This window comes from Gossypium hirsutum, chromosome D02 (genome assembly GCF_007990345.1).
Source record: "Gossypium hirsutum isolate 1008001.06 chromosome D02, Gossypium_hirsutum_v2.1, whole genome shotgun sequence".
Taxonomy (NCBI): Eukaryota; Viridiplantae; Streptophyta; class Magnoliopsida; order Malvales; family Malvaceae; genus Gossypium; species Gossypium hirsutum.
The window spans coordinates 13,719,645-13,791,733 of record NC_053438.1 but is presented as its reverse complement, the minus strand read 5'-3'; the positions used below and the strand labels follow the sequence as shown (position 1 = coordinate 13,791,733).

Here is a 72,089-nt window from a genome sequence, read left to right as displayed (position 1 = left end):
ACAAATAGAAAAGGAAAAAAAGGAAAATCATCCTAATGAGCACGTTTAAAGAACTTACATTTCATTGGGCTTACTTAGGGTAAGTTATACTTTTTTTTAATGGGGGTCAATTATACTTCAATTACCTAACTTTTTTTGTATTTTTATGTTCGTCAGTATCTTTTATTTAAATTGTGGAGAGATTCATTTATACCGCTGTAAAATTACACCTTTTTTATTTTTTTACATGATTAATATTTTAACAATCCAACCATTATATTTTTTATTTCATTCATATATATATCATACATGTCAAATTTGATGTAAATTAAAATTTTATGACTATTTTTTTTATGAAAAAAATCTCAACAGTTAAATAACTATTAATATATACAATATTATTGATTGAATTATACATATATTGTATCAGTTTGAAAATCTATAAACATAACAAGTATGATTAGATCGATAAATTCAAGATTGTTAAAATATTAGTCGTAAAAAGATATACGAAAGAATGTAAAACTACTTAGTGTAAGTGGGTCCCTCTGCATTTAAATTTATTCAATTCATTTTTTTCATATGTTAAATATTAAATTGATTTTAAATAAATTATCTTTTATTTATAAATATTTATGAAATTGATATAACTATTTTTTTCAATCAATTGAATTAAATTTTAATGTTACAATATTAAAATTAGTCAATACTTAATTGTTAAACTTAAAATACATTTTACATAAAAGAAAACTTTAATAATATTGATTAAATTAAATTCAATATTCAATTGTCATGTTTCTTAGTGTTTAACATAGTCCAAGTGTCACTGGCCGCGGTTCAAAACCCGTTAGCAATTCACAAAGAGCGTCCAATGGAGGTCAAGCAATTAAATAGGGCTAATTTGCCCCACTGGAATTGGCTCGATTTGCAAAACATGTGGAGAAGCCCATCTACTTGAAGCCTTGGTGGCCTAGTGAAACACTTATAAAAAATTAGGGCTACTTTGGGGATCATATAAATCTAATAAGATTTTATTTTGTAATCTTTGGGGATCATATAAATCTCTTAAATGTAGATAGGCTTCAATTTCATCCATCGATCTAAAGCTAGCTGTACGTTAGATTTGGGGGAGCTCAACTATAAATAGAGAGTTTCCCCTTCATTTGTAATCATCCATTGTATTTCATTCTTTAGTAGTGAATACTAATTGAGAGCATTTACACAAACACTTGGTGTATTTTTTCTTTTCTGTGGTTATTCTATTCTTTAGAGCTCTCTTTTGTCTTTGATTTGCTTTCATTTATTTGCAGTGCCTTAGAGAATTTCTATCGAGAATTCTCACTTTGCAAGAGTTCAGCTGACTTAGGCACATTTAAATTGAAGAAATCACATAAAGTTGCACGGATTACGAGATGAAAGGTCTAGGCTTGTGGCAGTTGGTATCCAAGCTAAGGTTGCAAAGGCACCGATCGAGATGATGAAAGTAGTTGTCAATCAGATTGAGCCAATAAAGACCCATAGGAGCGCTAAGAAAGCAAGTCGATCGAAGGACATGCTGTCGGCTTTGGAAGGATGAATGGTCATTCTTGAGGAGTCTATGGGGGACATGAGGGAGACACTCTAGAATGTCAAGGGACGCACTGCTGAGGGGCTAAACTCATTGAAGGTGTAGCTTAGGGAATTTCTGTTGGAGTCTCTCGATTCTAATGTGGAAACAATGAAAGGACGGATGAATTCCACCGAGCATAAGCTAACAGTGAGGGACGATGCTCTTGAGGCAACGGTGATGGCTTTGAAGGAGGAAACAATAGCCACTATGAGGGCATTGAACATGAGAATTGGGGAGCACAAGGGAGAGCTTTTCATGTTTCGAGTTGTCATGGGAAAAGATCCTGGTTTGGGCCTAGTAGGAACAGTGGTTTCGGGACCACAAATCCAATGAGAAAAAAAATTTATTTGATTATATTTTTATGGTCTACGATTTCACAAAATGATTTCGTGAAAATTTCGTTCGAAAATTTCGACGTTTGGGCACTCAATTTAGTCAAAAGGACTAAATTGTAAAAAGTGAAAAAGTTGAGTTTTACATGTTAGAGGTGTCCAATTGTTATGTAATTTTAAATTGGATGTCCTTATATGGTAATTAGACCATTGGTTAAGTTGGTAGACAAAAATGGACATGGTTAGGCATGTTTCCAAAGTTTTTCATTAAGGGTATTTTGGTTATTTAGTTATTAAAATGAATTAAAAACAAAATTAAAAGCCAATTTTTGTTCATCTTCAACCCCATGGCCAAATTTCAAAAGGGGAAACCATGGCTAGGGTTTTTCAAGCTTCCAAGCTCAATTGTAAGTCTGTTCTAGCCCCGTTTTTAATGTTCTTTACGTTTTTTGAGTCCCGATAACTTGATTTAACTTAATCTAGCAATAATTTAACCTAAGGTTCATATTTGGAAAAATACCCATAGGTGAAATGTGTTTATTTTGATGTTTTCTGGTAGAATATGAAGCTTGAAATTATGTTAAACAACTTTTGCTAAATGATTTTAAGTGAAAACGAGTAAAACGACATAATCGGTAAAAATACCTAATGTTCATAAGTAAGTGTTAGAGTGGGAATTTGATGTTGCCATAGAAGGGAAAAATGTTCTGCATGTCATAAAACATAAGAATAATGGATGAAGTTTAATTTACGAGCTTTGGAAAAAAAGTGTAAATATGCAAAAGTTTAGGGGCAAAAACCTAATTTTGTCAAAGTTCGAGTTAAGGACTGTTTTGATGAATGTGAGTATTTAATAAGCTAAATTTTCTATTATAGATCAAGAAGAAAAAAATCCAGAGTTAGACCGGGGAAAGAAAAGGTTGAGGACTAAAGTGCTAGATTTGATCATATTTTGTACCGAGGTAAGTTTACGGTAAATAAATGCAATATTTTGATAATTATTATTAATGCTGTTATTTTTCAGCAATTATGTATTTATTTCATGAAAATATCTAATGTTAACTCAAGTATGAGATGACAGAGAATCAGTGTTAAAAGGCCCCGTTGAAACATGAAGAATGTATTGGATACAAATGTCATGACATTTGGGTAAAGAGATCCCATGTAAGACCATGTCTGGAACATGGCATTGGCATCATTGAGATTATGAGAGGTCCGATGTAAGACTATGTCTAGGACATGGCGTTGGCACCAAGATGAGAGGTCCCCCGTAAGACCATGTCTGGGATAGGGCATGGGCACCTATATGAGAACTCTCATGTAAGACCATATCTGGGATATGGCATTGGTAGTACAAGAAACATCTCATGTAAAACTATGTCTGGGACATAGCTTTGGCATGTTATATTCAGACAGGAGACCCGAGTATCCTTAGTATTCCAAGTGATTCAACGGGCTAATAAATAGACGATGTTACATGAAAGTTCAGGTAAAAGTCTAATGGATAAGTTCAGGTGAGTTAATAAGATTAAGAGTATCTCAGTTATCAATTGAGAAAAGAAATTTCAGCAACGGAGTAAGTTAAGCAAGCAAGTAAGTAAACGAGTAAGAGAGTAAGTAAAGAGGAAAGTAAAGATATTAATGCTTAATAAAAATTTATGAATGTAATTGTTTATGATAAATGTTGTTATTTATTTACTTGTAAACTTACTAAGCTTTATGCTTATTTCTTTTATTTCTTTTTCTTTCATATAGTATTATCAAGCATAGTCGGGATCTTGAAGACGTCGGAGGGCGTTCACACTATCTACCACCACAACTCGGTATTTTAAGATGATAAATGTTTTGAGCTATGGTATGTATAGGGACTTGGTCATTTCGATTGTATATTCTTAAGATATGACCAAAAGATGATATGTAAATATTTGATGATGAATAGTTATTAAAATGGCTAAGTATGAAGGTGTTTGTTGTTATAAATGTCTAGGTGATAAATTATGCATAGAAATCATGAAAAGGTAAAAATTGGTAGTGAATTAGTTTTGAGACAGCAGTAGTGACGTGATTTTGAAAAATCACCAATGATAGTAGCAAATGAATTATAGGGTGGATGAGATATAGAATTAAAGCTTATTGAGTCTATTTTCATAGAAAAATAACGGTGTAGACAAAGGAATTATGTATTCTGAGATTTGCATTTTAGTTAGACAATGTCAAAGTGGTTTTTGGAATCCCCTATTCTGACTTTGGAAAATTCAAATCATATTCACATCAATAACAACATTTCAAGCATTTAAAAATATAATTCAAGTTACACGAACTTAGCTCGATACTTGTTCGTAAACAAAAATCTACTAATCACGAACTTTTTCTTTTCCTTGATCTAGCTTCGTATTTTAATTTTCTGGATCTAAATCAATAAAATTAATCATTAATCTAATACATTTCATGTTCATATGTAACATTCTCTATAATTTCATTTATAGTGCATTCAAAGCTGTCTCACTGACTCATAGTCACTAAATTAATTATATCTTGAGCTACGGAACTCCAAATTAAGATCCGCTAATTTTCCCCAAAACTAGACTCACATATCTTCTTACCATAAAATTTTTAGAATTTTTTGTTTAGCCAATAAGTACATTTTATTCTTTAAATTTTCCCTTGTTTCACTGTTTGACAGTTTCGACCCCTCTTCACTAAAAATTAATTATCTCATTGTACAGAATTCAGATGATGTTTTCATTTATTTATTTTGAAAATATACTCATTAAGGATTTTAAACATATAAATTTAATCCCCTAATTATTTTTCTCCAATTTTTGATGATTTTCCAAAGTCAGAACAGAGGAACCCGAATTCATTCTAACCTTGTCTCACAAAATATATTATATCTCATGATTTACAATTTCATTGCTTACACCGTTTCTTTTATAAGAAACTAGACTCAATAAGCTTTAATTTAATATTTTATTCATTCTCTAATTCGATCTCTACAATTTTTAGTGATTTTTAAAATTTAGACTACTGTTGCTGTCAAAAACTGTTTTAGTGCATGATGTTAATTACCATTTTTCCCCTAAGCTTTCAATAAATGATAATTTCATCCCTACTCAATTAACCTCTCAATTGAGCTTATTTTTCTCAATTAACACTTTATTATATCACTTTAAACTACTTTATAACCTTTGGAAATTAGAATTTTAGCACTAGACTTTAATTCCAAACTTTTTCACAATTAACTCCTACAAATCAATTTCTATTGAACTTATCTAATAAAATCATCTCATAAACAAATTAAAGCTTCAATTTCATGCTATTTCATCATAAAATTCCTGTACATATTCATAGAAACTTTCAATTTCATTCATAAAATCAAAAACTAATGAATTTAGTAATAGGACCTAGTTGTAAAAGTCTTAGAAACACAAAAATTACAAGAAAAAGGCTAGGATTAACTCACTTGGTGCAAAAATTATGAAAAACCAGCTTGAATAAACCCTTAGGACGTTTTTGGTTGATGACAATGCAGAAAAATAAAGAGAAAACTAGATAATTCCACTTTAGTCCTAACTTTTAAAGTAAATTTTGCAATATTCTAATTTTACCCTTAATTCTCCAATTCTCCTGATTTTTCTCAGCTTATGCCGCCCAAAATATCTCCTTTTGGGCTTATTTGCAATTTATGTCCCTCCTCATTTAATAATTGAGCTATTTAATCCTTCTAGAAACTTTTACATCTTTTTCAATTTAGTCCTTTTCACTTAATTGACTACCCAAACATTAAAATTTTCTAACAAAATTTTAATATCATATTACTAACATTTCATAAATATTTATAAAAATATTTTTGACTCGGTTTTACAAGATCGAGGTCTTAATACCTTATTTTTACCCAATTTCTTTAATAATCTCTTTTTCTAACTAACCACTAAATCAATAAAATTTTTCTATTGATATTTTCATACGATTTTCCTATCATATCAATGTTCATGCAAAAATATTAAAATAAATTTCTCTTTAAATCAGATTTGTGGTTACGAAACCACTGTTCCGATAACCTTGAATTTAGGCCATTACAACTCTCCCCCCTTTAAGGATTTTCGTCCTCAAAATTCTTATCAGTAAAGAGGTTCGGGTATTGTTTCCTCATTGCCTCCTCCGGTTCCCATGTTGCTTCCTAAATCCCGTGCTTTTTCCATAATACTTTCACCAAATTTATCTTTTTATTTCTAAGCTCCTTTATTTCCCGTGCTAATATCTTGACTGGTTCTTCATTTTAAGTCATATCCGGCTGAATCTCCACTTCTGTCGGGGAAATAACATGTGAAGGATCTGATTGATACCGTCGTAGCATAGACACATGAAAAACATTATGAATTCTATTGAGTTCCAGTGGTAATGTCAATCGATAAGCGACCGGTCTAATTCTTTCTATGATTTCATATGGCCCGACAAATCTTGGACTCAATTTACCCTTTCGACCGAATCGGAGAACTTTCTTCCAAGGAGACACTTTTAAGAATACCTTATCACCCACCTGAAATTCAATCTCTTTTTGTTTAAGATCAGCATATAACTTCTGACGATCGGAAGCTACTTTTAGACTATCTCGAATCACCTTGACTTTTTCTTCTGTTTTCCGAATCAAATCAACCCCATGTATCTTCTTTTCACTGAGCTCTGTCCAATATAACAACGTTCTACATTTTCTACCATACAAAGCTTCATACGGAGCCATTTTAGTACTGGACTGATAACTATTATTATAAGCAAATTCAATCAAAGGTAGATACTTCTCCCAATTACCTTCAAACTTTAATATACAACATCAGAGCATATCTTCCAGTACCTGACTTACACGCTCAAATTGGCCATCTATCTGAGGATGAAATGCAGTACTAAAATAAACTGAGTACCCAAGGTTTCTTGCACTTTGTCCCAGAAACGAGACGTAAATCTGGGATCTCTATCAGAGATAATGGAGATTGGCACTCCATGTAGCCTGACAATCTCAGATATATACAGTTCAGCCAATTTATCTAGAGAATAATCCATACGTGCCGGGATAAAATGTGCTGATTTTTTTAATCGATCAACGATCACCCAAATGACATCTTTCTTCTTTGGTGACAATGGTAATTCCGACACAAAATCCATAGTAATTCTTTCCATTTTCCATTCCGGTATAGTGGTTGGCTGAAGTAACCCCGAAGGTACATGATGTTCTGCTTTGCCCTCCCAAATGTACGGACATAATACCACTGTGTGCCTCGTGTAAAATATTTTGTACAAGCTCTCAATTCTTTGGTACACATACTCTGCCTCTGAATAATAAACAACCATCAATCCCAATTTGAAATTCTAAATCATTACCTGTCTCACATTGTACCCGGTTAGCCTGTAGCTTCTCATCATTTTTCTCAGCTTCATATATTTGTTGTAGAAATGTCGGTTTAAATCTCAACTCAGCTACGACTAAACCATCAACAAACCAAAGACAATTGGGCATTCATAGCTCGCAAAGCAAACAGAGATTTTTGACTTAAAGCATCAGCAACAACATTAGCGTTACCCGAATGGTAATTAATAATCAAATCATAGTCCTTTATCAATTCAAGCCACCTACGATGTCTCAATTTCAGATCTTTCTGTGTCATCAGATATTTCAAACTTTTATGATTAGTATAAATATGACATTTCTCACCATACAAATAATGTCGCCATATTTTTAATGCAAATACAATAGCAGCTAATTCAAGATCATGCACCGGATAATTTTTTTCATGTGGCTTAAGTTGTCTCGAAGCATAGGCTATAACTTTACCTTCTTGCATCAAGACACAACCTAAACCATTTAATGATGTATCACTATAAATAATAAATTCTTTACCCGGTTCAGGTTGTACCAACACAAGTGCTTTCGTTAACAAATCTTTCAATCGATCGAAATTCTACTGGCATTCATCACTCCACTCAAATTTAACATCTTTCTATAATAAATGGGTCATCGGAGAAGCTATCATAGAGAACCCCTGTACAAATCTCCGATAATAACTAGCTAAACCCAAGAAAATTCTAACTTCAGATACATTTTTCGGTGGACTCCAATTAATAATAGCTGAGATTTTACTAGGATATAACTGCTTCTCTCGCGGAATTTGCAACACAATTCTCAAATGTTCTGCATGCTCATTTTTATCTTGGGAATAGACCATTATATCACCAATAAAAACTACCACGAACCTGTCTAAGTACAGTCTAAATATCCGATTCATCAAGTCCATAAATACTGCAGGTGCATTAGTCAGCCCAAACGGCATAACAAGAAACTCATAATGCCCGTACCTGGTTCTAAAAGCTGTCTTTGGCACATCTAGTTCTTTTACCCGTAACTGATAGTAGCCCGATCGAAGATCAATCTTTGAAAATACAGTGGCACCCTTCAACTGGTCAAACAGATCGCCAAACCGAGGCAATAGGTACCTATTCTTTATAGTGACTTTGTTGAGCTGTCGGTAATCAATACATAATCTTAAGGACCCATCCTTCTTTTTCACAAATAGAACCAAAGCACCCCAAGGTGAATGACTTGGTCGGACAAAACCCCTGTCAACAAGTTCTTGCAACTGTGTCTTTAACTCCTTTAATTTCGTAGGAGCCATATGATACAGAGCTATGGAGATTTGAGTAGTTCCCATAATCAGATCTATAGAAAATTCCACTTCTCTTTCTGGTGGCAACCCCGATAATTCTTCTGGAAACATATCAGAAAATTCACATACAACTGGCACTGCCTGTATCTTTGACTCAGATACCTTAGTGTCTAACACATATGCCAAATAGGCATTATACCCTTTTTTGACACACCTTTGAGCTGTCATAACCTAAATCACATTAGATAATTCATTTGTTTGATCAAATTTAACCAGAAGTAATTCTCCATTCTAACACTTCAATACAATATATTTCTGTCCACAGTTTACTACTGCATCATGCTGAGTTAGCCAATTCATACCCAATATCACATCAAACTCATCAAAAGGCAATAACATCAAGTCAACCGGAAAACAAATACCTTTTACCATCAGTGGAAAATTTTTACAAACTTTATCCACCATCACAAACTAGCCCCGAGGGTTCGAGACTTTAACCACAAATTCAATAGGTTCAACAGATAAATTTTTAACAAATACTAATTTTGTGCATATGTATGAATGTGTAGAACCAAGATCAATCAATGCAGTAATATTAGTATCAAGTAAAGAAAATGTACCAGTAATAACTCGGGTGCTGAGGCATCTTCTCTAGCACAGATGGCATATGTCCTAGCAGGTGCTCGTGTCTCAGGCGTACCTGCAGTATCTTTCATAGCTCATCGGCTACCACTAACATTACCAGATGGTCGAGGTGGTCTACCCCTCAAAACTGGATTACTCAGCTTCGATGTCTGTTCAGCTTCTTTTTCACCCCTTTCTGGACAATCTCTGAGGAAATGATCGAAAGAACCACATTGGTAACAAGGCCCGTTCTTTAATCGGCATTCACCAAAATGAGTTTTATTACAGTACTGGCATCTCGACTTAGGACTGCCGACACAACCTATACTAGTCACAGACAGAGTGGGAGATCTCAGGTTATTGCGTTGGAAACCCCTTTCCTTTCCAGAATAACTTGTTACTGAAGTAGGACGATCATAATACCTCTTTAATTTCTTTGAAACTGAAGATGATTGAGATTTCCCTATCGATCTTTTACTAAAAACCCGAGCTTCTCTTTCAGCTTGTTTCTTTTCTTTGCTCAATTCTTCTACTTTATAAGCTCGCTCTGCAAGGGTAGCAAACTCTCAGATTTCAAGAATTCCGATCAATAGCTTGATATCTTCATTCAACCCTTCTTCAAATCGTTTACACATTTCAGCTTCTGATTGTACCCATCCCTGAGCATATTTACTTAACTGAACAAATTCTCTTTCATACTTAGATATCGATCTGTTACCCTGTTTCAACTCAAGAAATTCTTTTCTCTTCTAATCGGGGAACCTCTGACTGATATATTTCTTTTTGAACTCTGTCTGTATGAATTCCCATGTAATTTCTTATTTTGGAACAACTGAAGCTTTAGTATTCCACCAATGGTAAGCTGTATCTTTTAGCAATGATTTGCACATTTCAGACACTCTTCTGGTGTGCAAGATAATTCCTCCAAAACCCGAGTAGTATTTTCTAACCAAAATTTATCCCGTTTAGGATCATCATCAACTGCAGCTCTGAATTCTTCTGCCCCATATTTTCTAATTTTATCAACCGAAGCTTTCCCTTTTCTTATAGATTCAGTACCTGGACCCTGTGGAATCTCAGGAACCGATGGAGGAGGAGGAGGAGGAGGAGCTTGAGCTTGCTACAGTACAGGGTTAGTTCTTATATACTGAGTAAATCATTCATTCATCATTTGATAGAAGACCATTTTAGACTCTTCACTTTGGTCCCTTGTCTTGGACCTTCTATTACTAGTAGCTTCAACTTCTCTTTGTTCTGAAACCACTGTTCCGATAACATTGAATTTAGGCCATTACACTTACAACATCGCACTTTTGCCCATAATTATGTCTCAAAATATATTATTTCACTAATTACTATTTTACCCATAATCATCTCCCACAATTCTATGGACGAGTCATTCCTCTCTTGGTAATTTTCACCTCTAGTCCCTCATTTTTCCTAAATATAATTTAATAATTTCCATAATTTCCATTCTTAATTTTCTTAATTTAGCCCAAATTCTTTTCCTTGTCTTACAATTTAGTCTATTCTTGGATTTATTTCTCTCAATACACAGATTTTTTTCGAATATCTTTGACAACTATTTTCTCCATCTCATAGAACTGGTTATTCCAAATTTCTAACTTCCTCAAATTCTAATTGATTTATCATTTATTAACCAATGTTTAAATTCTAAAATTTTTAGGGATGTTACAGTAATGGTGGGGAAGATGAAGAAAGACATGGCGAGTATAGCAATGGTAATGTCGAAAACGATGGCAGTGGAAGGCCACAAAATGGGAAGTGGAAAACCAACAACAACCCAAAAGAGAATGAGAGTGAGATAAAATGCTTCCTTTGAGACGATTTGCACATAGTGAAGTACCGTCCAAACTAATTCTTGCTTTTAGCTATCAAAAGGAATAATGAGACAGGAAAAAGAGGTCACCAGGCTTGGTTCGAAGCCAAAAAGGCCAAGGAGAGTGGAAAGAAGCCAGTGAAATGCTTCTTGTGTTGTGGTCTGCATAGGATACAGGATTGTCCAATGCAATCTAAGATATTTATGATCAATAAAGAGAAGAAAGTGGAGCCTAAGGAGGAAAGCCTATATGAGCTTAGACCAATTATATTCAATTTTGCTAAAGCGACAAGGGAGCACAAGTAGAAATGGTTAATGTTTGTGGACATCAACATCGAAGGCTGAAAAGTGATGCTCTTATTGATACGGGGGCATCAGACTTATTTATATCAGAGAAATTTGTGGGTAAACTTGGTCTTTCAGTTAGAAAATCGACCAAGACGATGAATTCAATAAGTTCTAAAGAGGTCCCAACTGTAGGAGTAGCACAAGGAGTTGAGTTGCAAATCTACGAGTAGAAGGGCAAGAAATTTTTCAAAGTAATTCATCTAGTAGTGAATACTAATTGGGAGCATTTACTCAACACTTGGTGTGTTTTTGTTATTCTATGACTATTCTGTTCTTTCGAGCTCTATTTTTTCTTTGACTTGCTTTTGCTTTTTTTTGGTACCTTGGAGAATTTCTATCAAGAATTCTCACTTTGCGAGAGTTAGGCTGACTTAGGCACATTTGGATTGAAGAAATCGCCTAAGGTCACACGAATTGTGAGATGAAAGGTTTGGCCCTATGCCACAAGGGTCATCTTTTGCATATTGGTCTGTTTAGACTTGGTTTTGCTTGAGGATAAGCAAAAATGTAAGTGTAAGGGATTTGATCTACTACAATTTGATGTGTTATTTATGGTACCTTTGCACATATTTCAAAATGTTTTTAAGTAGAATCGATTCATTTTAGTGTTAATTTGTGATTTTAGGTGTTTAAGTAAAACAAAAAGGTGTGATTTTTAGTCATTTCTATGCTATTTTATGCTATTCTATATCTAAATAAAGTTGTGTGGTTATATAAGACTAATTGGGAGTTGAATATGCACTTCAGGGATGAAACTACAACTAATGTCGCGACCACAAGTTATGGAAGTCGCGACATTGAAGATAGATGCAATAGGGGATCAAAACAGACTCCACATCATGACAATTCCTATGAGTGTTGACTTGATTTTAAGGGCATTTCGAGATCATTTTCTAATTTTAATCCCTAAGCGTTGTAGTAATATGAAGGGTAATTTAGTCTTTGAGTTATTTCCTATATAAACAACATTTTGTTTTAGAGTTAGGTATGGATAGTTAGTAGAGATTTTAGATTAGACTTTTCTCTTAGAAATTTTCTTAGATTAGGTTTTCAGTTTTATATTTTATTTTTATTTTATTAAAATTTTTATTATTTTTATTTTTATTATTTTTATTTTTATTCTATGTGTTGGAATTTTATTTTATCAATTAAAATTTGAAAGTAGAGATTACTCAAGAACTTTGTAATCACCTGGATTTTTCAATGAGATTTGTGTCCACTCATTCTTATTTTATATTATGTTAGTCATTTAATTGATAGACTGTTTGTATGATATTAAGAATGATTTATGCGATTTGATGATTATCTCATATAGATTAATTGATTAACGATCATTTAATTGAATGTTAATTTCTATTAAATTAGGTATTTTATTTAACTTTACCAAATACTAGAATTGACGTCTCTAGTAGACTATGTAGACAAAGGAGACCGATAGGAGAATTTGTCATGTATTGTTTTGGTAAATGTGTGTTGAGCGGTGAGACCGAAAGGGTAGCTTAGATGGTAAGTAAGAAGAGACTGAGAGGGTATTCCTATGTAAGGGTAGTAAACAATTCAACCGGGATAAGATATTAGCTTAATTAATAGTTAATTAATTAATTGATTTTAGAATTATGAAATTGCATTGCTTAAATAAGAAATAGAAATTTCCTTAATTCCTAGTAGATATTAAATTTAAGATTAGTTTTATCCCAAGCACTACTAATTTGAGACTCAATTAGATTAATACTTGCTTTCAAATAATTGATTTAATAACACCATTTGTTGATTTTTGTCAATCCTTTGGGTTAAATCCTCAGAATACTTTCGTATTTTGTTGTAATAAAAAACTATATTACAATTTGACACTGTACGCTTGCAGTTAAAAATTGTGCTTTTAAATTCTTTTATAAATTGTTTTTTTTTTTGCGCAAGCACACATGCTATTATCAATAAAACTCGTGAATTCATGACCAGCTAAAGAGTCTGCCAACCAGTCAATTGAAGGTAGTGGGAAACTATCCTTCAGGCAAGCTTTATTTAGATTTGTGAAATTTGCACACATTCTCTATTTATTCCCAGGCTTGGGCACCATTACCATATTTAACACCCAATCCGGGTAGGTGACTTCACGAACAAACTGACAGTTAGCAATTTATTTACCTCTTGTCTAATTGTCGCTACTATTTTCAAGGAGAATCATCATTTTCTCTTATTTACTGTTCGAGTGCTAGAGTCTACCCCTAAAGAATGTTAAATGATGGAAGGGTGGATGCCAGACATATCAGAAGTAGACCAAGCAAAAACATCCTTACAATTAATTGGTAAAGAGCTTAACAACTCTTTTTTTACAGATAAGAGGGTGGCAACCATCTGTATGACCCTTTCAGGATCTTCTACATTTAAGGATAGAGACTCTGTGATCTTTGTACCTCTAGCTTTTTAGAGGTTTACCTCAGATCTTTGCTCTAGACCTTCCAAGTCTAGAATTGTTTTGTTAATTAGATTCACCCTAGTCGAAGAATTTTGTTAGATGTGGTTGCAGCACGCGAGAAGAGGAGAATGAGGAAGAAGGACTGTCTATTCTTCTGTAAGCCTTAGATAAATGATATGACATTCTCGAGGCCTTCTGCTGATCACATTTCATGTATCCTTCTTGTGTAGGCATAGGGAATTTCACCATCGTGCATAAAGTGGCCACAACCATCTTGGCCATCGGCATTATTAGCCTGCCAAAGATTGCATTATATACGATCAAATGGTTCACCACTAAAAAGTCAACATCTTTTTTTATTTTATGCTCTTCATCACCCAATACCACTAGGAGAGTGATAAATTCCTTAATTGTGATTAGCTAATTGGAGAAGCCATAGATTGGACTGCCTTTCATTAATATTGTGTCCTTAAGACCCATCTTGTGAAAGTCCTTAGCTATTAAAATGTCAATCGAACTCCCCGTGTCTACCAGGATTCTATTAACCTAAAATGATGAAATGGTGGTTGAGACAATAAGAGGATCATCTCCTTTTGCATCTAGAACTTCCAATTTATCTAACTCTAAAAATTTTAAACCCCAAAAGGAAGATCTAGGATTCTTAATTGACGTAGATATAGATAGTGTTAGCATTGTGTGACCCGAATCCTTGTTAAAGAAAATACAATGGTAAAACAGACCATGCAGCACAAGTAAAATCCATATAGAACTACATTTATTCTATTTGACATTGATTAGAATAAGATTTTTCAACCTTTAAATAGATGTAGTGAAACTCCTCTTATATCATTCAGTTTTCAACATTAGTGAATTTCTCCTCTTCTACATGTGATTTTTTCTCCAAAGGGTTTCCACGTAAAATCTGTGTTCTTAATTTCTTTTCTTTTCTTTATTTTTGCGATCATCCAATTGTCATTATCGGTATCTATTTTAACAAACTAGTATCAGAGCTTTTGAAGTTGCTTATCTCAATCACGGTAATGGCAACAATGAAGTATGATATTACGCTGTTGGATCGCAACACCAAATTCACATTGTGGTCGATAAATATGCAGGCAGTTCTTGTGCAGATGGATTTGGAGGATGCCCTACTAGGGTTAGGTAAAATGCCTTCGACATTGATGAAGAAAGAGAAGAAGCGTAAACATCGAAAGGTTTTAATGTAATTACATTTGCATTTATCGAATGAAATTCTTTAGGACGTGTTATAGGAGAACATTGTCACTGTATTATAGGAAAAGTTACAGTAGTTATGCATGTCAAAAACCCTAACTAGCAAGTTACATATGAAGCAACATCTTTATGCTTATTGTTTGGAGTAAGGTGCGTCTGTGCACGAACACTTAACTGTGTTTAAAGAAATTCTCACAAACCTAGAGGCCATGAAGGTTTAGTATGATAAAAAAGATTTTGGGTTAATTCTACTTTGTTCATTGCCCCCTACTTATCCAACCTTTAGAGATACAGTTTTGTATAGTTGTGAATCTCTCACAGTTGATGAAGTCTATGCTTCCTTAACGTCATATAACAAGATGAAGTATTTTGTGTTTGGATCTAACACTCAGAGAGAGGGTCTCATTGTTCATGGGAAATAAGAATTAAATACTAATGATAATTGTAGGATGACACAAGAATGAAATCCTCGCAGTAAATCTAAGGGTAGATCAAGATCACTAAACAAAAGTAAAACCTATAACTTCTGCAAGAAGAAAGGGCACATTAAGTCTAAGGGCTGTAAGTTGCAAAATAAAATTAAAAGGGAGGCGACAAATCAAAACAGAAAATAATCAGAATAATCTGGTGAAGCTATTATTGTAGAAGACTACATTAATGGTGAACTCCTAGTTGCTTATGTCGGCAACTCTAAAGTGAGTGAGGAGTGAATCCTTGATTTTGGTTGCACATTCCATATGAGTCACAATCGAGATTAGTTTATAATATATGAAACAATATCTGAAGGTGTTATTTTGATGGGAAATAATACTTCATGTAGAATTATATGTATTGGCATGATCAAAATTAATATGTTCGATGGAGTCGTCAAAACACTTAGTGGCGTACGACATGTACTAGAATTGAAGAGAAATTTGATTTTATTGAGTACTCTTGATTCAAAAGGGTACAAGTACATAGATGAAAGTGGGGTTCTAAAGATCAGTAAGGGTTCCCTCATTGTAATGAAAGAGTAGAGAAAGGCTGTCAAGTTATATGTTTTATAGAGTTCAACTATTACTGGTGATGCAGCCGCCGCTTTCTTTTCCTTGTAAAATAATGATGTTACTAGACTTTGGCACATGCGTTTAGGGCATATGAGTGAGAACGACATGGCAAAATTGAGCAAAATAGGACTTCTTGATGGACACGGTATTAGCAAACTTAAGTTTTGTGAGCACTATGTTTTTGGGAAGTAATAGAGAGTTCGATTCATCAGATGAATCCATAACATAAAAGGAAAACTAAATTATATTCATTCTGATATTTGGGAACCGTCTAAAGTGCCTTCGAGGGGTGATGCTAATTAGATACTGACGATCATTGATGATTTTTCCAGAAAATTTTAGGCATTCTTCTTAAAACAGAAAAAGTGATGTGTTTTCCACATTTAAGGCTTGGACAACTATGATCAAGAAGCAAATAGGAAAGTGGATAAAACACCTTCGTACAAATAATGTCTTGGAATTATGTTCTGACAAGTTTAATAAATTGTGTAAATCAGAAGGGGTCATGAGACACATGATAGTACAACATACTCTATAGAAAAAAGATGTAGAACGAATGAATAAAAAAATCATGGAAAATGTTCAATGTATGTTATTGAATGTTTGTTTACCAAAGTCGTTTTAGGCTGAAGCGGCCTCTACTACATGTTTTCTAATTAATCGGTCTTTATCTGTTGCGATTAAGAAAAGAACTCCACAATAGGTATGGTCTGGTAATCCTCCTGATTATTCTGATTTGAAGATTTTTGGGTGTCATGTGTATGCTCATGTTGATAATGGGAAATTGAAACCTAGATCCATTATGTGTTTTTCTTGGTTATAAGGCTTGTGTGAAAGGGTATAAGTTATGGTGTCTTGAACGAGGAAAGTTGCAATTAGCAAAGATGTTATTTTTTATGAAATTGTTATACTGTCTAACTTATCTCTTAAAGGCTCTTCCAATAAAGATCAGTAAAGTTCAAACACATATGTGAAGTAGGTGGAGCTTCAAATTGATCCAAGATCTACAACAGAGTCTACTCCTCAAGTTAGTACAGAAACTCAAAGTAGAGTTGCTTCTTTACCATAATATTCAATTGCCAAGAATAGACCTAGAAGGGAAATTAAGCATCCAAAAAGGTTCGCCGAGGCTGATCTAGTTGCTTATGCTTTAAACGTTACTAAAGATATAAATGCAAATCAAGAGCCATCTACTTATTCTGAGGCCATTAGCTACGAAGATTCAAGAAAGTGGATGATTGTCATGCAAGAAGATATGGAATCACTCCATAAGAATAGAACATGAGACCTAATCAATATACGTAAAGGTAAAAAGGCTATTCGTTGTAAATGGGTATTCAAGAAGAAAAAAAGGACTCCAGGAGTTAAAAAACCCCAAATATAAAGCAAGGTTTGTTGCAAAAGGTTATAGTCAGATTGTAGGCGTAAACTTCACAGATGTGTTTTCTCCAGTTGTGAAGCATAGTTCGATTCGAGTCTTGCTTGGTATTGCGGTCATGTTTGATTTGGAGCTTGAGTAGTTAGATGTAAAAACAATGTTCTTGCATGGAAAACTTGAGAAAGATATTTACATGCAACAACTAGAGGGTTTTACAGTCTTTGAAAAAGAAGATTATGTTTGCTTGCTGAAAAAGTCATTTTATGGCCTCAAATAGTCAACTATGCAGTGTTACAAAAGGTTTTATTCATTTATGACTACTCATGATTTCAAAAGAAACAGCTTTGACAGTTGTATTTACTTTAAGAAAAACAATGATGATTCATTTGTATATCTACTCCTTTATGTTGATGACTTGTTGATAGTAGCCAAAGATAAATGGGAGATAAGAAAGGTTAAAACCCAACTTAGGAAAGAATTTGAGATGAAAGATTTGGGTACAGTAAAAAAGATATTCGGGATAGAGATTCTCAGATATAGTAAAGCATGTAAATTTACCTAAGTCAGAAAGGGTACATTGAGAAAGTTATTTACAGGTTCAATATGTAGAGTATCAAACCTGTTAGTACTCCATTAGCAGCCCACTTTAGAATTTCATCAGCATTGTCTCCACAAGCAGATGATGAGATTGACTACATGTTACGTGTTCCATATTCTAATGCAATGAGATCTCTCGTGTATACTATGGTTTGCTTATGTCCAGATTTGTCATATGCAGTTAGTGTGGTTAGTAGATACATGGCGAATCCCGATAAAGAATATTGAAAAATAATTTAGTGGATTTTCAGATACATGTCACGTGTTCCATATTCTAGAGCAGTGGGATCTCTCATGTACACTATGGTTATACGGGACTCATTCTGGCTGATGTTGGTTACAAAAAATGTTCCTCACGAGTCCTGAGAAACGAGGTTATCCCACGGTATTAACCATCTGCCTACCCCCTTACTGCGAAGGATTATCTTGTTGGAACTGCTCGTCACCTACCGAGGGGGAGTCCTTTGCTGAAACTAGTACTAAATTGTTGGAGCTTGATGGTGGCATGAATAAAAAGGCTGTTTAGAAAAATGAGACCTTTAGGTAGCTTGTACTGAATACCTGACTTGATTTATGTCTATCTGATCACCCTTCATGAAATAGTGAACCATTTCGTATAACTGAGATAGCTTCTCTGAGGGGTTACCAATGAGGTGAAATCGAAGAAAATTATGAGTAGTTTCAGCCAAAAAGGCTTGATTGACTAGAGCATCAGAAACATCATTTCTTATCATGGTTGCAACATTAAATCTCTTCATGAAATCATGGAGGGATTTGTTCTCCTTCTGCAGGATGAACATAAGATAAGCTAGGAATTGTTGTGGGGTTTTCTTGGCTAAAAATATGCTCATGAATAATCAGGCTAACTAATAAAAAATGATTATAGACCCCGAGAGAAGTGACAGGCACCACTGTCGAGCAGTTCTAGAAAGAGTCATGGAGAAAATTCCATGTTTCATAGCATTTAAGGCCCCAAGAATGTTGATGTGGTTGTTGTAGTGAGCTGAATGGTCTTTTGGGTCACTCATACCAGTATAAGGCAACTTAAGGAACTTGAAAGAAACGAAAAGGTTGTGAGTTAGAATGGAATGGTCTAAGGGTTCATTAGCGTAGCTCTAAGAAACTTCATCAAACTTAGAAACCTTAGCCTTTTACAAGAATTTCAATCTAAAGGCTACAATATATTCTTCAATAAAAACAACCTTGTTTCGAGGTTCCCACTCTAGACGGTTGACAAGCTGAAGATCTTGTACCACTTCATTATTATTGTGATCCTTTTTATTTTTATGGATAGCAGACTGTGTTGTACCTTTCAGTTCTAGTGGAAGGGGTAAATAACCACATTTCGCAATGTCTTTGGTTGCACGTACTCTAAGATCAGTTTTTCATTGTGGGCATTTTGCTGATCCGGTAAGCGTTGATGCTCTTGTTGTTCTTAGAACTGATGCTGCAGAACCAGGAGTTGTTCCTCCATGAGATGCATTTTTTCCTGCATCTCAGTAACATGGTGTTGAAAGCTAGGGAGTTGTTGCTGAAAAGTTTGATCTGGAGGAATGGCCACAATAATGGGTTGAGGTTTAAGAGCCAAACAAGAGGGGATTTGTTTTATAAGGTCATCTCTGGAGTCTTGTTTGATAGTAAGAGATGATGGAGTGATGGGAATTGAAGGAAAGGCCATAGTTGCTAGGTTAGCCAAGGGAGTGTTAAGGACATTCAAAAGTTGGGTCAGGGCTTCCATGGAGGTCATGGCAAGGCAAGTTGACGTCTTGGTTTGGATTGAGGGAAGCTCTGTGTTGTGGACGTCATTTCCATTTGGAGTGGATGAATTGGCAGGGTTGGTGTCATTGTTATTGTTGATGGGGGTTTTTAGGTAAAATCATTCTAATTCTGAGACATTTCAGTCAACGCTCACCGCACCAATTGTTGATGCGATTGTGGGTAGCATTGTTCGACTCGAGGGTTATTGCTATACCCTCTGCCGAGTTGGACACATATCAACATTAATAAAATACTATATTAATGAATAACTTTTTACATTTTGTAAATATTTTATATCATTATCTCTTGCTTTATGTTTTAAAAGAAAGTGTTAGCAGTTTAATATGATATATTAATTTATTGTTTTTAATTAAATACGTTAATGTTTAATTTAATCATTCCAAGACAATAGTTTATTTCTTGAAATATTATTAAAACTAAAAAAATTCTTAAATTTTAATCACACAAAATTTAATTTTGTGTTTAGTTATTCGGCTTAAATCATTATAACTTTTATAGAACTGCTCTGATTTTAAAATTTTACTTAATTTATTTTTAATTATTATTCTTTGAAATAACTTTATTTTTGCTTAATTTCCTATTTGATTGCATTATTGAAAAGCAATGGGAAAAATTCTGCAAATGATAATTCATACACTTTAATAGCTTACCTAAAGCGTATATAAACTATATATAAAAAGAAGGCCTACATGACACATTTTCTGCTTTTATTTTTTTTTAATTCAATTTTGTTCCCTTTTAACATTTGTTCTGGATTTTTTTTTACGTTATAAACTAATGGTTTCATTACACTTATGATCTCTTTACTTTTTTAGTTTATATATTAATGGTTAAATTTCAATTTCGGTCTATAAGACATAATTTAGTACCCTGAGCAACACCTCTTCTATTTTTTCTTTTACATTATAAGATGATGGTCAACTTCAGCTTTGATCTCTTTACTTTTTTTAGATTATATAACAACAGTGTTTTTTAAATCGGACCAGTGGTTGAACTAGTCAGGCCACTGGTTCGCCAGTCCAACTGGTCCCACCAATTCGATTAAAAAATTCAAAAAATTAAAAGAAAAACCTTGTTCAACCGCAGGTTCAACCAGTTTGTACCGGTTCTCGGTCTAACCGGTTCAAAGCCACTTTTCAATATGGTACACAGTTGGTTCTCGGTCCAATTAGCTGGTCCGATCTGGTTCAAGTAATATTGTATAACAATGGTAAAATTTTATTTTTAGTCCCTATACTATGCTCAAATTTAAAATTTTATCTCTATATTTAATTTTTAACATAATTTGATACTTTTCAAGAATATTTATATAATTTGTCATATTAATTGTACACAAATAAATATATTTTATTACTTCAATTATTATTTTATTTTTAAATTATACAATGAATTGATTGATCCATACATTGAATACTGTGTCATGTTTTGATTTATTACATCATATTTTTAATCTCAATTTATCTCATATTTTTCTAATTTATCTTAATTTAATTCTAAATTTATTTTTATAAAATAATATTTTAATTTAAACTTTTTAAAGGTATTTTAGTTGACAATTATTCAATATAATTAAATTTTATTTTTTAATTAATTATTTAAATCCCCAACATAGTTGTGGTATAATCTAGTAATGGGTAAAAGAAAACAATTGCCAACCTGTGGCGTAGGTAAAAATTGCCCAAAAGAGTGTTAAAAATCTAAACAGATATAGGGAACTAATTTTGTCATCTTTACCCGTTGAAAGGTTATAATGCAACTGCCATTTGAGGCTATTTTCGCTAAATCTTCAAGTGTTAATGCAATATTGATAAACTACAATTGGACCCTCCATATTCTTGCATTATGAGAAAGGCGTTAATGCCAAAGTTTATGTTTAAATAGCCTCTAGAGAGAGATTATAGGCGTTAATGCCAAAACAAGAAAAGGGTTGTGAGTTCAATGGCAAGTATTGAATGAATGCTAATGCATGTAAGTGGGGTTGTTGAATACCTTGGGATGACCCTTTTAGCTTGTAACCAAAGGCTTCCTTTTGAAACTATATCAGAGGTATCATCTTAGGGATTCTCAAGCCTCTGCATATACAAGAAAGATTCTGCGTGGGTAAAAATTGTTTGTTCTATGTTATGCTTAAGTACTATGAACTTGAATTAGTTGCTTGTTTGTTGATACAGGGATGTTAAGTGCGCAAACATATTGGTGGATACAAGCGGATCTATGAAACTTGCAGATTTTGGGTTGGGCAAAGGTTTTTTCAACTCTAAGGCTCTAATCTTCTTTCTTGTTTTTTAGTAGCTTCAAAAATTATCACAATAACGACTGCTGGTGGTATTTTAGGTCTTAGGAATATGGTGACAAAAGAAACGATTTCTTGGCCAATGTTTGTGTATGGCGGAGAAAAAGGTATAAATTTCTCTTTCTGATCCATCATAATTTTCCCCGGACTTCATTTATATGGACCGATCACCATAGCATGAATCTGAACATTTAGCTTATCATGAACACATCTTTTTCAAAAAATATTGCAAATGATTGACTATGGCATTTCTCCCATTGTGAAAGCTGCTGGCTCCTCTTTAGATCAGACCTAAATCATGTCTTCTCTCAGTGCTTTTTCTCTACAAACACAGTTTGTTTTATAATGAATTCTTTTACAAGAAGAAGATAACTATTAGAACACAATTTTTTTTGGGTTTAGAAGTAAATTGATTTTTTAAAATTTTATATATTTTTTATTTTTTTATTTATACTATTGATAATATTTTTTCTTTTTTAAAAATATTTATATTTTTCTCTAAAGACGATGTTGAGCCATCAAGAGAGAAAGGAAAGGCGAGAGCCGACGATGAGTGATGCGAGCTTTCGGTTTGTATTTCTATGATTCGAGATCAATCTAATTATTGCATATTCATGTTAAATTGCATGATTTAGTAATGAGGTGAGTATATAATGGTTGTATGAATTAAACTGTGGTTATTGAAATGGTATATTGAGATGGAGAACTAAATTGAATAAAATAGAAAGTAACATGATTTAATTGATATGTGAAAATTGGTATGAAATTGAGTTGAAGCATGTTATATTATGTGTTGAAATGGTGAATTGATGATGAATTGAGAGTGATGGAACGTGAATTGAACCATGTGACGAAAATGAAAAATTGGTTACCCTATTAACTGTTCGGGCAAAGTCAGATATAGTTTACATGTCATAGGATTAGATTTTGTTTTATACTTCGGTTTGGCCAATGATGCATTATTTATGTCAATATATTTGTTTCGATTTATCCGATGATGCACTATGTGTGCCAGTATGATTGCTTCGGTTTATCCGATGATGCACTATGTGTGCCAGTATATTTCTTTTGATTTATCTATTGATACACTGTGGTGCCAAATTGGTGTGTTGGTTGGTTAATCTGTATATCCATCTTGAGTCCAAGTTCGGTTAATAGGGCATATAAAGTATGATTTGGATGAACGATATTGGAATTGAATTGATAATACAAATTGGTATTATAAAAGAAAAATAGATTGGCTACATGGTAATTGATATGAATTGTGATTGGATTTGGTATATTTGATTACATGTGAAATGTGATATATGATAACATGTGAAGACCGTGCGAATCGATTTATACGAGCACTAGGGCAGAATCAAACTTGAACGAGTTAGTAGACTTGATAAAGAAAAGTTAATTATAAAATGAATGATTAAATAACATTGGATGAAACAAGATTGAATGTCATAATGATGCATTCATAAGTATGTGAATTTGAAATGGAAATGACTATATCTTTGTTAATAGAATGTTCAGTATAGCATGATTGTTAATTGAAATGGTGTATAATAATGGTAATTGAGTATTGATTTGTGAATTGATTTGGTCTAATTATGGCATATTTGGATTGAATTCTTATATTGAATATGTTCATTTTGTGACTTGAATAATAGAAATACCGCTCAGCTTTATTTCTCATCGTACGGTTTATTTTATTTATGTGTAGGTATAGGTTATTCTCGAGGTTAGAAGAAGTGGTTTCAGCAACCAGCCGGAGATCCTTAACTCATCAATGTTTGTATAGTTTCGTTTTGTTAAATATATGGCATATACCTATGTCAAGTCAATTTTTGGTATAATATGCTATTTTGTGAATGTTTGAAGTTAGAATTGGTAATTTGGAAATGGTTAATGTAGAAAATGTAATGAGCATATTAGTTGAATTGCTAAGTTTTCTTATGCACCTATATAAGGCCTATGGTTTGAATGATCCAATTAATAGAAATGGACATGTATGTTAAGATTAGTTCTTGAATTGTATGGTCAATTTGATGAATTTATTGGGATGAAGCATTTAAGGTAGTATATGAAGTACTAATATGTGATTTTATGTCCTTATTAGGTTGATAATGAGCTTGACTAATTGGTTAAGCCATTTTGAATTGGTACAATTTGGATCAATTGCAAACATGTTGCGGCATCGAGCATTTTTCGTCGTGACGAGACCTAGTTAATGAGTTGCATTGCGATGAGGAACCCCTAAAGTCGCTATGTCAACTCAAGATTTTGAAAAACATTACAATTTGGTCCTAATTCAACCTCGGGTTAGCAATAGAGCTTTTGTAAGCTTGTAGAAGACTTGGAAATGATTGTATATCATCCTATGTGCATATATTACTCGCAGTTACTCCGACAACGAATGTGACATGCTGTAGCTTGAACCCGACGATCGGGTCAGGTATGGGGTGTTACAAATACAAAGGAATGATTTAATCCAACAAGCTGAGGAGAGTGTGTAGTGAACATCTTGCCAAAATTTCTCCTTGTGTATGGCAATTTGAGCTGTAAATTTCTTGACTTTTTTATACTTGAGATGGTGTGATCTTGGCTTTAAATCCATTCATAACATGGTTGTAAGGGTAAAGTGTTGGATCTGGTGCCCTAAGTGTAATATATTTGTTTGTACAATTATAATTTTTCAAACATATTTTTTTAATAAAATTTTTCATGAATCACATTAATACCCTTTGTATATTGTCCTCAATAGTTTTTGCATGCAAAGCAAAATGGAAGCGAATATTAGCTCACCAGTTATCTAATGTTTAATTAAAACTAAGTGGTATTAAGTGGTTGGATCGTAATATGAAAAGAGAGCTTATATTAGTAGATGAACCTAAGCATGTTTTTAGTCTAATTGAAAATTAGAAAAACCAATCAAAAGACTAATATGTCGTTTATCAAGTCCAATTACGGATATGCTTTGTTTTGAGCATCTGAGTGGATGACTCCCAGAAGATAGTGACATAGATGTGACTGACTGAACTAACAGTACATTGAACATGACCCTACTAGAACAAATTTTGAATCTATTTATGGGTTTATTCACTTGTGACGTTCATAGTGTAGCATACCTTAATCCCGAGTGGATGATGGACAATGTATGCGTGACTCGTATACTTTGATGTAAGTAAAAGCTTGAGTTCAAATAGATAAGGAACCAAAAATTGGTGCATTGGGTATACGACTTTTTCAGTACATAACATCATTCAAAATAATGGAATTTATAGCCCAAGAAATGGGTAAATGATATCGTCTCATTGTCATTACATGACTTAATTACTATTTGATAGTAAATGACTTTTTATGAAGAAAGATGTAATGATTACCATGATAAAAAAAATAGGATCATATTAGGAGAACAAATATTATCCCAAAGAGATTAAAGTATCATATAAGAGTAACACAAAGGTCACTAGATGAGCACTGATTGAGTAGCTTTCGTAATAGTATGTTATTAGGGAGAGTTTTACTATTTGATAGTAAATGACTTTTTATGAAGAAAAATGTAATGATTACCATGATAAAAAAATAGGATCATATTAGGAGAACGAATATTATCCCAAAGAGATTAAGGTATCATATAAGAGTAACACAAAGGTCACTGGACGAGCACTGATTGAGTAGCTTTCGTAATAGTATGTTATTAGGGAGAGTTTGGTCACGATATTATAGTGGAATGACTTCGTGACTAAATGAGTTTATAATTAATAGGTGGAAAGTTTGAACTTAATTATGTTGGAAAAAATTCAGTTCAAAAATAATTTTCTTGCATGGCAGAAAATAAAAATTTTGAAAACTAACCAAGTTTGTGATATTTAAACTCAAGCCTTTAATTACATCAAATTTTACGAGTCACACATACATAGTCCGTCATCCACTCAATATTTAGGTATATGCCATACTATGAATGTCTGTCGCGATATATTCGAATAATGTGTGTCTCGAGATGATTCGATTTATGTGCAAGTGTACACAATCGTTGACAAGTAATAAAGTGATAAGTATATCGAGTATCATCTCCCAGGGACTATTTATGTGAATAACATATTGCAAAATTAATTACTAGCAAATTGGTTGGTGATGAAAATAAATTTAACTGATGGGTTTGATTAAATTAAACTAACTTAAATATGCTTAAAATTAAATTAAATAAATGAAGGAATGAGTATGCAAGTTTTCTAGAGAAATCACAATATCATTCATGTGTCAGAATAATTCTCCTTCCTAAATTAGAAATATTTAAATATTTTTATATAAGCTAGGTTTTGCAGATCAATGGGCTGTATGGATTATGATGTGTATCTCTTTAGTTTGATATTTGATTATGCTAAATGGTTATGAGGTGGGTCTGGTTATTCCTTATCGGTTCTTAGACAAGGAGATCCCTTGTCGCCGTATCTATTTATCCTTTGTGCGGAGGGTTTAAGCTATATTTTTCAAAGGGTTAAGGCTTGGGGTAATTTACATGGTATATCTATTTGTCGTGGAAGCTCTTCAGTGCCTTATCTTTTTTTTTTGTAGATGATAGTTTCCTATTTTTTTGAGCCATTAAATTGGAGTGTTATTCAATTTGTAGTATTGGGCTTCACAAGGTATTGTGCTCTAAAAGATAAGTAAGCCACTTGTGATGCTTCATTTATCCCCCATGTGAGAATGAATCTCATAATTTTTACATTTTCATCATCAACTACTTTTATAAAAAATATTTTTTTTTATAGAAGCACCTGAAAATGATGGTAAAATCAAGTTGGGTATGTCAAGTTTATCAATTTTAGAAGAGATCTAACCTGCGATAAGTATTCCTATAGTTGCTTCAACTCTTGCAAGCTCTTATACTTGTTGAATAATACTAATATTAGTGATGGTGTCATAAATGATCACATTTCCAAGTACTTCACTCCCATCAATGCTTCATTATTGCATATTGATTTGTTAAGATCACTTTTACTGTTGTATAAGGGTGCATCTATAACTAGAGAAAGATTTGGTAATTTTGAATATCTTTTGAATGTTTGGCTATTTACTAAAGTTATCATTATAGTGAAAGTCTATTTAAGTGCTTCAAGCTCAATCGTTGGAACCAGTGGAGTTGTATTATGTGTAGTATTAGGAGCATCATTTCTAGGGAAATAGATGACAACAAACCCCTTCTTTATTGCTAAAGGGAAGTAATGGCTAGAACATTTTCATAATAAATTGTTTAATTAAAAGTGAGAGATAGTGAGATTATGTCAACACCATCTACAATAGCTTGATCCAAAGCATCCAGAACATCACTTGTTGCAATACAGTCTTCATATACTATAGATGCTACCTTGTACACACCATCTACAATACATTCATTGTGCACCTAGACCATTCTCTTAAACTTGCTTTCTAAACTCATGAATTATAGCACCAATCTATCTTTAAGTCATTGTCCATCTGGTTAAAAACCAAGAGATATCGTTTTATGTTGGAAAAAATCTGATTCGAAAATGGTTTTCTTGCAAAGCGAAAAACTAAAAGTTTGAAAATTAAATCGGTTTATGATAGTTATAGCAATAAAAATTTCCCAAAAATTACATGTTCTTTGTACGAGAAAGATCTTTGATGTTCTTGGCTTTCAACCAAACAATCTTCTCTGTTATTCTTGTACCACGAATCGCTTCAAGTGTGGGCTCGAACAATTACGAATCAAACACAAAACTAGAAACAATTTTCTTACTTTCAATAGGAAAGCAAATCTTTTTCTCTTATAGAAACCAGTAGAGTAGTTATTCTCGAAAAATAGAATTTATAGTTAGAAATAAATTCCAATCCACCTTGTCATGTGCCTTACCAATATCAACCTTCATGGCAGCCTCTCCTACAACACCTTTCCATTCATTTTTCATGTAATGAATTATTTCATAAGTGACCATGACATTATCAATAATAAGTCGCCGAGACACAAATGTCGATTACATGGGAGAAATGAGCTTTGTCATAATAAATTTCAACCGACTTGCAAGCAGTTCAGCAATAATCTTATAAAGCAAATTATATATAGTGATAAGCCAAAACTCATTTAAAGAAGTTGGCAAATCCTTCTTGGGAATGAGAATTAACAATGTATCATTTGTTGGATCGCCGGCACCCCTATGGCGCAGCGAAAAATAAAAATCCGGCGATCCTAACCAGGGATCCATGTGTGAGGAACGAATCAGGGTGAAAGAGGTTGCGAAATTACCTAATGTTTATTCAGAGTAGACAGCAACACCTCAACAACGAGTAGTCTGATCTGCTGTCGAACCAAACCGCAATCTATCGTGATTCTGGCCTCTACGTAATCCACCCAGTTGACTACGAACGGAAGGAATCCCCAAAACAGTTTTGAGAGTTATTTTTCTTTGAAGGCTGCTAGACTCAAACAAAGAAAAACGGGATTATATATATCCTTTTATTTTAGGGTTTTTTTTAAGAATTAAATAAATATAATAATATTTTAATCCAAAAATTATAATTACATTAATTATAATATAAGTTCGGTAAACCATATATTTATTTGAATTCTTATGCTAACCAAATTCATGTCCTCACTATACGTACAACAACCTTGTACATAATGTGTTGGAAATTTGATTACCGAATTAAATTAATTCTATAATTAATTTAATTCAAGCGACCCCAAAAACAATACCAACTATGGTTTATTCCATTCATTTCAACTATAGGGTGTGACCCTGTAGGTTCTTGTAACGTTAGCAGTAACACTAGAACGATTCTAATGCTACGAACAATGAGTGGCATCTAGCAATGCATCATTGCTACCTAAGTCACAAGAGATCATGATTCGACATAGCCTTTTTATGATTAACCTTTTATGCAATAATCCTTAAGTCCTTTATCTCTGGATTGGACACAAGTCATGGAATAGTCACACTTGCATTGTCCATTCCATGTTCCTTGATATCTTAAGCAGACTACGATATACAAATAAGTATGACATCTAATATCAACTTATTTGAGCATGGCCATGCATTTCTAGTCTCACTTAATCAAGTGGCCTAAGATATTACTCCCATTATGTAGGAGGGACTTATTCTATATCGACCAACCATATCCCTCTACATAGACTGTGGTATATCCAACATCAGTCTTTATAGAACAACCAGTTACGGTGTACATTTGACTGTATCAAAATATACAACTCACGATGTTGAGATTATGATAATCTCAAGTCTGAGGATCATATAAATATTAATCATTATGAGTAATGTCGTGACAATTACATAATAATCCAAGAAACATACTCATAACGGGTCAGTCCAATATGTTGTTCTCTAACACACATATTCATGTAATGATTCTGACATTCCATATCAATGACAACTCTTTATCATCAATCAACTACACGTTAGTCTTAATGCATTATCGTTGTCCTATCCAACAATAATACTTGACTAAGGAACTTTTAAGAATAATCATATTATTCTCAGGACATTATTATAAAACAGTTTATTTATATACACAGAAAAGAAACTGAAATAATAATGGTAACGCCTTATATTAATAAACATGATGAATCAAGTATGTTATTACAACCATCTCATGATTGATCTTTGGGCATACTCTAACAATCTCCCACTAGCACTAAGACCAATCACTTATATATCTAATACCAAGTGACTTAGTGTGACGATCATGCTTCTGTTGTGTCAGAGGCTTGGTCAAGGGATCAACAATGTTATCATCTGTAGGTACTCTGCATATCTCTACATCCCCTCGATCGATAATCTCTCGAATAAGATGGTAGCGCCTAAGTATATGTTTGGATCGCTGGTGAGATTTAGGTTCTTTAGCTCGTGCAATGGCTCCATTATTATCACATCGGAGTTCTATAGCATCTGATATGCTAGGCACAACCCCTAGTTCAGTAATGAACTTTTTGATCCAAACCGCTTCTTTTGCTGCCTCACTGGCTGCAATATACTCAGCCTCTGTTGTAGAATCGGCTACTGTACTTTGCTTTGAACTCTTCCAGCTCACAGCACCACCATTAAGGCAAAACACAAAACCTGATTGTGATCGAGAATCGTCCTTATCGGTTTGGAAGCTAGCATTAGTGTAACCTTTTACACTTAACTCTTCCTCACCTCCATATAGTAGGAAAACATCCTTAGTTCTTCTCAAGTACTTAAGGATATTCTTGACTGTGGTCTAGTGACCTTCACCAGGATCTACTTGGTATCTGCTCGTCATGCTTAAGGCATATGAGACATCTGGACGGGTACATAACATGGCATACATGATACATCCAATAGCGGAAGCATATGGAATTTTACTCATTCGTTCTCTCCCCTGTGGAGTTGAAAGACACATTTCCTTCGAGAGTGAAATACCATGTCTCATAGGTAGGAATCCTCTCTTAGATTCTTCCATACTGAACATTTTCAGTACTTTGTCTATGTATGTACTTTGGCTTAGACCTAGTAGTCGTCTTGATCTATCTCTATAGATCTTTACTCCTAAGATGTAAGTTGCTTCGCCCAAGTCCTTCATAGAAAAACAATTTCCTAACCAAGTCTTAATAGACTGCAAGGTAGGTATGTCATTTCCTACGATAAGTATGTCATCCACATACAGTACCAAGAATGTTATAGTGCTCCCACTAACTTTCTTGTAAACACATGGCTCATCTTCATTTTTGATAAAACCAAACTCTTTGATTGCATCATTAAAACAAAGATTCCAACTTCGAGAAGCTTGCTTTAATCCATAAATGGATCTTTGTAGCTTACATATCTTTCCAGCATCCTTTGGATTGACAAAACCTTCAGGTTGTGTCATGTACACATCCTCTTCAAGTTTCCCATTAAGGAAAGCTGTTTTGACGTCCATCTGCCAGATTTCATAGTCATGAAATGCAGCTATAGCTAGCAAGATCCTGATGGATTTAAACATAGCTACAGGAGAAAAGGTTTCATCATAGTCAACACCATAAACTTGGCGAAAACCTTTAACGACTAATCGCCCCTTGTATGTTTGTACATTACCATCCATGTCGGTTTTCTTTTTGAAAACCCACTTGCACCCTATGGGCTTAACCCATTCGAGTGGGTCAACCAAATTCCATACTTGGTTTTCATACATGGAATCCATCTCAGATCTCATGGCTTCAAGCCATTTCTCAGAGTCTGGGCTCGTCACCGCTTCTTGATAAGTCCTAGGCTCATCTTGATCTATCAGTAGAACGTCACCATGCGTTGTAACGAGAAATCCATATCTCTCAGGTGCTTGGCGTTCCCTTAAAGATCTACGCAGTGATTGTGTTTCTACAGCAATTACTTATTCCTCAACCCCTTGTGGAACTTGCTGTTGTTCTATCTCTGGTTCAGTGGTATTTTTCGATTCTCGAACTTCATCAAGTTCAATCTTTTTCCCACTTCCTTTTCTAGAAACAAATTCTCTCTCTAGGAAGACACCAGTCCGAGCAACAAGTATTTTGTTCTCAGTGGGATTAAAGAAATAATATCCTTTGGTTTCTTTTGGATACCCCACAAAAATACATTTTTCAAATTTGGGTTCAAGCTTAGTAGACGTCTGACGTTTAACATAAACTTCGCAACCCCAAATTTTCATAAAAGACATATTGGGACGTTTCCCAGTCCATATCTCATATGGTGTCTTTTGAACTAATTTAGATGGAACACGATTTAGTATGAAAGTAGTTGTCTCAAGTGCATGTCCCCAAAAGGAAGTCGGCAGATCAGCATGACTCATCATGGATCGAACCATGTCTAACAAAGTTCGATTTCTTCTTTCAGAAACTCCATTCCATTGAGGAGTACCAGGAGGAGTAAGTTGTGAGACAATCCCACATTGCTTCAAAAGATCATCAAACTCTAAGCTCATATACTCTCCACCTCGATCAGATCGAAGTGTCTTGATAGTTTTTCCTAGTTGATTTTGTACTTCATTTTTGAATTCCTTGAACTTTTCAATGGATTCAGACTTATGGCGCATGAGATAGACATACCCATATCTACTGAAATCATCAGTGAAAGTGATGAAGTAATGAAATCCTCCTCTAGCCTGTATATTTATTGGCCCACATACATCAGAATGTATTAGGTCCAATAAATCACTAGCTCGTTCACTTTTACCAGTAAAAGGAGACTTAGTCATTTTTCCCAATTAGCAAGATTCACATATTTCAAATTGTTCAAAAACAAATGAATCCAAGAAACCATCTTTATGGAGGTTGGATATGCGTTCCTCACTTATGTGGCCCAAACGACAATGCCATAGATAAGTTTGATTTGAGTCATTTATTTTTGATATTTTAGTATTTATGTTGTAGATGGGATTCATTTGATCTAAAACATAGAGGCCATTATTCAATTGTGCCGAACCATAGAAAACATTATTGAGATAAAAGGAACAACAATTATTCTTAATAATTATCTCAAAACCAATTTTGTCTAAACAAGAAATTGAAATAATGTTTTTAGTCAAACTGGGCACATAATAACAATCCTCTAAACATAAACCAAGTCCACTAGGCAAAGATAAATTATATGTTCCCACAGCTAATACAGCAACTTTTGCTCCATTTCCAACTCGTAGGTCCACATCTCCTCTAGCCAAAGTCCTACTCCTTTGCAGTCCCTGTACAGAAGTACAAATGTGAGAACCACAACCAGTATCTAATACCCATGAAGTAGTAGTTGATAAATTAATATCAATAACATAAATACCTGAAGCAGACGTTCCGCTTATTTTGGCCTTCTTGACTTCCTCAAGATAGATAGGGCAGTTTCGCTTCCAATGTCCAGTCACACCACAATGAAAACAATTTCCTTCCTTAGTCACCCCTCCTTTAGATTTCAATGCAGCCTTTACTTTTCCAGGCTTGGGCCTAGCTTTGCCTGAACTTTGGCATTTCCCTTGCCCTTATTATTACGGACCATCAGTATAGGCTTGGGTCCAACCTTTTTCATGTTGCCTTCAGCAGTTCGTAACATACTGAGCAACTGTGGCAGAGTCTTATCAATCTCATTCATATTAAAATTGAGGACAAACTGGCTGTAACTATCTGGCAACGATTGCAGAATAACATCAGTGGCCAACTCTTAGCTCAATGGAAACCCAAGCTTAGACAGGCTTTCAATATAGCCAATCATCTTAAGGACATGAGGTCCCACTGGGCTTCCTTCAGCCAGCTTACATTGGAACAGGGCCTTAGAGATATCGAACCTCTCTTGCCGTACTTGCCCCTGATAAAGTTCTTTCAGGTGCTCAATCATTTCATAAGCAACCATGTCCTCATGTTGCTTCTGAAGCTAAGGATTCATAGTGGCAAGCATAAGACATCCAACGTCTACCATGTCATCGAGATGCTTCCTGTAAGCATCTCTATCAGCCCTCGAGGCATTAGTGGGTGGCTCGTTAGGAACTGGTTGTTCAATGACATATAATTTCCGTTCTTGTTTGAGGACAATCCTCAAGTTACGGAACCAGTCAAGAAAATTTAAACCATTCAACTTGTCCTTCTCAAGCACCGATCGCAATGATAGTGTATTTGTGTTTGCAGCCATAATATATCTACAACAATGAAATTATGCGTGTGAAAATTTATCAAATTTATATTAATCATTAAAATGACTTAATTAAATGATGCTCCCACTATTTTACTACAAAACTAATACCCTCATACATTAGTTTCGGAAAGGCTTTCTTGAAAAGCATTTCAAGTGGGTTAAGGATCCATATTTCACCTCCTCTTAAGTCAGCTTTGGCTTTACTCTCAAGATTATGGTTATCTAGGTAAGCAACACTTGCTAATTACATCATATGTAACTCCTAAAGTTTGGTGAACAACTCTTGTTCTAATCATCTTATGATTTATCCAAATTACTTGCCTCTAGGTTTCTAATCCTATTAGAATAACCTAGTCAAGTCATTAACCAATTTTAACCTGCGAATATCACTTGTTTATTCTTCGCGTTTAACCAAGATAAATACTAGTACTTCGCTTTAGCAGAACCTACACAGTATTGATCGAGGCCTTAACGAGGGCAAAATTGGAAGGCTATGTTGACTTAATATTTTAATAGAGGGATTTTATTAAGATCGTTTCATCTCACCAATTATGATTTACTTTAGTCCATTTAGCCATTTAATTGATCTCATCAATTAATGTGGTTCATTATTATCAAATTTTAACATGTTTAAAATTTGGCATGCTTTAGACATCCATAGCATCTCATACATGAATAAAGTAATAAATAAATGCAATAGTTATAGCCCATAAACTAAGGTGGCGCAACCCAAGCCAATGGGAGAACCAAAAGGAAACCTAAAGGTGTAAGCCGGTTTTCAAGCTATCAGTCCACACTGGTTGGCCCATCTTCCATCTCGGCTAGCCCACAGCAACTCTTGCAAATTACAATATGTAGAAACTCGTTTTACATACGAGGGAGTAAGATGAGAAGAGAAATATAAGAGAATAGTAGCAAGGCACGACACGCAGGCCGTATTTATAAAATTACAACCTTTTTTATCAAATGGGGCTATTGGGCTATAACTATGCATTTCAAATACCGTGCATGTCAAAAATAACATATACAAATAAACACTTTTGTTAAGGTGTATTAAAACATATCCTTTCAACTTTATGGCCTACCAAGTTTTATTTATTATATATAAAAAAATACTTTAAGAAGATGGGGGCTGAGGCGGTGAAGAGAGCGGGCCAAAGGCCCGCGACCAAAACTGTCCTCAGATCCCCATCCCCAAAAATACGACAGAAGCCGGGGGTGCGGGGGCGGAGCCCCCGCGGTACGAACCGCATACCCCATTCAAGTAAAACCTCACGATTTGATAACTTTTATCAACATAATCGTGTTTTCGAGATTTTAATCCCTGAGGTTTCATGCCGGAACAACCCTTGTTCCACTAACCAGTTAACTTTTACTGGAAACTGTCAACACCACCGTCGCACCATTATAAATCTGTTAACATTTAACTGTAATAACATAAAACCAAATAGGACATAACATCATGATTAACATTTAATCCATTGTCAAAAGGAATGGTTATCAGGTTACTATTAAACAATTTAAACAGTCGAAATTTACTAAAATTAAAGCATGCATCTCATACAATTGCATCACCCAAGTATTTAAACCCGGGTCCGTATCACACAAGTGGCTCTGATACCACTGTTGGATCGCCAGCACCCCTATGGCACAGTGAAAAATAAAAATCCGGCGATCCTAACCAGGGATCTATGTGTGAGGAACGAATCGGGGTGAAAGAGGTCGCGAAATTACCTAATGTTTATTCAGAGTAGACAGCAACACCTCAACAACGAGTAGTCTGATCTGTTATCGAACCAAACCGCAATCTATCGTGATTCCGACCTCTACGTAATCCACCCAGTTGACTACGAACGGAAGGAATCCCCAAAACAGTTTTGAGAGTTATTTTTCTTTGAAGGCTGCTAGACTCAAACAAAGAAAAACGGGATTATATATATCCTTTTGTTTTAGGGTTTTTTTTAAGAATTAAATAAATATAATAATATTTTAATCTGAAAATTATAATTACATTAATTATAATATAAGTTCGGTAAACCATATATTTATTTGAATTCTTATGCTAACCAAATTCATGTCCTCACTATACGTACAACAACCTTGTACATAATGTGTTGGAAATTTGATTACCGAATTAAATTAATTCTATAATTAATTTAATTCAAGCGACCCCAAAAACAATACCAACTATGGTTTATTCCATTCATTTCAACTATAGGGTGTGACCCTGTAGGTTCTTGTAACGTTAGCAGTAACACTAGAACGATTCTAATGCTACGAACAATGAGTGGCATCTAGCAATGCATCATTGCTACCTAAGTCACAAGAGATCATGATTCGACATAACCTTTTTATGATTAACCTTTTATGCAATAATCCTTAAGTCCTTTATCTCTGGATTGGACACAAGTCATGGAATAGTCACACTTGCATTGTCCATTCCATGTTCCTTGATATCTTAAGCAGACTACGATATACAAATAAGTATGACATCTAATATCAACTTATTTGAGCATGGCCATGCATTTCTAGTCTCACTTAATCAAGTGGCCTGAGATATTACTCCCATTATGTAGGAGGAACTTATCCTATATTGACCAACCATATCCCTCTACATAGATTGTGGTATATCCAACATCAGTCTTTATAGAACAACCAGTTACGGTGTACGTTTGACTGTATCAAAATATACAACTCACGATGTTGGGATTATGATGATCTCAAGTCTGAGGATCATATAAATATTAATCATTATGAGTAATGTCGTGACAATTACATAATAATCCAAGAAACATACTCATAACGGGTCAGTCCAATATGTTGTTCTCTAACACACATATTCATGTAATGATTCTGACATTCCATATCAATGACAACTCTTTATCATCAATCAACTACACGTTAGTCTTAATGCATTATCGTTGTCCTAACCAACAATAATACTTGACTAAGGAACTTTTAAGAATAATCATATTATTCTCAGGACATTATTATAAAACAGTTTATTTATATACATAGAAAAGAAATTGAAATAATAATGATAAATCAAGTATGTTATTACAACCATCTCATGATTGATCTTTGGGCATACTCAACATCATTAACAATTTCCGGAAACTCACCATTCCTAAGCTATTCATTACACTGGCTGACAATATTAGGGCCCACCAGTTGCCAACAATGTTGATAATATGACGAATTCATGCCATCCGAACTGAGGACCTTAACTGGGTGCATTTCAAAAGCCATTCTACAAAACTCATCAGTAATAAAATGGGTAAGAAGAGGGTCATTGTCTGCAACATCAATCTTAGCCGGCAAAGAGCTAAAAATATCATATCGCCCAGTAGTGGAAACAAAAAAAGCATATTCAAAATACTGATGAACAATAGAGCTTATACTCGATATATCTGAGCAAAGACGACCCTCCCTATCAAGAAAATAATGAATATGATTGTGATGTCTTCTCTTTGATGATTGAGGATGAAAAAGCTTGGTATTAGCCTCCCTATAACAAAGCCAAAAAAAGTTCAAACGTTGACTCCAGTAAATAGCATTTTGTCACAGCACATTTTCTTAATTAATTTAATTTCGTTAATAGGGTGAATCTGTCAGCTCTTATGTTTTAAAAATAATCACGCAATTTAAAAATAATGAAGTGTTGTGGATGAGTGATAGGAAGCTTTTTAGCTATCTTTGAGGTCCCTAGTTCGAACTCTTATGGGTACATATTTTTTATTTAATTTTTGAACATTTTTATCATGTACTAGCTAGCCTTGCCATCCACCTATGTTTCCATATTGGGAGGATCCATTTCCTTCATTAGCAAGTCAAACTTGCCTTTTTAATATAAACATATCCCCCTTATTGCTCCTATGTTCCCTCATCTTTCCCATACTTCATCCTTAAAAGTGCTTGTGTTGACCTCCAAAACACCCATTGGCAAGCCATACACCCCGTTTTCCATCATTTTCTTCTTTCTCTCCCTCCTCTCCACTTTTCTTTCTTTTAACCCACCACAGCCACCACCCTTTTCTTTCCACCACTGTGAGTTTATTTGCACCACCACCTCACCACTGTCCACAACCAACATTCTCTCTATTTTCCTTTCAGTTTCTCCCTCCACCACTGTCGCAACTACCGTAGGTCACCTTCTCCTCCACCGATTTTCTTTTCTTCTCTCTTTCAAATAAAAAATAATCAAACCCTCCTCCCTACTTGTACTTTTTACCACTAACGGACAATTGCACCCCCCGTAGTCAGACCACTATTGAGCCGCAACAGTCGTTGAGCCACCACTGTCGCCACTGCCATCGATGACTGATTTCTTCCTTTCTATTTTCTCTTTCTTTTGCCAATTACCCTAGAGGTTAAAACACATATTTTCTTTTAATTTATTCAATTATTTTAGATTATCCAACCATCAATTTCACTCTATTTTCATTCTTTTGATCATCTCGTAACGAAACAATAGTAAGTGAAGTTTTGGGATTGAAAATCCTTCGTCTTAAAATTTTGTGACATGGATGAATGGTATAAGGCCTAAATAATTCGTATTTTATTTTTTATTCTGAAAATCATTAGTACTAATACGATCTTTTGTTAACATGAAGGATTAATTAACAATCCTCCGAGAAATCAATAATGAAACATCGCGAGAGTGACAAATTCGAGCATTCAAATTGAGGGTAAGTATTGGTGAGATTTTCACATTAAATCTTGTATTAAAAAGCCATTTTATTCTAATAGATCATGACTAAAATAGGTTAATCGTGTGTTTAGATTTACAAGCAAGACTAAACCTAAATGAAACTTCTACAATGGAGCAAATGGTTTAAATCTATATTAAGGTGAGGGATCTAACTCTTGTTTTAAGTTAAGTTTAATATTACTATTTAATTAAATTTTAATTAATTAATTAATGTGTGAGTACCTTAAATACTCGTGTGGAGTTGAAAAACTCAATCGAGGAGGAAATCAAGTAAGTGACCTAAACTATTAAGTGTTGTGAAAAATCCATAATTTGTGATATGTAATGCGTGAAGTGTTGATCTGAACTCTATGTTATGTGATTTGTGGCTAAATTAATATGTGATTATCTAAAACGTGATATTTGTATGTATATGACAAGATCCATGTTTTAACACAGATTATGTATGTTAAAGTATGCTAAAGTGAAACTATGTGATATGTAAAAATATGAGCATGATACATGCATATGTGAAAATTAAGATACATGAGTTATGAACATGAAAATGCGAAAAATGTGATAAGTGATAAATATGTATTAAAATGGCCATATCACATGCATGTGGTGGGTTTGTGAAATGAGGAAGCTATGTTGTAGTTTAACTGCAATTATGTGGTTGTTATCGGCAATTATGTGGTGGCTTGTCCATGATGTGCTATGTGACCGATCATCGGTATCTATGTGGTGGCTTGTACATAAGTTGGTGTGTTATTGGATGGATGAGTTTTGGGGAACTCGATATTGGTGTGTAGCGAAGATGGGTAGGAAATCTTGTAATTGTGCATTGTTCGTAAGCATGCCATGTTTTGATGCAATAAATGCGATAATATGTGAATTCTGTGAAAGATGCTTTGTGATATTTTGATGTGTTATGTTATATGTTAAAATAATTGTTTGTACTAATCTCACACTGAGTCTTTTAAAGTTCACCCATGATTTTCATGTGTCTCAGGTGATCCTTATACTTAAGGCACGTATTTGGATCTTTGGATAGGCTCTCGGTATAATATCTTTTCGTGGTTATGGATTTTGGAAATGGTTTAGTGTTTTTATGGACTTTTTGAACTTCTTTTGGAATTTTACTATGGACTTTAAATTGGGTTTGTTTAAATGGTTTTGGGACTTTAAATTTTATATTATGAACTGTGGTATGGGACACTATTTTGATATAATAAGGTTTTATCCATAAATTGTTTTATGTGATTTCTAAATGATGAAAGAAATGTTTTAGTAATTATTAGTTGCTCCAAATAAGTGTTTTAAAAACTAAGTTACATTTCAAATCATTTTTAAATATAAAGGAACACATAACTATATAATGAAAAGTACAAGATGTTTTAAAAAATCGAGATACATGCATGAGTTATGATGCATGCATATGTGAAAATCGAGAAACATGAGTTATGAGCATGAAAATGTGAAAAATGTGATAAGTGATAAATATGTGTTAAAATGGTCATATCACATGCATGGGGCGGGTTTGTGAAAGGAGGAAGCAATGTGGTAGTTTAACTTCAATTATGTGGTCGTTATTGGCAATTATATGGTGGCTTGTCCACGATGTGCTATGTGACCGTTCATCGGTATCTATGTTGTGGCTTATCCACAAACTGGTGTGTTATTGGATTGATGAGTTTTGTGGAACTCGATATTGGTGTGTAGCGAAGATGGGTAGGAAATCCTGTAATTGTGCATTGTTCATAAGCATGTCATGTTTTGATTCAATAAATGTGATAATATGTGAATTCTATGAAAAATGCTTTGTGATATTTTGATGTGTTATGTTATGTGTTAAAATAACTATTTGTATTGATCTCACACTGAGTCTTTTAAAGCTCACCCATGATTTTCGTGTGTCTCAGGTAATCCTCGTACTTACGGCTCAGATTTGGATCTTCGGAGAGGCTCTCGGTATAATATGTTTTCGTGGTTATGGATTTTGGAAATGGTTTGGTATTTTTATAGGCTTTTTTAACTTCTTTTGGACTTTTACTATGGACTTTAAATTGGGTTTGTTTAAATGGTTTTGGGACTTTAAATTTTATATTATGAACTGTGATATGGGACACTATTTTGGTAATAAGGTTTGATGCATGAATTGTTCTTATATGATTTCTAAACGATGAAAGAAATGTTTTAGTGATTATTAGCCGCTGCAAATATGTGTTTTAAAAATTAAGTTACATTTCAAATTATTTTTAAATATAAAGGAACACATAACTCTATAACGAAAAGTAAAAGATGTTTTACAAAACCAAATGTTTTCAAAAGGTAAGTGAATTTTCTTTTTTTTAAATCATTTTGGCCATTTTCAAGACCCATGTAATCGCTCAAATTGGGCCATAGTGTCTAGGCCTGATTTTAGTGGTTACACATCTTAAGCAAGCAATGCATTAAGCTCATTCCTAAATCTATGAATTTCTTCAGCATTATAATCTGATTCTTGTACCACCTCAAGTTGCCTTTTAAGGCCATTTAACTTAACGATGAAAGATTTTCGTTTCTCTTTAGCCTAAGCAAATAATCGATCCCCACAAACGCCTACTTTTGTAATCATACTACTCACTTCAACAAAGGGCCAACACTCAGAAATAACATTCATACAATCATCCTCATTCTGCCATTTATTCTCAAATAAAAAAATGTTTAAGACGCTGCATAGGTAACATGAAAGAAGAAACCAATTTGATAGGACTATGATCTAAATAAGGACAAACCAAATTAAAAAGCTTATACTACGGGAAAACCTGAATCCATGCATTATTACGAAAAACACGATCAAGTCACTCCCTGACAAACAAATCCATTCCACGACCCCATTCCCAGGTATACTGAAACCCAATCAAAGGAATCTCCACCAGCTTACAATCTATAATACAATCTCGAAACCCATTCATCAATGACATTGGATACTCAAACCCACCCCATTTGTCATTCACCAAAAGAAGGTTATTAAAATCTACTACACACATCTAAGGCAAACTCAAAGCTTGTGCAAGAGTACGAAGGAATCCCAAACTCTGATACTGATGTTCCACTTCATGAAAGCCATAGAAACCTGTCAATCTACATTTGCCCAAACAGCCATAATCTAGAACAACATCAATATGACTCCTAAAGAAATTAGTAACAATAACGTTGCTAGTATAATTTCAAAAGAGGGCTAAAGCCCCACTCCAACCCAATCTATCCACACAAAACAAGAACCAATATGTAAAAGAACACAAATCTTTTCAATTTTATTAGCAAAAATAAGAGTCTCGGATAAAAACAACACATTAAGCTTATTACGAAGACACTAAGTACTTAAGGGACAACACTATTTGGGGATTACTCAAACCCTAATAGTTTCATGCTAAATAAATCATTGCTCCCCAACGGGTCCTGGACAAGGGACTAGCTGATAAAGAAGACATAGAAACATCAACAACATTCTTAGAAATAATCCTCGCACACTGAATTTGGTCACCCACCACATTAGTCAACACTTCCCTTAGTCGTTTCTTCACAACCTCCATATCTATGCATCTATTCTCTAAGTCATCCACCTTGGACGTATCTTGGCTACATGAGCAATGCACAAAAGTTCCTTCACTTACACATAGGAGGCCCACACCATTTTTTACTCCAATAATAGTTGGCATATGCGCACATGATTGAGGAAAATATTATAAATAATTTTGAATTTTTATATCCCCCTTATCTCATCCTATATTTTGAACTCCTGATTTGATGCCCCAAAATCATGCTCCCCTAATCCACCATAATCATGTCACCATTAAGAAACTAACCCCTGTGTCTGTTGTCGCACCTACGATCGAATTTCCTTCTGCCAACCATGCACTACCACTCCATTTGGTGCCTCTAAATGTAACACAACAGCAGTATGTGCTTGTAACTAAAAGACACCTCAAAATAATTATCACATTGTGAACAGATCTATTTTTTCCTTATGAGAGGCTCATTGATATTAAGCCTAACCCAAATACGCAGAAAATTATTCATAAAATCCATACAATTATTCAAATCGTAATTTAAAAAATACCCCAAAACATTCCCCAAATCCTTTGCCAACCTTTCTGAAGCAAAACCTAAAGGGAAATCATGAACTTGAACCCAAAAATCTGCAAACAAAAAGACAACGTGCTTTAAATATTCTCTTTTCTTTAGTTGATGAATCAATAGAATATGATTGTTAAAGGACTCCCCCCCAAGATCATCTTTTTCAAATCTAAAACATGGAAGAACTGAATTAGATACAAACTCGAGTCACCTATTAAATTAATATTTGCTCATTCCAAAGGCTGCCATAATGAAAGCAACATACACTCCATAGCAAGAAAGTTTATCACCCGCTTACCCTTGAATTTACCCAATAGGTAAAGATCATAGTCGATGCCATCTGACACTATAATATCAAACTCGAACACCAACTCCAAGCCCTCTCTCTCCTTAATAGATAAGTTCTGCATACCCTCTTCCATTAGCAAAACACAATATAAAACAAACCAACAAAGAAGCTTTGACTAGGCAAGATAAAACTGCACAAAAATGGTAGAATAAACTTGAACTCACACCTTCGAAAACCTAAGAGAAACAAGAGTTAAGACTCCTATGAAACGTCTTTAAAATTAAGGATTCTAATAGGTAAAAAAATCATACATTAATTAGATTTTTTGAAATAATATTATTTAAAAATCTAAATATTATAATATATTTTTTAGGGGGACATATAAAAACTAGGGAAACATAATGGTTACATAGAAATGTTCAAATTCGAAAACTCCTTAAGACTATCATCTTTCAGTGCTACTTGAATCTCCACTGGAAGCTTATCGAAAATACATAAATCATCATCATTATTCAGAGCCAATTTTGCTAAAGTGTATACTACTTGATTGTTTTCTCTCGGGGAGTATCTCAGAAACCATCTATCTTTACTTGACAAAATCTGTTGAATTTGCCTAACTAATGATGAATGTGATCTTGCTGACTGGTTATCACAAATGGTATTAACAACCTCAAGATTATCGGACTAAATAACAACCTTGTATCCTTGTTTCTCGAGCAATATTAAGCCATCCAAAGTGCCCCATTCTTTTACGTCAAAGATCAAACACTTCCCGAGAAAATGATTGTAGCCAAGAATCCACATCCTTTTTTTGTCTCTTACCATGCCACCTGCAGCCGATGTACCAATGTGTTCTTACTGCACCATTTGTGTGAAGGAAAAACCACATACCTAGGATATTCTTCTCCAGTTGGAGCACCAAGTCTATTATCGAAGTGCACTTATTGGTCGAAGTATATTGATTCGCCCAGCTAAAAGAGACTTTAAGAATCTTGTTCAAATTCATGTACTTACCCCGGAAGATGAATAGATCTTAATTCTTCTAGATACACCATAAGACTAATCTGAAGAAACATATCCATATTTGCTCTTTTATGGTGTATTTGGTTTGAACCTATAAATTTGAAATCAACCAATCAGGAAAGTTACAGGTGGAGTAAAAACCCTATTGATCTATATGAATGACCCGTATCCAAACATCCTTAGCAGTTGGGCAATCTCTGAGCATATGTAAAGCATCCTCAATTTCATATCTACAAAGGGGACATAGCTTGTCTTGCCTAAACCCCCTCCAAACTCTTTCGGCATTGGTTAAGAGTCTTTGCTTCAAAGCTAACCAAAGGAAATGTCTAACTCTCTATGGACCAGGAAAGTTCCACATAGTGTTCCATATATTATCTTTAGGACACTACTTCTTTCCTTCATCAACCAATACGCACTTTTGGCCGAGAAAGCACCTGATGTAGAACAAGCCTATATGATCAAATCTGATTCAGTAGAAGATAAAGGTAGGGGGACACTAAGGATAAGATGAATAATTTCTTCTGGCAACCAAACTCTAAATAAATCAAGATTCCAAGATCCATCTTTCAAAATCATCTCATTCAACTTGTAATTTGAGATGACATTTGGATGAGCTGAAACATGATTAATTAGAGGACCCACATTAGGAACCCAAGAATCCTTCCAACAATATATATTAGTATCATCTCCAACGGACCATATCATATTATCTTTCAGTAGAGACCAAACTTTTGCAATGGACTTCCACATGAAGAAGCGTCTACTTCGTCCAATATTGTCAGTTAATCTTTCCTTCATTCCATATTTTGACCTGAGAACTTAGACTCGTAGTGTGTCATTCTTAGTGACAATATTGTAACCAAGTTTTACAATGACAGCGATGTTTTGATCATTACGATGTCACAATCCAAAACCTCCATGAGATTGTAGTTGACAGATATTATCCCAACCAACTAAAGCTAATTTCCTCTTTCTATCAGACGCATCCCAAATGAATTGTCTCACCATTTTCTAATAGAGTCACAAACGCCTTTAGGAACCAAAATTGATTGTATAAGGTAATTTAGGATTGATAATAAAACTGATTGCACCAGAGTCACCCTTCCTACAAAGGATAATTTCTTAGCATCCCAACTCGAAAGCTTAGTCCGGGCTTTTTCCACTAAAAAATTCAATGTACTATTTATGACCCTTTGGTGGAAAAGCAGAATCCCCAAGTAGTGACCAAGATCCTGAACTTGTTGGAAACCAAGATTTGCACAAATTTTCTCTTTAAACTCATTTTTTACACCACTCAAAAAAATAATGTTGGTTTTCCTAACATTGAAATTATGCCCAGAGAAATCATAGAACTAGTCTAGAAAATCTTTGATAATTCCACAGTGAATCAAATCCTCTTTACTAAAGATAACCAAATCATCCGCAAAGAACAAGTGCGAGAGTGTTGGCCCTCTCCTGGATCATTGGATAGGATCCCAATCTCTGTCCAATATTGTCAAATAAAAGCGATGTCCTAGCCATTCTATGTACAACACAAAAAGATATGGAGATAAAAGGCATCCTTAATGAATTCCTCTAACTGATTTAAATTTAGAAGTCAGAACCCCCTCTCATAGAACCTGCATGGTGGAGGTCGATATAGTAGACATGATAACCTTAACAAGATAATTAGGAATGTGTGTCGCCTTAAGAGAGGCTTCCACAAAATCCCATCGGACTCAATCATAGGCTTTCTCCAAGTCTATTTTAATGGCCAACCATTTACGATTACTCTTGATTCTCATGGAGTGCAAAACTTCTTGCACAATGATTACATTATTACTAATTTTTCTACTAGCAAAAAACTTCGCTTGCTCTTATCCTATAATCTTCGGAAAGGCCGCCTTGAAATGATTGGCAATTACCTTTATGACAAGCTTATACAAAATAGAGCAAAGACTGATTAGACAAAAAATAGGTAAAATTTTTTGGATTAGGAACTTTAGGAATTAACATAATTAAAGTGTTATTCAATCCGAGTCTATAATATTGCCATAAAAACCCTTCTTAGTCCACTTACAAATGGCTCTTCTGATATTATCCCACTATTTCTAAAAAATAATGCATGATAGCCATCACTCCCTAGAGCTTTTAGCGGTGCCATGTAAAAAAGAGCATTTTTTATTTCTTCATTTGAAACTAATCTTCCAAGAAAATCCATCTCAAAAAAGCACTTGGGGGAAGATTCCCCATTTGACTTGGTACATCTCTATACAGTTTTTTGAAAAAATAACCGTTCGACTATGAAAATACTTTGTGTTGCAATCCGAGGTACGTAGAGCTATTATTCGATTAAACTTTTTTCTCTCAACCGTCCAACTATGAAAATACTCTATGTTGCAATCCCCCAAACTCAACCAATCTCTTTTTGATTTTTGCTTCTAAAGCATTTCCTCATGATAGAGGACATTTTAAAGCTCCTCCCGAACCTCTAATTCACATTTATCAAGTCTATTAGAGCCAGAAAAATTCTTTACTTTCTGTAAACCTGTCAACTTATGAATCAGATTCTTTTTTCAAGCCATAATATGGTCATACACACATTTATTCCAATCTTTGAGTCTATCTGTGAAATGAGCAATCGTGCTAGTCATGTCGCCATCAAAATTCCACTTATCCGCAACAAATTCTGAGAAATTAGAGTGTTCTGTCCAACCAGCTAAGAACCAAAAAGGCCTACCAAAAGAGGTATTAATGTCCAGATACAAATTGAAAAGAAGGGGCCTATGATTGGATTTTATTCTTGGGAGATGGGAGACCAAAGAAAAAGGAAAAAACTCCAACCACACCTCATTTCGTAAGGCTTGATCCAAACTCTCAAACAAATTACCACGATGCCAAGTATATAGAGGACCCCTAAAACCAAGATCTTGAAGCTGCGCCAAATCCACAAATTCACCAAATGATGAACACCTCTAACCTCTCACATAACCACATTTTTTATCACTTGACGAGAGAATGGCATTAAAGTCCCCGATAGCCATCCAATGATAAAAACCAGATGGAATAGAAAGTAATAAATCTCTCCAAAGTAGCTTTCTTTTCTGTCTGTCAGGACTACCATAAACAAAAGCAATAAAAATCGACACAGATCGATGTATATAATAGATACGAACCAAGATAAACTGGGAATGATTCCCAATCACCTCAAGATCAAGGGTTTCCCTCCAACCTAACCATATACCTCTAGAATAGTCAACTACTTCCATGCGAAGTGACTTTTCCAACCCCAAGTTTACAATAATAGCGCCTGCTTTAACTTCGCAACTCTTGGCTCAAGAATAATGATAATATCAGGTCTATATTGTTTATTATATTCACAAAATATTCGAGGAAATTTAACATTCGTGTAACCTTGCACATTCTGGGAAAAGATAAATAAATTCATAATAAAAAGTAAAAAGGAGGAACAACTTACTGTCAACCAGTAGCAGAAATGTTTGGCCGCTCCCCTTCTTCATTTGTCAGAATCTTAGCTTCTTATCCATTTAGCTCAGAGGAAATAAGATCTGATGCCTTTAACATGGATCTAACAAAAGAGACTCAATGATTTCCCAAAGCCTTGAAGCGATTACCTGATCCCTTAATTGTTTTATTCATATTAATTTTCCAAACCCCATTGGAGCCCGAAGATTTCTCTTCAATCCCCTTTCTTTTTGTCGACCTAGACTAACCTTCCGCATCAACCAACTCGCTACTGTCACTGGCTCTAGCTAAGTTCGAATTCACCTTCTCTTGAAAAGCAACTGCTGAATGTTTTTTAGCATCTAAAATACCACCCTTCACAACCATTGCTTCTTTATTTAGCTCCTCAAAAGGTGGATTAAAATGCAAAGAGAGATCCTTATTACCTTCAACTGGAGTAGAAGAAAAATTACTTGTAACCACTCCAAGAGTACCAACCTTAGGAATACCATTATTTACTAGAATCGTGGGAGCCTTTGAAATAATATTCTTCAAAATGTTTTCTAAAATGGGCTCATAAGGGAAAGTATTTAAAAGAACCTTTTTTTGTTATAATCGAGGGGCCCTTCGAAATTTCCTCATCTTTAGACTCGATATTAACCACACAAGCCTCCACATCATTTTTTCTATGCACACCCGAATCAGATCCAATTGTACGAGCAGGCCTACAAATTGTTCCCCCCGATGTCGCTAACCCAAAGTGATCAGCTACAGGTTTTCGGCCCTTAGAAAGTCTAAAGACCTTATGTCGTTCTTGCTGGGTACGATTAAAGATCCTAGGTGATTAGCCCATAATTTTTTTTCTTACATCATTCCTTGAAACTTTTAACCCCTTTCCAGATTTACCCTCATAATCAATTAAAACCCCTTTTCCATGCTTTTTAGATTCTAAAAAATCTTCTTTGACAGAATTTATTTTCACCTCTTCCGAATCTAGTGCCATTAGAGATTGAAATCTTGAACCCGTGATTTCCTCCCCTTCTTTAGACCTTCCCAGTTTATTGGGTTCACGAGATTAGCGCCTGGATTTTCACTCCACCAACATCCACGAGTTGTATTCTCTTTTCCAGTCAACGGTTCCACGGCAGTCGACGGTTCCACAGCAGTTGAAGCAAAGCTAGACGACTGTAATAATACCTCTAATACAGCAGAAAGTGGAGATCTATTAGAGTAAACCTCCCTGTTATGGCCATACCGTCCACACGAAAAGCACACCATCGGTAGGTTCTCATACTCAATTTTTTGTATCTTTCCATTGATTAGAACTTGAGAAATTAGATGTCTGTCAATATTTATATAAACGGCCATACACACATAACGTCCTCTTCCCTTATTGTCTGTATTGAAATCTAGTTTTGTTACTTTTCTGATCAAACCCCCAATTTCCCATAATATCTCCTTTCTGTAAAGAAAACTAGAAAGACCTGGAAACTTGATCCACACAATGATAAAGTTAAGGTATGAGAGAGTTGGCTAGGTTGAACAGTTAAGTACTATCCAAAAATGATCTAAGGGCCCTGTGATAATATCTTCTCATAATCCTTCATGCTTCAAAACTTAGCTAAAAAATAGCCATTCTCAATGTCCATCAATTGGAAGTAGGGGTGAGCAAAACTCGATTCGACTCGAAAAAATCGAAAAAAATTTGAATTTCGAGTTAAACGAATCGAGTTATTCGAATCAACTCAAATTTTTTTTCGAATTTCGAGTTCGAATCGAGCTGAGTTTTCAAATTCGAATAACTCGAATAATTCGAATATCAAACTATAATATTTTACATTTTTACCCTAAACTCCCAAACTTTTTTACTTTTCCCTCAAAACTTTTACTCCTTCCCACTTTCCCCCCAAAACTTTTACTCCCCTCCCCTTCCAACCCCCCAATCTACCCAAAATCTATTTCCCACCAAAATTTTACTCTTCCATTTACTTTTTCTCAAAATTTTACTCCCCAAAACCCTCAAAACCTTTTATTTTCCCCCAAAATTTTTATTCCCTCCCACTTTTCTCCTAAAACTTTTATTCTCTTCCCATCCCACCTCCCATCTACCCCAAACCCTCCCCCCTCCAATGTTTTTTTTGATATTTTCCCTCCAAAATTTTACTCCCCTTATTTGCTCTCCCTCAAACTTTTATTCCCCAAAACTTTTTATTTTCCCCCTAAACTTTTACTTCTCACCCTTTACTCTCAAATAAAAAATCAAAATTATCCAAAAAAATCACTAAACATAAATAGTAATAATTTTATTTATATATACTATTTATATTATTAAATTAAATTTCACATTTTATATTATTTATATTGTTGAATTGTTTAGTCATATTTAATATTTATATTAAAATTGAATTCTTAATTATGCCATAAAATATTCGTGTTAAAATTTTATATTGGTATCAATTTCACATTTTATTTTTAAAATAACTTTTATTAAAAAATCATATTTTTATATTTAATATATTTAATATATTTTTTAATTCTAAAATACATAGTGACAAGAATCTGAAGATAATTGAAACAACTAAGCAAACAAATAAGCTAACCAGTATATAAAAAATTAATAAATAAATTATGAGGTGATGAAAGTTAATAAAAATTTTGATTAAGGTGGATAAATTTTATTACGATGGGTGACAATGGTTACAAGGACCCAAAATTATTTTTTAAAATTTAACTCGAACAAATATATTCGATTTGAATTCCATCTCACTCGACTCGATTCGAGAAAACTTTAAATAAAATTAGGATGATAAAATGAGATTCGAAAACTCGATTAACTCAAAAATTTTTGATTCAATTCGATCGAATGCTCACCCCTAATTGGAAGGGCGTGAAAGGTTTCCATAATCCATAAAGTCTATTCTGTAGAGCCAGAAAATGATGCTCATTCCTAGTAACTTAAGTACCACTGAAGTGGCCATTTCCTCAACTAAGAGTTGGTGGATCCTTTCCGAAAAGTCAATAGAAGGGATGCCATTAACTATCAACTTATTAACATATCCATCTTGTAAAGCAAAGTATTTGTCTAACGGATTTATTTCGTCCACCACTTTTTGCTCGTCCGATTTATTCCCCAGTACCAGATCTTTCCAAGATAAAGTTGGGGTTGTCATGGTATCCACAACCATCTCATCCTCTAAAACACTAGTTGATTCTTTGGAAAGTACCTTTTTCGTGTTTGGATCCCTAAGGGAATTAGCCTCAGCACCACTAAAAAATCCAAAAGAATAAGAAGAAGCCATCCAGTATATAATTAGACTTAAATTTTTATTATAATATATTTTTTAGTATACTATATATAGACCATATATAAGTATTAAAAATATATTTTAAACCTAACTCTTATTTAATTATTAGTTCTTTATAAAATAATAAACAACCTTAATTAATAATAAATATCATAGTATTCTAAATATACACGCTATATATAAGTACTACTTAACATTTCTTTTTTAACGAAAAACGACCACAAGGGTCAACACAATTTATTACTACTTAACATTATTATATATTAATTAAAGGCACATAAATTATTTTATAATTATAATCAATATTATCATTTACACACATTAAATTATTTAAACTTATTAATTGACTTAATATTAGATTCAAATTTTGACATTCTCCAAGACTCGTATTATTAATATCATAACTAATTATTATGAAAATATTAATATAAATATAGGTATTATATTTTAAACACCATTTCAGTATAATTTTTATGAAATTTAACGAATTATAAAATTTCTTATTTTTCCCCTACGCTAAATAACTTAATTTAAATTTCCATTAACCTACATGCCTCATAATTTAATTTAAATTACATGTTAATATTTTTATTTAGGGTAAATTATAAAAATAGTCACTATTTTTTGTCTCAGATTATATTTTAGTCACTTATATTTGAAATGTTACGTTTTAGTTACTTACGTTATCGTTTTGTTACGAAGTGCTCACTCTACCATTAACCTTCATTACCTCCCTAACGGTAGTCCAAATGGGTTTTAAATACCAACTGGGATATCCAGATGAAAATAGATTTTTAATTAAATAAATTTAATTTGGACTGCGACATAGGACATCTAAGTTGGCATTTAAAACCCATTTGGACTACCACGTAGGACCATCATTAGAGAGGTAACGGAGTTTAATGGTAGAGTGACCACTTCGTAACAAAATGATAACGTAAGTGACTAAAACGTAACATTTCAAACATAAATAATTAAAATGTAATCTGATACAAACAAAAGTGACTATTTTTATAGTTTACCCTTTTATTTATATATTACTTAATGGTTATATTTAACTTTTATTTTTTTTATAAATATCATATTGTATTTTTAACATATTACCATGTCAATAAAAGCTACAAATAAGATACTAAAATATATAAATAAAATAAATCTCGTTCTAAAATATTATAAACATATATTAATTTTAATGAATATCTATTTAATAATAAAATATTAATAACATAAACCTTTTTATTTTTATTTTTATTTTTCCTTCCATTTCCCTCTCTCATCATTTTAATTATTTATTTACTTCCCCTTCCCCTCTACCATTCCTTCCCCACCTGATTCCACTTTCCACAAAACATTTAAAAATGCCATATGTCAATATAAGAAGCAACAACATGTATAGTGTTTTTGAACATAATTTATAATGTTACGATGTTATCATTTTCCATTATATGCTTTTTACGGATTTTTTAAATTTATGATTGTAACTAATAATCATAGCAAATTCGATAATTTTTAAAAGTATAAATGAATTTTGATTTAATATGTAATATTATACATAAATTTTGATTTTATGTAATTTTATACTTTAAATGTTTTGATTTAATTTTTATAGATCACTAATGTAATTATTAATATAACATCATTTATCATTAACCTATTACATATACAAATAATTATATATTTATTCAACATAAAATTAAAATTAATGTATCTATTATTTAAATATATACAATTGAATCAAAATTAAAATTTTATGCATACATTTGAATTACAATCAAAATTTCATATGTATAATTACATTCAATTATACATTAAACCAAAATTCATGTATAGTTTTACTATTATTATACATTTCTATAATTTAACTTATAACTATAACATATAACCCTCGTGACGTGGGTAAAAAAATTACATGATAAACATATTTGTTAAAAAGTGATATAAAATTAAATAAAATTTTAGTTGAAATGGTAAAATTAAATGTTTAAGATTTACTGTGTTATGGGTTCAAAATTCATCATAATTGAGTTGTTATTCATTTTTTTATATAAAAACTTTTTTTAAAAAAAGGATTCTTATAATAATACAACTTACTTTATAGAAGGGTATTTTGATAAATTTTCAAATAAGTTGGCTCCCCATTGACTTATGAAACCAATTAAGTCGTTTAAGCTCTTGATTGAAATACTGTCACAAATCAATTGGATACTAATACTAAAAATCCTTGACTCATACAAAATAACAAATATTAATGCGAAGCTATTTTTTATATTTATATATATTTTTATAAAATATTATTATTATGAGATTTGAACCTAAAACACATTTTCACCAAAGCCTTATTTAGCTTTAATATAATTTTCTTTTATAAATATTAGTTTTTTTATCCACATTGTGAGTGTACTATAATCAAGTAATCTAATATCATCTAAGAATTTGACTGAACTGATACTCGATTTAATTTAAAAAACTATGTATTTATAAAGTTACACTAATGAAATTTGAACTTCAAAACCATATAATATTTAAACTTTCAACTTTACCACTTAAATAAAAGTAGAGTTCTCCATGGGTCGGGTCACTAGACCCCACTCGAAGGCTCACTCGAAAAATAAGAGGGTCTGGGCAAAAATATAAGCTCATTTAGAAAATGGATCAAGCCTCGAATAAGATTTTTTTTGAGCCTGGGTCGGCTCGAATTTTCAATAAAAAAATACTTATTCTTCTATGTTTTGTTGTTGTTTTCTCACTTTTTGCCACTATTTTGCTATCATTTCACTATTATGTTACTACTATTTTGTTGTTAATATTTGGATATTGTATAATACTTGTTTTATTGTTAATTTTGCTACTATTTTAGAGGTATTTGCTTGTTAAGTTGTACTTATCTTAGTGTTATTTAAGTATAAAGATTTTTTTAAAATTTATTTTCAATTTGTTAGGAAACATTTATTTTAATATTTTTAGTGTATTTGGTGTATTATATTTTTAAATTTTTTTATATAAAAATTAAAAATTAAAAAATTAATACATGAGGACTAGACTTAGACAAAAATTTAAGCTTATTTTTCAAGCTGGACTAAAGTCAAACCTATCAATCGAGCCTAAAATTTTATCAGAACTTAATCCAACTCATGTACAACTCTAAATAAAAGCTTCAGTTTATTTTTACATGCATAAAATATTTATATACTCTTTTAATAAACATAATTTATACTAAATTTTCTCCCGCATGAAGAATATGGAATGATGTAAATGTGAATTGAATGAGTTAACTAAAATTTTATAAATAAATCTTGATTCCAATTGAATCAAATTAAAATTAGAGTTGATGGCTCCACTCACATAGCATTACACTAAGTCAATTCCAGTGGAGATAGATTTTGTTTTAGAGTATAAATCTCACCATACCCTTAACATTACGCAAATTCACACATTTACCAAGGATAATGACGAATACCCCATTTTTTGCCAGCTGCCATGTGGCTGTAGACCATTAACCCCTTTGTTTTTATACACATCTTTCTATATTTGATATCAAATTTTTTTAAAAAAAATTTGATTTTTATTTAAAAATTTTGAAGTCAAAATTTTATTTAGAAATATCTAATCTTTGTTCATGAGGTTTAGACACTAGACACCTAATCATACTTCAAATCAATATAAAATTTTAGATCTATTTTTATGTTTGAATTCTGTTTGGTCCGAAAAATAGACTTAAAATCCTGTATAAGTTCGATCCAGATTAAAAAAATTAAATCTGAATTTGATTTACCCCGCCCGTATTAATCTTTTTAGATTATTTTTAAATTTAAAAATATAATAATCAAATACACTAAAAATATTAAAATAAATATTTTCGAACAATTTAAAAATATATTAAAAAAGTCTTTATACTTAAATAACACTAAGATAGTTGTAACTTAGCAAAGTAGCAAAATTAACAATAAAACACGAGTTATACAATATCCAAACAACAACAACAACAACAACAATAATAATATAGCAATATAATAATAAAATAAGAGCAAAACAACAATGAAACGACAGCAAAACAACTAATTCTGACAGGGCCTGGCCTGAACAAAAATAATCTTATCCGAGACCTAACTCGTTTAGAAAATTAGTCTTTTTTTTTTGTTTAAACTCATTTTCAAACTTATATTTTTATCTAAATCTACTCATTTTTCGAATAAGCTCTCGAACTTGGACATGTGACTTAGGCTATGATTAGGTCTAAGACACTATTAGCAAAAGCTAAGGTACTAGACCTTAAAAGGTTTGAATCTTAGGGTCTGTTTGTTTGCCAGTAAAATGTTTTCCGGAAAATGATTTCTGGAAAATGATTTACATTTCTGGAAAATGATTTACTGAAAATATTTTCTGGTGTTTGGATAAATCTGTGTAAAATATTTTCTGTTGTTTGGTAGTTCCTAAAAATATTTTTCGGAAAAGTTGTTTTTACATATATTAATAAAATTATATACATATTAATAATTTTTTATATTTTAAATTGTTTTTTCATATATTGCAATAATTTATTTATAAATAAATAAATCAAATTAAATTAAATATACGAATCAAATGGTTTAATTGTTCAAGATTGACAATAATCCTATAAGATTCATTCACATCACATGTAAATGGTAAAAACTAATCAACATATTTGTAGTTTAATAACTAAGTAGCACAGCTCGTCTAGTAATGTATTGAAGCCGAACAATATATAGAACATATAGAAAAATATCTAATCTGAAATGAAAATGCACTTTCATCCACAAAAGTGGATCATATCTGATTGTATCTAATGAAAAATCCCAATACAAAATGAAAGATAAGGTTGGTGTTTACAGTGTTAACCATATCCTTAGGCATTCCAGTGCCATTCCAACAAATGCCAAAAAGTTAAAAGTTTAGTACATGAGCCGCTTTTTTCAGAACAAAGATTTAAGGATCAAACAATACCTACTAAAGGAATCATACAAAGATAGCTCTACCCGCAAATGACAAACGCTTATCTCTATCCTCATTGCTCATCATTTCACTTTCCCTTTTTCTTGCCCTTTTCAAATAACAAAATTGTTACAATGGCAGAAAGGAACTGGAGAAAAAAATTCATGATGTAACGAGATCAGGTGTTTCAGCCTCAATTGATAACCAAGCATATTATGTACTTTTCCCGTCCAATTATCCAACCAGTCACGCAATCTATTGATCTGTGGAATTCCCAAAACTCGTGGCTGCACCCAAGAGACATGAATTGTTCCTTCAACTTGATCAATTATTCCCTCAATCAGACGAACCTGCAATCATTATTCGCAAAAAGGTTATACAAGTTATCTTTAGAATTTTGAACCCGCTGAAGTATAGCTAGTTGCTACATGCAGGCCATGGATCAAATGTATACAATGGTGTATCGTCCATATGAAAAATTGAGACTTGGACTTCTACAAATGTTCACTATTCATAATAATTTGGATCTATAGGAACAACACTCAACTTTACAACCTCATAAAGCAACTTACGGGCGACAGTTTTTACAAGACTTTTTTTTTCAGAACAGATTCATTTACCATTGAACCATTCACGTAATCAAAACCATAGGCCACTAGGACATGCATAACATCAATAGTTCGCGCCTCATCCTCTTTGTTCGTCAGAAGGTATCCTCTCTCGCAATAATTCTTCAAACTGCAGGAACTACAAACTTGATTCACAAAATAATTTATCACTATCGAAAACAGAAAGAAAGAATGGCAATCTTCTGCATAAAAAAACCTCAAAATTGAAATATGAAGAACACCAAAAAGAAAGCAACATTATATATTAATAAACAAAAAAGGAGTAAAAGAATCAATACTTACATCTCATTCATCAAGGTGGACACATTTCCTCAAGAGTTTTGCAGAGAAAACCACCTTCTTGTCAGCATTCGGGCATCCAAAACCAACCAAAATTTGAATATCCTGTCTCGACAATGACCTGAAATCAACTTTCTATTTCAGAGCCAGGCAAACTAACACTAATCAAAACAAGTGGTTCAAAATAAGTCCTTCCAAAAACAATTTTTTCATAAATTGAACATATTAATTCAGCCAAAGAAGCAGAAGACTGCTAAAGAGGGACCAACATTGATACAAGCAGTTTGCACAGTCTTGTAGTCCTTAAAATCAATTCCAGCATCATCCTTGACTTCCTCAACAACATTAGTCATATCAAATCCCAAGTCTTCCACCATCTTCTCATCATCTCTTCTTTTATGATCAAAATAATTTTGCTGCAATAATCTCTCCATCAATTCTATCCACTCAGGCCATGGGTGCACCATCTCCACCTCCACCTTCTGCCCCTTATTCTGCATTTCTAACTCGCCCAACTTAGTCACTGAATCAGTACTCAAAACACCAACTTCAGCCTCACTTTTAGCATCCTCAGCACTTTCCTTATTCTCCCCATACTTGAATTCCCTCCAAGCATGAATCCTCTGGAAAGCACCTCCGTTGGGTAAGTCAGTTAACTCAGGTGAATCAGACAAAGCGACATCGTTTTTGGTACTACCAGAATCAGAATCTGTCGCCTGTAAAACTCTTTATCTGTAAATGATTCCAACAGTCATCATCTCAAACATAACAAAATAAAAACATCAAAGCAAAGAAATTCAGAAGGGAAAAAAAAGAAAAAGAAAAAGAAAAAGAAAAAAACTACAACAATGGAAGTTTCAACAAACAATTTGGATTTTCTGAAATCAAATCAGTGAAAATTAAACAGAAAAAATGTTTTCTGGAATATTCAACAATGGAAGTTTCAACAAACAATTTGGATTTTTAAAAGAATTAAACAGAAAAAATATCTGTTGATGACAGAGAGAGAACCACTGCTTCTGGGTCTTCTTTTCTTGACTGTGGCTGCTAATTTTTTAAGGTTTCTTTAAAATACAAGTAAGGCTGACGGTTGACGGAGATGACGACGGAGATGGTGAGGTGAGGTGACGAATGGAAATGAGGAGGCAGAGGATGTGGAAGAAAATTTGCTTAGAAGAGAAAGAAGATTGCTTAGAAGAGAAAGGGAAAATGTATTACGGATTAGAAATCGGTAAGACAATTTCCAAAATTTTGCTTTGGATTTTACCCGTGTTTGTAAAATGTTTTCCTATGGAAATAATTTTACACAAAACAAACACTGGAAATGAATGAAAATGTTTTCTGGAAAACATTTTCCACCAAACAAACACACCATTATTCTTTCTTTGATGCATTGTATATTGGTTAAATTCTATATTACAATTGATCATATATATATTTGTATATGTATTATAGTTGTGAAACTTTTTAAAAAAAATTGTAACTCCAACACAACACAATAAATTTGGGTATATGCCTATTATTCATGTGGCGAGAAATTTGTGATAAAAGTATTATGAAGACCCTTATATTAGAAATTAAATTAAATTTTATTTTTTTAGTAAAATTTAGACAAGTTAAATTTTATTCGTTAAATTAAAGAGCAACTTAATTTTTTCTATTAAAAATTTCATCAAATTTTTAATGTACAGAAAAATCAATTTACTATTTAATATAATATATATGATTAATTTACTTTTTTTTAATATAACAAATATCATACAATCAAAATATAAATACAAATCCGAATAATTATAAATGTCGAACTGCAACTATTCAATTAAAAACAATCCAAAAAAATATTTACAAACTGAAGGACCTAGCTGGATAAAAAAGTAATCCTTGGATGCAAAGATTTAAAAATTTCTTGCAAGCGCCACGTGGCGACGCGTATAATCTCTTTATTTCTCTCTCTTCCGACGGCGTTTACTAGCCAGCCACTCTGTCTACCATTATCACGTTTTTTTTCTCTCTCTTTAGGTCAGCCGCTTTTCGCTCCCAATTTTTCTCACCTAAATTTTCCCAGGAAAGTTACGGAGAAAAAGAGCAAAAGTGTTTCTCTTTCTTAAATTGATATTTTCGGAAACCCTATGCTGCTTTAGCTTGTTTTTTTGAATTTTGATGGATTCTGTTCCACATGCATCATTTACCTCGATTCTTTAGCAATAGAGTCGCCATGGACTCGAAAAGGAGCAGAAGAAAACCTAGACTCGAGCGACGCAATGCAGCGAAGGACATCGATTACGATGCGGGCTCGTTTTGTTCGTCTCTCGATGATTCTTCTTCTTCTTCTTCTTCTCCTCTATTCACACGATCGCTCGATTTGAATCAAACAAGCTTTCGTCTCGAAGGAACCGACGGAGAGCTCGATCGAATTTGTCGGAGATTGGGCCTTAATGGTCCTGAAGATTTTTCAATCCCGACCGCCTCCTGGGAGGCCCGTAAGATCAGATCGTCATCGGATCTTCTGCCTCGGTCCAGATTAAACCGGTTGGATAGTCCTAAAGAAGAGACAGCTCTAGTAAAAGGCGGCGGGGCCGCTGAAGTAACAGTAGATGAATTGGCTGAGAGGGTTTTGGCTACTGAGTTGACTCGGAACGACTCGTCCGAGTTGAAAAGGGAATGCTGCTTTTCTGATAAAATTGCGGTGGATAATACTACGACAACCGAATTGAAGTCAAGCACGTCTTGCGTTTCGAATGTTGTTGTTGGAGGAGGGAATAGTGGAATTAAAGGGGATAGGCCACCGTTTTTAAAGCCACCTCCGGGAATGAAGCTAAAAGCGATCGATAACGGCTGCTCCACCTGGGACCTGTTTAGGGATTTCGGCCCCGATGACGATAGAGGGTGTGCGATTCCGGTTAACTCACATTCGTCTTCCGATGACGAAGAATATAAAAGAGAGGACGGTGGGTTTAATGAGGGAAATACTAAGGAGGAAAATTTAATGAGAATAGGAGACAATGCGGTGCTTTCAGAGTCTTGTTCTTTCACAACTTCGAATGATGATGATTCTTCGAGTACTACAACGGAGCCTATGTCAAATATTTCCCCTAACGGTAGGTTCAAAAGGACAATTACTTATTGGGAGAAAGGTGAGCTTCTGGGAAGTGGATCATTTGGATCGGTCTACGAAGGGATTTCTGAGTAAGTGATTTGATACTCTGCCTATAATATAACATCCATTTTCATTTAGTAGCTTTTGTTTCAAGTTATTTTATCTTTGGGCACCTTATTTATCTTTTGTTTCAAGCATCTAGGGTTAGGAAGTGTTCTTGGTCTTAGTTAAGCATTTAAGAAAGCGCCTCTATATGGCCCCTTTCTTCTTTAGAGAGCACCTTCTTACATGTTTGGCTTGATGGATTAAGGATAGTAGCATCTTAGGATTGCTAGATTTCATTTATATGGTGAATTCCAAATGTGACTACTTTTTGGACATCTCATGTTTCTGCGTCTTGAACATGAAGGTTTGATGTATTTTAGCCTGCACTATCATCTGTCTTTAAGTGTTACTTTGTTTTTGTTTTTTATTTTTGCTGCTTGAAGTTTTGCATGATTGGACCTACATTTTTTGTGGGCAATTTGTGAGTGGTAGTAAGTCCTGTTTTAGAAATAGATTTTGATTGTTGAATCGAGTATAAGTTTTTGGTGGTATTATTTGGTTAGGAACTTGTTCCTTGGAGATATCTTGTTTTGTATATAGATTTCAAGATGATGAATTTATTGTTTACTGTTTTTGAAGACATGAGAAATATAATTGTAGAGATTTGGAACTAATTGTAGAGATTTTGGATTGTTATAGGCTTTAAGCTATATGATGACATTTACTTGGGAGTTACAGAAAAAAAAATCACTGATCATAATTTTTTTCATAATAGTGTACAAAAGCATATTTTACCCTAACCAGCAATTAATTGGTTTTCCACTTGTTCAGTAGATCATGCATTTCTTTGGGAAAGAGATGTTTTTCTTTCAGTCATGCTATACTAATTAGTTATCCATTCATTTTCCTGTAGCGATGGATTCTTTTTTGCGGTGAAGGAAGTTTCCTTGCTTGATCAAGGAAGTCAGGGAAAGCAAAGTGTTATCCAACTTGAACATGTGAGACAGATCTTGGCTTTTATTTATTTAAATTTTCAGTTTCTTTTATGCTAATCAATCTTTTTTTCTTGAAATATCTATTTTCTTCTTTTCTGTCCATTTAATTTTTCTCTTTCCTTTCTTTTTCAGGAGATTGCGCTTTTAAGTCAGTTTGAACATGAAAATATAGTTCAGTATTATGGCACGGATAAGGTACTAATTTGTCACATTTACCATAATCACTTGAATTGATAACTTTGGTTATTCTCTGAATTTTGAAAATTTGATTATGCTTAATTTTGTTTTTAGTTTTCTTTTTTGAGTTTTAGGACAGAAACCTCTCTTTATTGGCTACTTACGGCAATAACTACTTTGTCATTTCATTTGTAACATTTTAGCCTCCTTTCCTACTTTTTTTTTTCTCATCAAAATAGATATTAAACAAAAAATTCAAATATAGCCATTTGCAATGTATTTTTTCTCTAAAAATTAAATTTGACAGAATGTGTATATCCACAGAAATTTATCATGGTTAAAAGAAAGCATTTGCTATCCTGTGGCCTACTGTAAATTTATCACGGGAACTAATTTCTCTTGGACTTAGAATGTTTTGTCATCTGTACCCATTGAAAGGTTATATTGCTGCTGCCGTTTGAGGCTATTTTGCTAATCTTCTAGCATTAGTGCATTATTGCACTACAATTTGACTGTTACATATCTACCTCACCCTGTGTATTCTTGCAATCTGGGAAAGGCCTTAATGCCAAAGTTTATGTTTAAATAGCCTTTCTTGTTTAGCTATAGAGAGATGGTTGAAAAGAAAAGAAAAAGATTGTCAGTTCAATGCCAAATATTGAATGACTGTTGATGCATGTAAATCGCTACATTTATGTGTGCTTCTTGGAGTATTATCATGCTAGTTATGCAAGTGGGGTTGTTGAATACCTTGGCTTAACAGGATGACCTTTTGCTTTAGTTTTGTTAATTGTCTAACTTCCATCTTTCGATTTTTTGATTGTTGCAGGATCAATCAAAATTATACATCTTTCTTGAGCTTGTAACCAAAGGCTCCCTTTTGCAACTATATCAGAGATATCATCTTAGGGATTCTCAAGTCTCTGCATATACAAGACAGATTCTGCATGGATTGAAGTATCTTCATGACCGAAATGTGGTTCACAGGTAAATCGAGACTTTTTATGCTGCTTCTCATTTAATTACCATATTACTTAATTTTATCTATTTATTTTGTTTGCTTGATCTAGCTAAATCTGAAATTTTACTGCCACTTTAGTTGTATGTTCTTACATGCTTATATTTGCCAATTGCAAATTACTTCATATGGAAATTTTGCCCTTTTAATGTGAACTTTTTGCTTTACCCAAGATTCCTTATCTCTGTTGATATTCCTTCTCAAAGGGCATTTAAAAAGTCAAGAATGTGATATACTTTGATAATAGAAGTTTTTCTAAACATTTTACATATCATTTTGTATTTATTTTCCCTTAAAGGTTGGTTGCCTGCTTGATTTCTGTCCTTTTCCCTTGGTTTTTGTTATAGTTTTAACGTTGGAACTAAAAATTGTTTGTTCTATGTTATGCTTAAGTTACTATGAACTTGAATTAATTCCTTGTTTGTTGATACAGGGATGTTAAGTGCGCAAACATATTGGTAGATGCAAGCGGATCTGTGAAACTTGCAGATTTTGGGTTGGCAAAGGTTTTTTCAACTCTTAATACCCTGGTTTTCTTTCTTGTTTCTTAGTAGCTTCTGAAATGATCACAGTAATGATATTGGTGCTGGTGTTTGTCTTCAGGCAACCAAGTTGAATGATGTTAAATCATGCAAAGGGACAGCATTCTGGATGGCCCCTGAGGTTTGCTTCTATCCTTTCCACTCAGAAATGATATATTCTGTAATAGTTGTTGTTTGATGTGTGTTGAGCATCACATTTCCTGTATTAGTGATACTGCTCGAGATATCTAGCTTTGTTGGAATACTCAATAATGGCTATGGTGACATCAGAAATGATAGAATATGCTTTTAGCTAATATTCTCCTATACTAGAGATACTGGTGGTGGTATTTTAGCTTTTAGGAATAGTCAATCAGGAATATGATGAAAAAGAAACAATTTCTTGGCCAATGTTTCTCTATATAGAGAAAAATGTATAAATCTCTCTTGCTGATCCAACATAATTTCCCAGGGCTTAATTTATATGAACAATGAATACTTATTTTTCAAAAAGTAAATCTTTTTAGCCACCAGGAAATTTTGAACAAAGTTGTTTTTGGCTAGACAAATTTCATGGACTAATAGTTGCAAATGCTTGATTATGGCATTTCTCCCATTGTGAAATATGCTGGCTCCTCTTGAGATCAGACCTAAATGGTGTTTTCTCTTAGATGAGTTTTGTTATGATCATGGGTCTGAGATCGAGTTACTAGGCAATTAACAGGAAAATCAGATTCGACAGAAGGGTCTTTGCCCTTGTTTCCATTCCAAGTTTTGCCTATGGTGATGGAACACTAAGGGAGTTGCCTACCTTAATTTTCTGGAAATTCAAATTTCCTCATAAATAAAGGTTTACAATAAGAGCAACCCTAATTTCCTAGCATACTAGGAAAGTTTTGTTTTCAGCTAATAGAGAAACCTTAGGAAATAAAAGAAAACCAGAATCACAATCCAATCAACCTCCTTGATTGCATATCAACCTTCTTGATTGCTTCCTTGATTCTTGCCTTGATTCTAATGATTCTTTCCGTACGTAACAAGTTCCAGCGCTTTTTCCCTGGAACACGGTTACCTTTGTTGCCTTTGCTATGGTAGTTATTTACTTTGTGACACATACTACCATTAATGTTTTGTTGATCATCAGCTGTTAAATTACAGGTCGTCAACCAGAAAGGTCAAGGGTATGGACTTCCTGCTGATATATGGAGCCTTGGTTGTACTGTGTTGGAGATGTTAACCCGTGAAATTCCATACCATCAGTTGGAATGTGTATGTAGCTTTTCTCTGTACTAATATAAATTATTAGGTGATCTAGTTTAAAAGTAGAAAGAATAGGCAATATGAAAATTTGTATGTTTTCATCACCAAATGACAAAATGGCTTATAGAATTTAATGGCATGAAGTTGGGTGAATTCTGTCTTGCACTGTGATGGAGAGCTATGAACAAGTATTGTTGTTAGTTAAATTTTTTATTTTCTCCGTTTTTCATGCATGCAATTGTAGCTTGCTTGAATATTGTTATATTGTTAATGATGTCTTGTGTAACTCGAAACAGATGCAAGCATTGTTCAGAATTGGTAAAGGTGAGCCACCGCCAATTCCTGATTCTTTGTCAAAAGATGCACAAGATTTTATCATGCAATGCTTACAAAACAATCCTGAAGCTCGGCCAACTGCTGCAAAGCTCTTGCAGCATCCATTTGTGAAGAGGCCTCCTCCATCGCACTCAGGCTCTGCATCCCCTCATCTTGGCCGGCGGTTTTGATTGTTCAGCCTTGAAACTAAATTGCAACAAGTTATGAGGTAAACATTTTCTGCTTGTGGTATATTTATTTCTTTCCTTGCTATTGAAACTTGAGTTTGTGAAAAGTTTGTTTGACTTCGATTCTTACACAGATGTTTATTCTCTTTGGGTGCCGCTATGTCCATGATGAAGAAGGAAGACAGCTTTGCGTCCATAAGCTCAAATGCTTTTTACCTTTTACTTTTGCCCCTAAAGACTAAAGAGTCAACAGAAGGGTAGGGAAAAAGGAGTATGAGGCATTCTATGGGCCCTTACGTCATTTCCGTAGATCTAGGACATCATGATCCCACTACAATGTTGTACAGAAAAGAACTGCTGTTGAATTATTTGTTGTGATTTTCTCTGTTCTGAAATTGCTTTAGTTTGTTATTTTGGGTGTAACATTATTATTTTATTAGGAGAAATTATTGTAAGAAATAGAGGCACGCGCTGTTTATTTGTAAATATGTATCTCTAAATTTTTTATGGAAATTAGTACTTGTTACTTTTTTAAGTACATATTCAACTTGTTTGCTATCTATCAAGGACTGGACGTTTCCATAGCTGCCGTCGGATGATGAAATTTATACCTTGATCTGAAGTAATTACATAATAGATGGAAAAACTGTCACATAGAAAAGAGTGATTCAACTGGAAAAACTATGCTGATTTATACCATGAACTCGTCAATTGGGATGTTCTGGGTTGGGGCAGAAGATTACGACGGAATGGGTTTAAGTCTTATTAGCTAAGCTTGGTTGGCATTTGATGCATGAACCGAATCAGTTATGGGTGAGGGTTGACTGCAAAATATTTGGGTCATCATGATTTTTTTACTTTTACAGGTAATAGCAATAACTCCCATTTGTGGCGAAGCATGCTGGTGCGAAGGGTCTGTTGTGGCGAGTGGGTAATGGGGCTATTACCAGGTTTTGTCCTGATTGTTGGACAGCTGATGGACCCCTTCTGCAGCACTGTAACGAGGCAGTGAGTTTGGAGTTGTTGAATGTTTCGGTTAGGGAGTTTCGGGAGAATTCTTCGTTACTTTTGCCTATGATTAACACAATGCTGCCGAGTCATATAGTTGGTCAAGTGCTTGCCAATCCGGGCCGAATTAGGGTGGAGCACGAGGATAGATTAATCTGGTTGGGAACGAGTTCTGGTGAGTTCAGTCTAGATCAGCTAACCAACTTTGGATGGGGTGGGATGATGTGTCGGACTCGATCAATGTTGAGTTATAGAGGATACCAGAGCAGGCAAAGATCAAGTTGTTCGTCTGGCTTGTTTGGCAGGATAGGCTATTGACTAATGTGGCCAGGAATATGCCGGACACGGAAGCATGTTGGCTTTGTGGTTGTGTGCGAGAGGATGTTATTCATATTCTTTGGGATTGTAGAGCGGCTCGAGAGTTGTAGAGGCGTTTTTTTGGGCGACGAGCTTGTTGCGCAGCTTGATTCTTTTATCTTTTGCAGATTGGTGGACAGTTTATCTTATATGGTTTAAGAAGCGGCGGTTGGTGGTTGGTGCTGGCCTCTATTGTTCTCAACTCTGTGTTGGCGGATATGGAAATGGAGGAACGAAATGGCCATTGCGGGGCACTGCTGGGCACTCTTTGTGAAGCTCCAGGCTATTGGGTCAATTCTGAAGGAAGCTGTTGCTGCTGTTTCGGGTGCTGCTGTGCGCTGCAGGAAGCTTTTTATGCTTGGAGTAAACCGGTGGAGGGATGATACAAACTAAATACTGACGGACGACACGGAGGATGGGTGATTGGCTTTACTGTTAAGTTGGGTAGTTGCGACATTGTGTTGGCTGAGTTATGGGGTATCTTTCATGGGTGTAAGTTAGCATGGAATGCTGGCATAAGGTCTGCTGTAATCGAGTCGGACTCAGAGGCGTCGGTCTGGATGATCCAGCATGGAGTTGGTAGCTGCCATCCTCTGTTTTCCATATTTGAGGGTATTCATCATTTCCTACAAAAAGACTGGCAATGGAAATAGTCGCATGTGCCAAGAGAGGTGAATTTTGTGGCGGATTGGCTTGCAAATGATAGCTTATCACGTGAAAGGGATTTGGTTCCCCGGGTGTTACTAGCTTGTATTAGCCGATGCGGCGGTGTTGCGTTTCCTAAACTAATTCCTTGATTATTGTACCATGGATTGTCCCTCCTTTAATCACCAAGAAGTGTATTGTTTTAAATATATAAAAAATCTTTCAAATGATGCTCTTCGACATTTCTTCTCGGAAAAGTTACTAAATTTTATACACAATCTTCCAAATTATCCTACTGTCAGTTATGCATGGTAATAGATTGAAGATAATTAGACCCATAAATGGTGGAAATCTTTAACGTGGATGGCCATCAATTGTTGCTACTTTCAGCAGTAGTATCGCCAGCACTTCCGAGCCAATGATGAATAACAGATGAAGCCGAAATCAAGGGATATTCTCAATGGATCATCTTGAAATCAAGTGGAAACTAGTGTGGTTTGAACTAGATTATATCAGTTAGTTGGACCGAACATTGATCGAGATATTAGCTCGAAGAGTGACAAAAAATGATTGACCGTAACTCGGTACGAACAGATTAAATCGGATTTAAAAACCAACCATTGAAATGGTTGAATCAAATTTTATATTTTTAAATATTTTTTTAATTTTTAACAATTTATTTATTTCAGATTCAATAGATTAAAATCTGATAATTTTACTCATTTCATCATTGATTTGATTTCAAAAATATAAGTGCATTACTAAGAACCACTTTTTGATATACGCATTTTTATTTTGGTCATAAAGAAGGTATTCATTTCATGAAAGAACAAGGTACATAGACATCAAACCACCACTAACAAGTATAATCCAACCACAGGGATGATGGAACATTAAGCCCAAAGCAACACGCAAAAGCCTAGAAAAATAAAACACAAGCCCAAAACTGAGCTCAAACCACAACCTCAAAATAAGAAATCCTAGCTGCCACGCTTGGGGAAGGGGGAAGCTGCACCTGACCCGTACAAGAAAACATCACCGCCGGAGACCATGCCGTCGAGAGAAACATAGCCCGCCAAAAAGGAAAACCGTTGAAGACAAACGAATTAGGGAAAGGTTGTGTTTAAAATTTCGGTTGACACTAATCTTGAATTTTAACAACCTCGATCCAATATCCCTAATTATTAAAAAAATCGCAGTGTAAAATTATAGTGAAAATTATTTATGTATTTATTTATTTATGTAAAATTACTCAAAAAATGTAACCACTACTCATATTTTTGAGATCACTAGCACTAATCTCAATCAACCCAATAAACTCGGGTAAGGCCAACACACAGAAAAGCACAATCATTTTTTTAGTTATAATATCAATTGTTAAATAATACTTTTTTTTAATTTTTTTTATGTTTAAAAACTCATTCCTCAATCTATAATCAAATATAAATTACACAAAGTATATGTTCAAATATAAATCTTTTAGAACCCCATGTGATGACCTGATGGTTAGGTATGTTCACAGCTCTAGGTGTGGCCTGGGTTCGAGTCGCGTTTATTGTTTCAAGTTTTTCTCTGTTATTGTAATTCAAAAAAAAAAAAGAATACAAATACTTTTAAGAAGTAGCATTGAAGTTTTTATACAAAGAGCCAGATTACATATTACTCTATTTAAAAAATGAACAACATAATTTCTGTACATTAGATCAAAGAGCAAATTTGTCCTTATATTAAAAACTTCATCCACTTTTTCTGTTAAAAACTGGTCCATGTACGTTGACATGAGGTACCCATGACATGCCATGTATAACTGTCTGATTATTCCACCAGTTATGCCAGTTTTTAACAGTAAAACTGAATGAAATTTTTAATTGAAATGACTAGTTTGCTCTTGGATTTAATGAACAAGAATTATTTTGCTCATTTTTTTAGTCAAAGGGGCAAAATGTAATGCGACTCCTAGTATAAGGGCCTCCATGGTACTTTTACCATTTGTCATATTAATAATTTCTTTTATAATTTTTTCTTTTGCTATCTATAATTAAACATGTACAAGGGTCGGATAGCCCGCCGAGTCAAGTAGGCGCAACTTGAGGATTTTCACACCACACCCTACCTAAATTCAATTTAAATAATAAAAATAATTTTTAAAATTTAAACTTAATTATAAAAGTATATAAAATATTAATTAAAAATATAATTTTTATTATTTTATTATTTTTTGGATAATGAAGCAAGGTGAGTTTACTCAAAAACACATGAAAAGTTTTTTGAAATCAGACTTCAACCTGAGCTGACTATAAACACCGCTATTTATAATATATATAAACAATTATATATATATATGTATGTATTCTTGTATACCTGAAAGTAGTGCTGCAAAAGGTTTAGCTTTAAAAAACAAAAAGAGAAGAAGAAGATATTTACTATTTGGTCGCATGAAATTAAAGAAAAGGATTACCTTTTTTCTTTCTTTTTTTTTTTGGCGCAAAGAAAAGATTCCAAAAGTCGTAACCTGGAACCTACTGCACTTTTTAAGTTATGTGGACTCTGCAAAATCTTTGTTGGATTCATGAATCAAAATCACCATAATTGTTTCATCCATTTTCTTCTTCTTCTTCGTCTTGATGATAATCATTTCACCAAAATCCCTTTTTTTTTCTTTCCTTTTTGGCAGAATCTTGAGTACCAAACAATGTGCTATTGATGCTTGTTTTGATGTTCAACTACAATAGATAAGTATACATACTGTTATACCTATATTTAAAAATAATATATTATTATCCAAATTTATTGTTTTAATGGTAAGTATCAAATTACAATTGGTTTCCTCTAGTCAAAAAATAGGTAAATTAGTCATTGTATATTAGATTGAAGAGCAAACTGATCTTTTATGTTAAAATTTTTATCCAAATTTACTCTTAAAAGCTAGCATGAGTGATAAAATAACCAAATAATTACATGTTGATATACATAGACCAATTTTTAACTATAGAAATAGATGAAAATTTTAACATAATGATCAAGTTACTCTTTTATTTAATGTACAAAAACTAATTTACCTTTCTTTAGTAGAAGGGATAAAATAACATCCGACTCCTAATATAAAAGTCTCTATGATACTTTTATCTAACTTCATTATTAATGACAAGTGTCTTTTTATTTTTACTACAAGGTAACCGTACCTGTATGTTATAAGAATATTGGTGACAGCAAATTAGATAACACCATCATTCCTGAAACTTCATTTGGGATGTTAAATGCAATCACAATGTTTGCAATGGCCTATCAGCTTTGAACACATGCTGAAGCACATGTTACCACCCAAGTGAAATAAATAATGAAATAGTGAAGCAGCCACATAGGTATGAACCCGAAATATGAGGTGCCACTTGATCCATTCACAATTTGTGAGCTTATGCTCCCAGTTTTCTAGTCAAAGCTGAATGCAAAAGGGTTCAAAGTGTATATAACATTGAATCCTAATGTTGTATTCTTTGATATTTTATTATTTATTTTCCTTGGAGAATCACATCGTACAAAAATAAATGTGAGGAGCAGAGTAGTTTATAATTAAACCAAAAAAAGTGTTAAACAAAGTTGGCCCTAAATCTATGGACCTCATTCAAGTATTGACACACAAATTTGTCTGCTATAAAGTGTGGTATGCCAGGCAAAGCAGTTGACGGGCCACCAAAAACCAAGGGAGCTTGGCTCATCGTTTCCCCCAAGAGCCAACGTCCCATTTCTTTTGCTTGCCCCTTTCTCCCTATTTCCTCCTTTCCCCAGTTGTGATCTATTTTTCACTTCCCTTTTCACTATTTGTTTCCTCTTTCTCTCTTTCTTGTCTGATTTGATATCTTTTTTTTCTTTTATATTTCCTAATTACCTTGAGTTTTGATTAAATTTGGAATTCAATTTTTAAACAGGAAATAAACTTTTTCTATATTGGATAAAAGTACCATAAAGGCTAAAAGTTGGATTGTATTTTATTTTATCTATTAAAAAATGAGTAGATTTGTACAAAAACAAATTTTTAACAATAGAAATAAATAAAGGATTAATTTACTATTTCATCTAACGTATATAAACTAATTTATTTATTTATTGAGTATCAAACTATCTTGTATTTTGTTGAGCTACACCAAAAACCCGCCCCATGTATTTTGTTTTTTGCTGGTTGGCCGTTGAGCTCTCCCATGCGCCACTTCCTCCTCATTTCCACACCTAGTAAAAATTTATCCCTTTTCTTATTTGTCTTACACATCTGTGATCTTAAATATATTTTTTATTTAACAGTCGTAATAACTATAATGGAAAGCAGCAACAACAAAAATAGTGTAATTATAGCTGTAAAGATGAGTAAAAGCGAGATTAATAAGAGATGTAATTTTATTTTCTAAATATATATATATATATGTATAATAAACACATCACTTAGGTTTTTATTTTTCCGTAAAATGTTAATTTTAAGTGTTTGATGTTGTTGTCAAAAATTACTGTTGAAAGTAATTGAAATATCATTTTTAAACATGATAGTGGAAAGTAAAATATTAATTATGTTATATGATATTTAAATAATTTAATTCAATGATACGGTACATCTTGAGTAATTAGTATAAATTATTTGTAAAATTAATTATACATAATATATTTTAAAATTTTAAATATTATAATAAATGATATTTAAATAATTTAATATAATGATACATAAAATATAAATTAATCTAATTTTTATATAGCTTTTTAAATATTTAATATAAATAATGGTATTTTGATCATTTCGTTTCCAAACTCAAAAGCCAAGATTTAAGTTAATTTAAATTTTACTTTTTGCTTTGGATGAAAAAACACTTTTAACTCTAAAATCAAGCGTTTTTTATTGTTTTTGTGGTGAAAAAACACTTTACCGTTATGAAAAACACCCCTTAACAAGTACAGAAAACCCATATAATAGATAATTATAAATCTCAAAACTACACATAATTTTTTATTGAATATGCAATTTGATACATTAAATTTTATTTTGTGCATAATTTTAATCCACTCTTTCATAAAACCACAAGTACAACTATCAACATGGCATCGTTTATGCTTACTTATTATATCCACAATTATATTTCCCCAGCTTGGAAATATCTAGATTTAATTTTTAAAATATACATAAAAAATTTATATATAAAATTATAAAATTAAAATTCATATATCATATTATATATTAAATTAAAGCTCGTATTAAAATTTATTCATATAATAAACTTATATTTAATTCATTAAATTCTGATATTTTTTCTTTCTTAGAAAATACAAACATAACTTTTTTATGAATCATTTCTTTTTCACAAAGATATTTGATGACATTTTAGATTTTCTGAAATCTAGTACAAATATTTTTAGACCATAAAATTGTAATCTCTTTGTCAAAAGAGATGACAGTACATTGATTAACAGCCTTAGACCATTTTTTTCAAGTTTAACCCTTTTTCTATTGGTGAAAATATGCCATGAATACTCGATTTGAATGTTATTCTCTAATAGAAAAATCCACTTAATAATTTCCCATTATATATTTCAATAATAAAACCTATTCAATAAAAAGTCAAAAACTAGTCCCTCCAATAATAAGTCATGAAAGTTAAATACTTCATGTTCATCCAATACAAAATCATTAGTTAAATATTTTATGTTGTTGGTAATAAAGATATAAAAAAGTTAACATGTTATCAATAAGTAGTTGAGTGCAATGGTAAGACATGCTATACTTTTAAGGAGAAAAATAAATAAAACTTTGCTGTCAATCAATTCCGAAAAGGATAGACTGCAACTAATATAGGAAAAGTTAGTATTAAAAATATTTACCAATTTCTAGTGATACTAGTAAGATGAGATCTAAATGGAAAGAAAATTATGGTTAATTCGTTACATTTGTTTCTAAATTCAATAAAAATAATGTTAGGAATGTTCAGAAAATATCATAGTCGTAAAGTAGAAATATA

The 72,089-nt window shown here is 33.4% G+C and overlaps 2 protein-coding genes and 2 long non-coding RNA genes across 5 annotated transcripts; 3 read left to right on the top strand and 1 right to left on the bottom strand.

Moving 5' to 3' along the window:
• The first annotated feature begins 21,693 nt into the window (after nt 1–21,693).
• Nucleotides 21,694–24,856, top strand: LOC107910264 (uncharacterized). Of its 2 annotated transcripts, XR_001687570.2 has the most exons (5): nt 21,694–21,883; nt 22,009–22,082; nt 22,172–22,237; nt 23,842–23,909; nt 24,238–24,856. It is a non-coding gene; the product is annotated as an uncharacterized lncRNA (long non-coding RNA). The 2 variants fall into 2 exon arrangements; XR_001687568.2 differs by lacking the exon at nt 24,238–24,856 and having other exon boundaries at nt 21,695–21,933; nt 23,842–24,058.
• Nucleotides 24,857–38,361: 13,505 nt separating this feature from the next.
• Nucleotides 38,362–40,577, top strand: LOC121214629 (uncharacterized). Its single transcript, XR_005910214.1, has 4 exons — nt 38,362–38,427; nt 38,505–38,589; nt 39,442–39,490; nt 40,352–40,577. It is a non-coding gene; the product is annotated as an uncharacterized lncRNA (long non-coding RNA).
• A 15,926-nt stretch (nt 40,578–56,503) lies between these two features.
• LOC121214518 (uncharacterized) lies at nt 56,504–58,462 on the bottom strand. The gene is made up of 3 exons (XM_041088288.1): nt 58,451–58,462; nt 56,740–57,186; nt 56,504–56,591 (listed from the first exon to the last, which is right to left on the bottom strand). The coding sequence occupies exons 1-3, from the start codon at nt 58,460–58,462 to the stop codon at nt 56,535–56,537; spliced, it is 516 nt and encodes a 171-aa protein (XP_040944222.1). The 3' UTR covers nt 56,504–56,534.
• LOC107910263 (mitogen-activated protein kinase kinase kinase 1) lies at nt 58,403–64,626 on the top strand. Its single transcript, XM_016838054.2, has 9 exons — nt 58,403–59,656; nt 60,526–60,610; nt 60,740–60,802; nt 61,614–61,771; nt 62,236–62,308; nt 62,406–62,465; nt 63,482–63,592; nt 63,880–64,127; nt 64,221–64,626. Exons 1-8 carry the CDS (start codon nt 58,647–58,649, stop codon nt 64,087–64,089), a joined length of 1,770 nt encoding a protein of 589 aa, XP_016693543.2. The 5' UTR covers nt 58,403–58,646; the 3' UTR covers nt 64,090–64,127; nt 64,221–64,626.
• The last annotated feature ends 7,463 nt before the right edge of the window (nt 64,627–72,089 follow it).

What these genes read in the sequence shown, in the direction of transcription:
- LOC121214518 (XM_041088288.1), bottom strand. An exon ending in TGCAAACTGCTTGTATCAAT is followed by an intron (nt 56,592 to 56,739) that starts GTTGGTCCCTCT and finishes AGTTGATTTCAG; the next exon opens with GTCATTGTCGAGACAGGATA.
- LOC107910263 (XM_016838054.2), top strand. Translation starts at nt 58,647, where the DNA reads ATGCATCATTTACCTCGATTCTTTAGCAATAGAGTCGCCATGGACTCG. An exon ending in GTGTTATCCAACTTGAACAT is followed by an intron (nt 60,611 to 60,739) that starts GTGAGACAGATC and finishes TTTCTTTTTCAG; the next exon opens with GAGATTGCGCTTTTAAGTCA. An exon ending in GACCGAAATGTGGTTCACAG is followed by an intron (nt 61,772 to 62,235) that starts GTAAATCGAGAC and finishes TTGTTGATACAG; the next exon opens with GGATGTTAAGTGCGCAAACA.